Here is a 60,200-nt window from a genome sequence, read left to right as displayed (position 1 = left end):
CACCTGCCAGAAATGAATGACCACTCATTTTCATGTGTTCAATGCTTTTATTTTGTGCTATCAGTGCAAAATAAACACCAAGACTACCACCATTTGTGCAACAGCTTTCACAAAACAAATCTCACAAACATACAGAAATATACAACAGATCAAAACAGTATTCTTACACTTTCAAGAGTCATGAAACCTACGCAGAATGAAATTAGACAGAAGAAATACAGCTGTTACAAATATGTGACCACTAGTAGCAAAAAAGTTTTGTTTTGCGAAATCTGAGAAAGCCAACCTATTTCAAATATTTTCATCCCCTAATAACCCTGTGCCCAATTTTTATCTGTAGTTGTAATAGCAGCCTATTTCAGTGCTTAAACAACAGCCTGGTCTTTAAGTGTTCCAGTGTAACCCCTCACAGAGGTACCTGATGCAACATTCCTTTAGTGATAGCATATGTTTTTACTCATACTCCATGTAGTCAAATTCAAGCTTTGTGTTCCCTGCACTATAGTTCGTGTATACTCTTTCCCTATGCTTTCCTACATAATAGACTAAAACATCCTGTCAAGTCAACTATCACTGCCATAAACCTAAAGAGAAACATGAAATTTGAATGCAGTTTAATCTACTGACCCAGCCCACTAAGACAGAATAATATTTACAAAACAATACTAACATATAGATGACAAACAGGAAACAAGAGAGACCAAGGGCAAGAAGTGAGCTTATAGCTCCCAGATTTACAGTCCCTGAGGCATGTCATGAGGTGCAGGGTTAGGTGAGGCAATATAGCTGACTTGGTGCAGTGGTCCAGAACTTACAGCATTAGCAATTTGTGGAGAATTTCCATAGGGTGGATTTACTGGGTGCCAGGTACTAATATAGCGATAGGCAGGTACTAAAGAATCAAACCCAGGAAGAGATTGCTGGCTGAAAGGGTCCGACACGACTGGGTAATATACTGGCCCGTAGGACAGGGGTGGAGGCTCTGCATTTTGGAAGTTACCTTAAAAAACAGAACAAAATGCACACACTTACCATATTGTACCACTTCTATGGCCTTTTTATGCAGACTTTCATTACCACAAACACGGCACTGTTTCGGTGACCAAAAGGGAAAAACCATTTAGACGACCATTTTATGCCCACCCACGTCCCTCCTAACGGAGGGGTCAAAATCATTTTGGGTCCCAAGGCAGACTAGAGCACAACTTGCTCATCTTCTCGCTAAACCCTGTTCAAGAATTGCTTAGCAGCATTCTGCATGGGAGTGGCAGCTTTTTCAAGAGGGACACAGGCAGAGAGCTAATATATTCTCCCCCTATTTGGTCTCGGACCATACGACACTCATTATGCAAGAGCGCCTAGCTGAACAGGCTGCAGCGTTATCAGAGCAATAAGCCTGTAGGCCTCTGAGCAACGGTTTTGTTACGATGCGCTCCTTTCCAACACTAACCGTTTGCCATGTTCCATAGATTTTAATGAGCTAGGCATCTGACCTCTTTGACATCTTTTTCCTCATTTAATACAATCCTCCTATTTACTGCCAAGCGTGTCTACAAGCTTGTTACAAAGCTGCTAGGAGAAACTAAGTTTTGCTGTAGATTCCGCACACCGCAAGAGACACAGCTAGCAATAAGGGCTACTCAAGACACAACAGCTCAGCACGCTGAGCCTAAAACCACGGTTTGCAACATCTTCCTTTTAAGAAGTCCCGTGGAGGTGAAGTACCGATGCTCAGTGCTTGCCAAAACTCAACTGTCTCCTTTACTTTAAACACAGGCATTCTGTTTCGATACCATGACTACTATTTGCTTATCAGTAAGCAGAGATTCCCTCACAGTTTCAGAAAAAGTTCTCCCAAGCTAAAGTTCGCGTACCTCATACAGGCCTAGAAAGGATTACTTCTTCCTTTTTATGGCTTTAGAAAGCCCTTGACACATTGGTGGCTACACCGGTGGCTCTGACGTACTCTAAGTAGTACCACAGATGGCAGAGGAACTTGCGATAACCCCTTACGAGGCTTAGTCTACGTCCTCCCAACCCCACGCTTCCTACAGCACAGACAAGCTGCAGGCAAGCAGCTCCTAGGGAGCAGTCATGCTCCGAAAGCCTATTCCCTCACTTCTCATTAGTTGTGTATGTGGTCTTATCCTCAAACACTAACCATTTGCAGGTGCTTCCAAGGGAACCTGGTGGACTTCAGTTCGCCCAGCATCAGTGTAGAGCTGAGGTACCGACTGATCTAGGACAGGAGCTGGCTCGGCGTATGCTGGATACACTTCCACGGGTGATGGTGGTGGCACCGGCTGTACATACACCATGGATGGCCAATAGCTCTGATGATAATACTTTGAGAAAAGGGAAAAACACGAGGTCACGCATACAACCACACACTCTCCAGCCCTCCTCCAAATCACTACTTCTATTTCTTCAGCTGAAGAAGCCGACACTACTACTTTTACTTCCCTGAGCAGCAGCACTGACCTGCCCACGACTGCTGGTGCACAGACAACCCTTCAGCAGAGCAAGAGTTCCCCAGACACAGAGAAATGGTGCTAACCAGTCTGAACACAGCTGTTCAGAAGTCCTAGAAGACTCAAACCACACATCTCTAAATGGTCTTTGATGTCTTGTCTACGTACACAAGTTTTCTTAAGAATGGCTCAGGCTCCTCCCCTTATCTTCACAGAAAGAACAGTATTTATCCACCATCCTCCGCAAAACCAAAAACACCACCACCACAACCCAAAGTAAAACAACTAGACATACATACCAGTGTGCTTCACGTTTCGAGTCAGAACTTCACTTCCTGAGCTATACTTTAATTTCCACCAAGCAAGCCTACACTATTAATAGTCAAGTGCACAGGATGCACATTTAGCACACCTGGAAGTCTAATACATCAGTACATTTGTCAAGAAAAACAGCAGGTTTTACAGGCAACTTACTATACTCATTTCAAAAGCACTTACTTGCAATCCCAGATTAAAATAATACCGCAAGACCTTTGTATCTGAAATTAATGGATATGACGTTACAGAGCAGAAGAGTATAAACCGAGAAGCAAAAGAAGTTTACACACATTAAGAGCATTTTATTTTAAGATACTCTTACTTTATAAGTAAAAGTATTTTAGCACTACTTTTTCTTTAAAGTTTTGAGGGTAAAGAATGTATCTTGAATATAAATAGTTGTTAAAACTAGTTTATCTTTTTAAGTTCATCCAGTCATTGCTATTTGGGCAATAGCAGAGCATTTGTCTGACCAACTTATCATCAAAGTCCCACGATGACATGAGCTTTAATTTTGGTTTATTCATCTTGATTACTCAAGCGGTAATTGTCAGTGTTGTTACAAGTCTCCACTCTCTAAGCAACTAGGACTTAAGCAATTCTGGCTTCCTGTTTAGGCTGGGTTTTTATTTAGAGGACAAAGTATTTTATCAAATAAGAATTTGATTATGAGCCCCTAAATTAAGTTCACCACTAAAAGCACTCCCTCCCTTCCTCACTACAGAAATGAGAAAGGGTTTGGAAGCATGCAGACAGGCAGGAGCAGCCATCTCATACGCCAGTGACAAGTCACTCCCAATGTACACACTCCGCATACACATTGCAAATACATGATACACTGACAAGCAATCCCACATGCATGGAGGAACTTTGAAACCGCTCTCCAAGAACAACGGGGGTTTGCACTTGGAAACGCACATCCAACTGCCCAAAAACAGTGAAGCAGTTTTAAACCTTCAAAGTCGACCACTGAAAGGAAAAAAGAGAGCGCGTGTTTTAACCCTACCATGCAGTTCTGGAACTGTGCATGACAAAAACTGTTGTTCTCTCAGAGTCAAATACAGATGTGTTTTAAAGGCTCAGGAAGAGCAAGTCACCTATTCCACAGCAGTAGGTTTGTGCGCGCGTGCACGCGCACAGACTTCGCCTTAGTACCGCTGGAAGCTGAAGGGCAAAGCAGGGAGACAACTCGGAAGGAGCGAGCCACCAAGGGCTTCAACTTAGCTACACCTCCAGAGTTGCCGTGCATGCCACCTTCTTACCACCTACCCGCTTCCCCCCAGGCCAGGGCCTTGGCTCCACACTGCCTCCCTGCCCACCCCCATCTACCACACGTCCACACTTTCCCAGCCCAGCTCTTCACGGTACCGCGTGTCGCCTTTTGCTGCGGACAGGCACAGCATCAGGAACGCAAACCCAGCCTGGAAATGCACGTGTTGCTGTTGCCAATTCTCAACTCTTTTACTGTTCAGCATATCCGATCAGGGCAACAATCCTCACAGCTATTTTAGGAAGTGCACAGAGATCCTTCCTTACATCTAGCAGCTGTAAGCTTACTCCTCAAAGTGCTGGTGATTTGCCTGTGACATTGACCACAGTCCGTAAAATATTAAAAATAACCCAAAGGCTCGCGTAAATGCCAACCTTTCAGCATCTAGCTGAAACTGCATCTCCATTTGAAACAAAGTTGGTTTTTTTTTTTTAAACCTGATTTTGTTCTTCAATTGTTTATGCAAATCTATGCAAAACAAGCATAAGAGCTGAATGAAACAGCTGCTTCATAGCAGCGATAACAGTACAAAGGAAGAGCTGGGAGACTGAAGTGACAAACTGATACTGGAAATACTGACGTCTGTGGAATGCTGGAACAGAAGCCAGTACAGTAGGAGACCAGTTTTTGTTTATATTCCTCTCTTAGATGTCTAGAAATCAAGTCAATCTTCAGTAAAACATGACTACCTTATGAAGCAATAGCTAAGCCAAAGAAAAAGTTAACCACCCTGACATGAAAATGCAAGGACCACAATGACTACTGATAAAAACCTCATCTTACAATGCATCAGGCCAAAAATCATGATAAAACTTTTACTGTGCTGATGGGAAGCTCTGGTCAATCCTGAGCACTACTGCAGTCTCTGGAACACAGCAGTATCAAGCGGTCTTTTATCGACAGCTCCCTCAAATACAAGGGAGCAGGCAAGGGTAGGACACCTAAGGTCACCAGGTTAATAAACATGTTTCACACGCCCGAAGCTCCATTAAAAAAACATCCAAGAGACTCTGAAAATTGGAACAAATGCAGAACGTACCAAGTAATGCTAAGGCACATGGCAGGTTTTCCTCCCAAGTCCAGGACCCCAGTCTGTTGACAAGTGTCACTCTCCCAATCCATACCAGGCCTGCAAGTATCTCTAGCAAAGCGCACAGAACTCTAGGTCAAGTATACCCACATACTTCACCGTGCACTACTCCAAAGCTTCCGGACTTCTTAACTTAAAGGCCACATAGATTATACTACAGCGGTGTGACAACCTAAATGCTACATGCAATCCCTTACTAACCACCAACCTTAAAATCCTTATTCTAGAGTCTATGCCAAGAAGGACGTGGCCAATATTATGTGGAGTCACTCAGCTGAAGAGCCACAGGCAGGGTCTGAAGGGGTTTTTAATCCACATGCACTCCAGATTCTTGTCAGTACACTTAACACCCAATTCTCCCAAGTGCTGAAAGCCTCAGTTAAGGGCATCCAACTAAAGCTGAAAACCATTAACTCTGATGTGTGCACAGTATCATCTAGAGTGATACTACTGCAGCAGGGAAGTGGAAAACAGAATATTCCAGATTAACAAAACCAGGAATTGAGAGCACCTGCAAGAGAGCAGAGTTACTGCAGAGCACATTAGCAGCACCTGTGAACGCAGCAGGCCTTTCAGCAGCCAAGCCACAGTGTTTTGGAACCTGCCTTCTTCCAGATCAACTTCTGACAAGACAGGCATGTTACGTGGTAAATGCGGCTGAAAGAATCCATAGCATTTCAGCCCACAGCAGCTCTGCAACCTACCAGATGCAGCTACCTGAACTGTAGATATCAAGAGTAGCTCTTCACCTTGTCTGAAATTAGCCCTCCAGGATTAGCACATTGAGGAAAGTCCCACACAGGGACAACAGAGCTACTGCAGATGGCAATACGTTGAATCAAGCATGAAAACAATTTGCATTACTGAAATATTTCATGCTCCATCTCCAAGTAATAGATTTTGGAGTAAAAGCCAACAGCTTTACATTCTGATGCAAGAAAAGCTACAACAGCCAGATACCTGGATTTGCACGCTCGTTGCTTAATAGCCGACACGGCCCTTAAACACTGTCATAATTGATGACAGTCTACGAAAAGGCTATGCACCCAAGGAACAACACAACCCTACACTTTATCCCCCGTTTATGATACCACAGAATGACATCTTGGAGCCATACAGGAAAACACCACAATATCCCACTGAACTGTGCAACAGCACGACTTTGTAAGTACACAGATTTTATTTTTTTTAATCAGTTATCAGAAAAACGATTACTCCACCAAGAACCAGTATGATATAGGCCAAGCACTCTCTCCCTCGGTATTCATTTCTTTGGGATGCTGTCTAAAGCTGCCCTAATCACATATTCGAGTCAGATGTGAACTCGCTATTCAGAACTGGGAATTAAAACATTTTTAGCATGAGCATCCATAATGTTATTTCTCACTCCCTGCGAGCTGCAAAAAGCCATTTCTTCTCGCTATAGGTATTCTGTTAAGCTTCCATGGAGAACACAAGTCAGAAGTGTGCCGAAGAGCAGCAGTAGTAAAAGCACAAAATACCATCATTACCTCGAGGCAGATCACTGCCACTGGGATCGCAAGAGTAAGGTGGAAGAACGGCACCAGCTTCTCCCACCTCGCTGACTGGGGGAAGAGGAGCTGAATAAACTGGGAATGGCACTGAAGAAACTGCTACAATTAGAAGGAAACAAAAGGCAAGTCAAATTTGCAATGGCAGGGCAAATGAGCAAGACGCTAAGTTACACAATTAAGCATGCACTCCTTTGTCATCTCAGTGCCCCTAAATACAAGCTTTAACAAAGCTCTCTTTGGCAATCGCTTTAAAAGCGGTCCAGAAGGTGGTTTAAAACCAGATGGGAAGGTCCCAATCTCACAAGCCTTAACCGTATGTCTATCTGCGAGCTTCATATTCCAGTTAAGAATAAACGTCTTTTCAACCATTTCGCCATACTAGAAGGCAGGCCAGACTTTCCTTACATAACTGTCTGTCCTAGAACAACAGGGAACAGACTAATCACTTCAAGTCATCAGAAGTGTGACAATAAGCCCACGAAAATAGGGGAAGGTTCAAGACATGTCAGGCCAAAAATATTTTGGACAGACTACTCTTAAATATTCATGAGGTGGCCCACACGCGTAACACACCAGCAGGTTATTTGTAATGGCATCAGCGAGTAGACAGCCTGGAGAACTGTGCTGACTGAACTCTCAAGCAGAGTGGAAAAAACCAAACCAAAGAGAAAAATGGAGAAGAAAAGGGAGACAGAATTGAGCAGAATTGAAAGTGGAGGGTTTTTTGGATGCTAAAGGAACGGAAGTTACAGAAGACATGAAAAGTCCTCTTTATAAGCAAAACACTTGGCATTCATGGCTAAAGGTGGCAAGGGGGGAACCCAAAGCAGAGACCTCCAATTCCCATGCAAATTCAGGGGCAACTCTCCCCTCCAAAACATGAAAGCAGGAAGTCAGCAGTGAAGTTACAACTACTATTAAGACATTTTAAGCCAAAGCAAGTGATACTTTTTGTTTTGCTGTTGTGGTTTAAAAGCCTTTTGTCTTGGATAGGTAGGAAAAAATAAATGGGAGGGGAAGATGTAACCGGAAACTTAGACATCCCAGTCCACAGCCGTAGTATGTACACTCTACCTGGCCTCCCTAGAGAAAGGGGAGATACTACGACCGGCTGAACTGCTGTTTGGGGGGGAACCGCTGTTGTGACACTGGCTGGAGTGGAGGCAGCAGAATTTGAGGAGAAGCCTGTAGCTGGAGCAGCATAAACACCTGCTGGGGTTGAGATTGCTGCAGAGTTCGCCAACACCTGGAAAAGAGTCAGAGTATTCAGTAGACTGCCTCTACAACTGGCTTTGACAAAGACTGTGGAAATATCACATAGTTCAAAAATGCTCACTTCACATAAATGCATTTTGGAAGTCCTAGCTGTAAAGGCAGCTAACTATCCACGTTCTCTAACAATTGGCTTGAAAATACCAGTTTAGAGTTGCAGACACCTGCAAGGCATCTTCTCACCCCACTGTCTTGCTTATATTTACAGGGAATTGCATTCTTTGCTACAAGATGCTGTAAGGGGCAAGTGGAGGCACCCCACAAACTGACACTAACAGAGCAGGGTGGTCACCTCTCCACAGGGCTGCCACAACAAAGCACTAGATACTACCTTCTGGGGATAGCTGTAGGAAGCCACTCCATCTTGAGGTGACACAGAGACCGGCCCTTCTTCCTGAAGGCATTCCAAAGCAAAGCACGGTCCATTTAAGAGGCAAAGAAGTCACAAAGCACGCACCCCACACCCCTAAATTGTTTTTATTTATTTATGGTCTACACACACACACACAGAGCATCTTTGGTAACTCGAGTAAAAGCAGTTTTATTCTCACATGCACGGGACTGGCTTTCACACCCACTGTAGACCAGTAGGTGACTCAAGATTTAGTTTCAGATTAAAAAAAAGTAAAAAATACTCCAAAGTCAGTTCTATCAGAGGTGTGATCTCTCCAGTCCCACAGGGGAGGAATAAGACTAACTGGAGTAGGACTTGAAGGGCGGCATGATAAAAGCAAGTGCTGTCTGGAGCAGAAAAAGAAGAAAAGTAAACAGCACTCACATACACACTTTCTCTTTGCAGAGGGGAAGGTGGAAAATCATTAACGTACCTAGTACAATTCAGACTGTGCTTGCAGACTCAGACAAAAACCTCACCATTTAGGGAGGAAGAGGAGGGGTGAATATATAAACGAAACCATCATTCCTTTCTTCCAAAAGAAGTCTCTGACCTACTATGTTAAGCCTGCATCCAAGGACAGTTTCTAAGAAGAACGCCACACACTTCAAGGATTCCTAACCTGAACAGACAGTGACTAAAGCTTACCAAGTTTGCTGTAGGTTCCGCTGAACTAAATACTGTTGCAGTTTCACAGTCGGGATCTGGAGGGCACAGGCAAAATTAATTGAAAAGTGTAGCACTAAATCTAACCCTTCAGAAGCTTATAAAAAGGTCGTAACGAGTGCATTACATTCACTAAGCGTTCTATCAGTAAAGGCTGAAGTTTTACTTACCTGGAGGTGCATAGATATATTCTTCCTGAAATTTCCCTACAAGGGGGAGAACGGGAAGCTTTCATTCAGGGTGGGTGGGGGGCGGGGGGAAAGAAAGCTTAAAGCTGAAGTTACCGCAATTACATTTCCGTGCATCCATTAATGAGCTGCTTTCGGAATCACCTTGTTTTGTGCAGAAAAGGTAGACGAACACTCAAGAAACACCCGTTTTGTTATTCCACCACGTATCAAGGTTGCCATTACCAAATTTACACCGCGCACTTCTAAGCAGCAACTTGGCTTGCTACAGACCTACGCAATCACAAGGGCGATGGCGTAGCAAGCTCAAACAGAAGTGACTCGTTTCTGTCAGACAACAAAGAAAAATAACGTGCTCACGCGCATGCGCAAAGCTCACAATAAACAGATGTTTAGGAGATGTAAGGAACCTACTTTGACAGTCAAAAGCACACTGAAGAGCTTCTAAAGCTGTCTTGTCTCTTCGCCCATTAATCCTTTAAGAACTCACCATTTTCACTTGGTTCTTCTTCCTCCTCTGAGGAATTCAGAGTCTGCTTGCTAGGTGGAACAGCATTTGGGCCTCTCCTCGCTACCCAAAATCCTGACGGACCGTGGACAATGGGAGCAGGGCTACCCCGGCTCTAAAAAGCAAAGTCAGAAGCGTGCATTTAGAAATAGTTTAAAGCCTTTCCATGCTCTACACACACACAGTAGCTGGCAGACCAAGCTCGCTGCAACCACAGCTTACTACAATTACCAGTTGCACGTCTGTCCCTAGGCACCTTGATTGCGGACACATTTCTTTCCTTCACCTTTTGTTCTGCCTAGCATACTTAAGGCAATTTATTTTTGAAGACCAACCACTGTCCTACGCGACACAGTCAAGTTGCTCCCTCCCAGAACTTAGCCCGCTTTATCTCAAGCTCAAACAAAGCCGGAAAGGAGGAAGCACACCCCAGACAACAGCCAAGACTGCTACCCCCAACACATACTCCTGCATTCCTCATCCGGGAGCATTCCCACCGCACCAACTGCAGACCAGTTCATCCAGATACTCTCACTATCATGGAAAAAGCTTATCTTCAGTCACAATTAGTGAAACCCATGGGTGGCTGCTGGCACAGGCACCGCTGCCTGCACTAACTTGACCCACACACCCAAGCCTGACTCTTACAGAGAGCAGCACCCATCAAGGTTTCCCACAGGACTCCTTTAACACTTCACGCGCCCTTTGTCTTTGCATTGAAGTCAGTCCTTAGCTGCACCACAATTTAAAATACAGACTTCTCTGAAGCAGGAACATAGGATTGAGATGCTCGAGTAAAAGAAGTCGATTCACTCTTTTGTGATGGCTAAGGTGACACTCAAAATTCTCCTCAGAAGACATGGTGACTATGAGATCGATAAAGTGCTCAGAGAGGCTTGTGAGATTTCCAAGGTTGAAGCAGAGGTGCTAAGTCACAAGGTTCTCCCACCAGGCCTCTGGCAGGATGGCAGAGTTTTCTGCGAGATGCATCTTTCCCCAGGAAATGTTATATTCCTTTACTAAACAAGACAAGGAAGAGACAGAGAAAAGGCTTTGGCATTGACAAAAAAACACAGTCACTGACTGAACATGAAAAACTACTCATTTGGAGCTGCAGGCATATAGTCTAGCAATGGGGAGGAAAAGCTAGTAAGCTATATTGATTTCACGTCCGAAAAAAAATTGCAGGATAATCCATCCTTAGTCCTTGACACTCTGGGAGGAAAAGCACAGCAAGGATTACAGATCTAGCACATGAGGACAAATGAAAAAATGGCTGCTGCCGAAACAGCCCTGAGCAGATTCCCTCTCTCTCATTTAAATACAAGTTTAACATTTGTTAACTTCACTGCTTCAACACAGTAAAAAGAAATTCAAACCTACCAGAGTTTGGGGTTTTTTTTGTTTTGGTTTATTTTCAGGGTTTTTCTTTGTTTGGTTTGGTTTTGTTTGTTGTGCCACTTTATCCACAACCCAACAGAAAGACTGTTTTAAGAGAAGTCTCGATTTGGAATTTTCTCCTCTGTCCACAGCAGAAGAAACTGTTTCAGGAACAACATGCTAGCCCAAACATCACAACTATAAATTCATAGGAACAATCCAGGCTACCACTATGCAGTTTCTGCATCTAGTTACACAAACAAATTACAGCATGGCAAACAAGTGAAAAGCTTTCTCCCACAATATTTAGAGCTAGACAGACATCCACAATAGGAAGGGATTTGTTTTGTTTGCAAACTGCAATGAAAAAGAAGAAACGTGACCCTACTTTGATGAAAATATACTAAAGAGAAAACAAGTGCTGCCGGTGAGGGGAGGGAGAAAGAAGGGGAACATTTAGAAAAACTGAGGTTTTAAGCAGGTGTTACAGGATCTAGACTTATTTCAGCCTTCCCTTCTCAAAAACATGTTCACTCCAAGGGGGGAGAAGGAAAAAAAAAAAAAAGAAAAGGATGCTGTGAATATTTAAGTAAAGCAGTGCTGCGCATTTGTACAGCTTTCCCCCCCTCTCCTCTCTCTTTGAGAGGTTTTAACATACCCCTTGTTCATAACTTACTGGTAAAGTAGGAAAAGCAGTGTCATCCTCTCCTTCAATTTCATAGAAAGTTATAGTTTCTTCTGGTCCTTGAGGCTCCTCTCCATTCTCTGGTACAAACCCATACTGACATTCCTTATTCACACACTGCATCTGACGGCGGCTACGGCTGTACGAGCTTTAAAAACAAGAAAGGAGCTTAGGAATCATCACTGTTCTGGAGTTTCACCTTGGTTTTGTTGCTCAGTTTTAACTTTGCTCTTTTTGGACAGGCACAATAAACCCTTTGTTTCGTACTGTGCCACTAACAGCCAACTCAGCCCTCCACATACCACCATCCTCCCCAACTCTTTTAGAGCAATGTTTTGTAAAGAGGTTTATATTCACTTACCAGGACCTGCAGGAGAAATTGTCATAGCTCTGATAGCATCTCTTTCCTGGACTGGGGTAGAATGCTATTTGAGGGCCAACCATGTTGTGCCTGTTTATAAATCGGGCAGATCCCCTAAGTTTAAAGGGTAAAAGGTGCAATTACCAGGAAGTGCCTCTCAGATGGAACTCATTTGTACTTTTCCCTGTCAACTAGCACAAACTCTCTCCTAACTAGTCTGCAGCAAGAAGGAATAGAAAATGAGTGGTTTTCAAGGCTTCATACCTTGTCATCCCAAATCCACGGTTATGTCTCTGAGGAGGATTCTGAGGAGGATAGGGCTCGTAAGGTGCCATGTTTCCACCACCCTGTGAGCAGCGAACTGGAGGAGAGCACTCCTCACAACTGCCAAAAATAGCTTCCCCCCATGCTCCCTGCCAGAGAAGGCAGAAATAGCTGAAGCTGTTGTACATGATGCAGTGGCAACACAGGTAATCATAACTGAACTCCAACTCCTATCCAGAGCATTTCTGCTCCAGTCTCAGCACTACACATTAGGACAAGCTGAATCTTGCTATCAAGACGACAAGCAAGCTGAATAACCAAGTTTCCTTTTACAGCCCCAACCAATACCTCAAGAGGAAAATTAACTGTAGGAACCAGTTAGGAGAAGGGAGCTGCCATGAGCTTCTGCCTTCTGAAAAGAACTTTCCAGCAAAACACTTGGCATTGATGGCTAAAGGTGGCAAGGGGGGAACCCAAAGCAGAGACCTCCAATTCCCATGCAAATTCAGGGGCAACTGTCCCCTCCAAAACATGAAAGCAGGAAGTCAGCAGTGAAGTTACAACTACTATTAAGACATTTTAAGCCAAAGCAAGTGATACTTTTTGTTTTGCTGTTGTGGTTTAAAAGCCTTTTGTCTTGGATAGGTAGGAAAAAATAAATGGGAGGGGAAGATGTAACCGAAAACTTAAGACATCCCAGTCCACAGCCGTAGTATGTACACTCTACCTGGCCTCCCTAGAGAAAGGGGAGATACTACGACCGGCTGAACTGCTGTTTGGGGGGGAACTGCTGTTGTGACACTGGCTGGAGTGGAGGCAGCAGAATCTGAGGAGAAGCCTGTAGCTGGAGCAGCATAAACACCTGCTGGGGTTGAGATTGCTGCAGAGTTCACCAACACCTGGAAAAGAGTCAGAGTATTCAGTAGACTGCCTCTACAAAGCAGTAAAAGATTGTTAAATAAGTATCTTTCCCGGTTTTCAGGGCCTCCGGCACTAAGCCAGCATCACCCGCACTTGTGCCCTTGTTTGTTACCCCAGGACAGGGCTATGCCACCATGATGCCCCCAGGGCTGCGGGCAGGGCCCAGCTCGCGCCCACTTCTTGTTGATTTTGCACGTACAGTGCAAGGTTCTATCAAGGACAGAGCCTGTGCATTTGAAAGAATTGCAGTTCATGTGCAGACTATTCAATGTTTTCTTCCTCAACTTATCAACAAAAACAAGCTAGAGCTTTCCACTGCACTTCATTCTCATGCTGAAAGCATTTGCTACTTCCTCATAGAAGGCTGGAGCAACCTTATCCCACACAAGAGAACTACATTTCTTCAGTCCAGGCTGTTGGATGACTAATTGTCAGGAACACACCTGCCAGAAATGAATGACCACTCATTTTCATGTGTTCAATGCTTTTATTTTGTGCTATCAGTGCAAAATAAACACCAAGACTACCACCATTTGTGCAACAGCTTTCACAAAACAAATCTCACAAACATACAGAAATATACAACAGATCAAAACAGTATTCTTACACTTTCAAGAGTCATGAAACCTACGCAGAATGAAATTAGACAGAAGAAATACAGCTGTTACAAATATGTGACCACTAGTAGCAAAAAAGTTTTGTTTTGCGAAATCTGAGAAAGCCAACCTATTTCAAATATTTTCATCCCCTAATAACCCTGTGCCCAATTTTTATCTGTAGTTGTAATAGCAGCCTATTTCAGTGCTTAAACAACAGCCTGGTCTTTAAGTGTTCCAGTGTAACCCCTCACAGAGGTACCTGATGCAACATTCCTTTAGTGATAGCATATGTTTTTACTCATACTCTATGTAGTCAAATTCAAGCTTTGTGTTCCCTGCACTATAGTTCGTGTATACTCTTTCCCTATGCTTTCCTACATAATAGACTAAAACATCCTGTCAAGTCAACTATCACTGCCATAAACCTAAAGAGAAACATGAAATTTGAATGCAGTTTAATCTACTGACCCAGCCCACTAAGACAGAATAATATTTACAAAACAATACTAACATATAGATGACAAACAGGAAACAAGAGAGACCAAGGGCAAGAAGTGAGCTTATAGCTCCCAGATTTACAGTCCCTGAGGCATGTCATGAGGTGCAGGGTTAGGTGAGGCAATATAGCTGACTTGGTGCAGTGGTCCAGAACTTACAGCATTAGCAATTTGTGGAGAATTTCCATAGGGTGGATTTACTGGGTGCCAGGTACTAATATAGCGATAGGCAGGTACTAAAGAATCAAACCCAGGAAGAGATTGCTGGCTGAAAGGGTCCGACACGACTGGGTAATATACTGGCCCGTAGGACAGGGGTGGAGGCTCTGCATTTTGGAAGTTACCTTAAAAAACAGAACAAAATGCACACACTTACCATATTGTACCACTTCTATGGCCTTTTTATGCAGACTTTCATTACCACAAACACGGCACTGTTTCGGTGACCAAAAGGGAAAAACCATTTAGACGACCATTTTATGCCCACCCACGTCCCTCCTAACGGAGGGGTCAAAATCATTTTGGGTCCCAAGGCAGACTAGAGCACAACTTGCTCATCTTCTCGCTAAACCCTGTTCAAGAATTGCTTAGCAGCATTCTGCATGGGAGTGGCAGCTTTTTCAAGAGGGACACAGGCAGAGAGCTAATATATTCTCCCCCTATTTGGTCTCGGACCATACGACACTCATTATGCAAGAGCGCCTAGCTGAACAGGCTGCAGCGTTATCAGAGCAATAAGCCTGTAGGCCTCTGAGCAACGGTTTTGTTACGATGCGCTCCTTTCCAACACTAACCGTTTGCCATGTTCCATAGATTTTAATGAGCTAGGCATCTGACCTCTTTGACATCTTTTTCCTCATTTAATACAATCCTCCTATTTACTGCCAAGCGTGTCTACAAGCTTGTTACAAAGCTGCTAGGAGAAACTAAGTTTTGCTGTAGATTCCGCACACCGCAAGAGACACAGCTAGCAATAAGGGCTACTCAAGACACAACAGCTCAGCACGCTGAGCCTAAAACCACGGTTTGCAACATCTTCCTTTTAAGAAGTCCCGTGGAGGTGAAGTACCGATGCTCAGTGCTTGCCAAAACTCAACTGTCTCCTTTACTTTAAACACAGGCATTCTGTTTCGATACCATGACTACTATTTGCTTATCAGTAAGCAGAGATTCCCTCACAGTTTCAGAAAAAGTTCTCCCAAGCTAAAGTTCGCGTACCTCATACAGGCCTAGAAAGGATTACTTCTTCCTTTTTATGGCTTTAGAAAGCCCTTGACACATTGGTGGCTACACCGGTGGCTCTGACGTACTCTAAGTAGTACCACAGATGGCAGAGGAACTTGCGATAACCCCTTACGAGGCTTAGTCTACGTCCTCCCAACCCCACGCTTCCTACAGCACAGACAAGCTGCAGGCAAGCAGCTCCTAGGGAGCAGTCATGCTCCGAAAGCCTATTCCCTCACTTCTCATTAGTTGTGTATGTGGTCTTATCCTCAAACACTAACCATTTGCAGGTGCTTCCAAGGGAACCTGGTGGACTTCAGTTCGCCCAGCATCAGTGTAGAGCTGAGGTACCGACTGATCTAGGACAGGAGCTGGCTCGGCGTATGCTGGATACACTTCCACGGGTGATGGTGGTGGCACCGGCTGTACATACACCATGGATGGCCAATAGCTCTGATGATAATACTTTGAGAAAAGGGAAAAACACGAGGTCACGCATACAACCACACACTCTCCAGCCCTCCTCCAAATCACTACTTCTATTTCTTCAGCTGAAGAAGCCGACACTACTACTTTTACTTCCCTGAGCAGCAGCACTGACCTGCCCACGACTGCTGGTGCACAGACAACCCTTCAGCAGAGCAAGAGTTCCCCAGACACAGAGAAATGGTGCTAACCAGTCTGAACACAGCTGTTCAGAAGTCCTAGAAGACTCAAACCACACATCTCTAAATGGTCTTTGATGTCTTGTCTACGTACACAAGTTTTCTTAAGAATGGCTCAGGCTCCTCCCCTTATCTTCACAGAAAGAACAGTATTTATCCACCATCCTCCGCAAAACCAAAAACACCACCACCACAACCCAAAGTAAAACAACTAGACATACATACCAGTGTGCTTCACGTTTCGAGTCAGAACTTCACTTCCTGAGCTATACTTTAATTTCCACCAAGCAAGCCTACACTATTAATAGTCAAGTGCACAGGATGCACATTTAGCACACCTGGAAGTCTAATACATCAGTACATTTGTCAAGAAAAACAGCAGGTTTTACAGGCAACTTACTATACTCATTTCAAAAGCACTTACTTGCAATCCCAGATTAAAATAATACCGCAAGACCTTTGTATCTGAAATTAATGGATATGACGTTACAGAGCAGAAGAGTATAAACCGAGAAGCAAAAGAAGTTTACACACATTAAGAGCATTTTATTTTAAGATACTCTTACTTTATAAGTAAAAGTATTTTAGCACTACTTTTTCTTTAAAGTTTTGAGGGTAAAGAATGTATCTTGAATATAAATAGTTGTTAAAACTAGTTTATCTTTTCAAGTTCATCCAGTCATTGCTATTTGGGCAATAGCAGAGCATTTGTCTGACCAACTTATCATCAAAGTCCCACGATGACATGAGCTTTAATTTTGGTTTATTCATCTTGATTACTCAAGCGGTAATTGTCAGTGTTGTTACAAGTCTCCACTCTCTAAGCAACTAGGACTTAAGCAATTCTGGCTTCCTGTTTAGGCTGGGTTTTTATTTAGAGGACAAAGTATTTTATCAAATAAGAATTTGATTATGAGCCCCTAAATTAAGTTCACCACTAAAAGCACTCCCTCCCTTCCTCACTACAGAAATGAGAAAGGGTTTGGAAGCATGCAGACAGGCAGGAGCAGCCATCTCATACGCCAGTGACAAGTCACTCCCAATGTACACACTCCGCATACACATTGCAAATACATGATACACTGACAAGCAATCCCACATGCATGGAGGAACTTTGAAACCGCTCTCCAAGAACAACGGGGGTTTGCACTTGGAAACGCACATCCAACTGCCCAAAAACAGTGAAGCAGTTTTAAACCTTCAAAGTCGACCACTGAAAGGAAAAAAGAGAGCGCGTGTTTTAACCCTACCATGCAGTTCTGGAACTGTGCATGACAAAAACTGTTGTTCTCTCAGAGTCAAATACAGATGTGTTTTAAAGGCTCAGGAAGAGCAAGTCACCTATTCCACAGCAGTAGGTTTGTGCGCGCGTGCACGCGCACAGACTTCGCCTTAGTACCGCTGGAAGCTGAAGGGCAAAGCAGGGAGACAACTCGGAAGGAGCGAGCCACCAAGGGCTTCAACTTAGCTACACCTCCAGAGTTGCCGTGCATGCCACCTTCTTACCACCTACCCGCTTCCCCCCAGGCCAGGGCCTTGGCTCCACACTGCCTCCCTGCCCACCCCCATCTACCACACGTCCACACTTTCCCAGCCCAGCTCTTCACGGTACCGCGTGTCGCCTTTTGCTGCGGACAGGCACAGCATCAGGAACGCAAACCCAGCCTGGAAATGCACGTGTTGCTGTTGCCAATTCTCAACTCTTTTACTGTTCAGCATATCCGATCAGGGCAACAATCCTCACAGCTATTTTAGGAAGTGCACAGAGATCCTTCCTTACATCTAGCAGCTGTAAGCTTACTCCTCAAAGTGCTGGTGATTTGCCTGTGACATTGACCACAGTCCGTAAAATATTAAAAATAACCCAAAGGCTCGCGTAAATGCCAACCTTTCAGTATCTAGCTGAAACTGCATCTCCATTTGAAACAAAGTTGGTTTTTTTTTTTAAACCTGATTTTGTTCTTCAATTGTTTATGCAAATCTATGCAAAACAAGCATAAGAGCTGAATGAAACAGCTGCTTCATAGCAGCGATAACAGTACAAAGGAAGAGCTGGGAGACTGAAGTGACAAACTGATACTGGAAATACTGACGTCTGTGGAATGCTGGAACAGAAGCCAGTACAGTAGGAGACCAGTTTTTGTTTATATTCCTCTTTTAGATGTCTAGAAATCAAGTCAATCTTCAGTAAAACATGACTACCTTATGAAGCAATAGCTAAGCCAAAAAAAAAGTTAACCACCCTGACATGAAAATGCAAGGACCACAATGACTACTGATAAAAACCTCATCTTACAATGCATCAGGCCAAAAATCATGATAAAACTTTTACTGTGCTGATGGGAAGCTCTGGTCAATCCTGAGCACTACTGCAGTCTCTGGAACACAGCAGTATCAAGCGGTCTTTTATCGACAGCTCCCTCAAATACAAGGGAGCAGGCAAGGGTAGGACACCTAAGGTCACCAGGTTAATAAACATGTTTCACACGCCCGAAGCTCCATTAAAAAAACATCCAAGAGACTCTGAAAATTGGAACAAATGCAGAACGTACCAAGTAATGCTAAGGCACATGGCAGGTTTTCCTCCCAAGTCCAGGACCCCAGTCTGTTGACAAGTGTCACTCTCCCAATCCATACCAGGCCTGCAAGTATCTCTAGCAAAGCGCACAGAACTCTAGGTCAAGTATACCCACATACTTCACCGTGCACTACTCCAAAGCTTCCGGACTTCTTAACTTAAAGGCCACATAGATTATACTACAGCGGTGTGACAACCTAAATGCTACATGCAATCCCTTACTAACCACCAACCTTAAAATCCTTATTCTAGAGTCTATGCCAAGAAGGACGTGGCCAATATTATGTGGAGTCACTCAGCTGAAGAGCCACAGGCAGGGTCTGAAGGGGTTTTTAATCCACATGCACTCCAGATTCTTGTCAGTACACTTAACACCCAATTCTCCCAAGTGCTGAAAGCCTCAGTTAAGGGCATCCAACTAAAGCTGAAAACCATTAACTCTGATGTGTGCACAGTATCATCTAGAGTGATACTACTGCAGCAGGGAAGTGGAAAACAGAATATTCCAGATTAACAAAACCAGGAATTGAGAGCACCTGCAAGAGAGCAGAGTTACTGCAGAGCACATTAGCAGCACCTGTCAACGCAGCAGGCCTTTCAGCAGCCAAGCCACAGTGTTTTGGAACCTGCCTTCTTCCAGATCAACTTCTGACAAGACAGGCATGTTACGTGGTAAATGCGGCTGAAAGAATCCATAGCATTTCAGCCCACAGCAGCTCTGCAACCTACCAGATGCAGCTACCTGAACTGTAGATATCAAGAGTAGCTCTTCACCTTGTCTGAAATTAGCCCTCCAGGATTAGCACATTGAGGAAAGTCCCACACAGGGACAACAGAGCTACTGCAGATGGCAATACGTTGAATCAAGCATGAAAACAATTTGCATTACTGAAATATTTCATGCTCCATCTCCAAGTAATAGATTTTGGAGTAAAAGCCAACAGCTTTACATTCTGATGCAAGAAAAGCTACAACAGCCAGATACCTGGATTTGCACGCTCGTTGCTTAATAGCCGACACGGCCCTTAAACACTGTCATAATTGATGACAGTCTACGAAAAGGCTATGCACCCAAGGAACAACACAACCCTACACTTTATCCCCCGTTTATGATACCACAGAATGACATCTTGGAGCCATACAGGAAAACAACACAATATCCCACTGAACTGTGCAACAGCACGACTTTGTAAGTACACAGATTTTATTTTTTTTAATCAGTTATCAGAAAAACGATTACTCCACCAAGAACCAGTATGATATAGGCCAAGCACTCTCTCCCTCGGTATTCATTTCTTTGGGATGCTGTCTAAAGCTGCCCTAATCACATATTCGAGTCAGATGTGAACTCGCTATTCAGAACTGGGAATTAAAACATTTTTAGCATGAGCATCCATAATGTTATTTCTCACTCCCTGCGAGCTGCAAAAAGCCATTTCTTCTCGCTATAGGTATTCTGTTAAGCTTCCATGGAGAACACAAGTCAGAAGTGTGCCGAAGAGCAGCAGTAGTAAAAGCACAAAATACCATCATTACCTCGAGGCAGATCACTGCCACTGGGATCGCAAGAGTAAGGTGGAAGAACGGCACCAGCTTCTCCCACCTCGCTGACTGGGGGAAGAGGAGCTGAATAAACTGGGAATGGCACTGAAGAAACTGCTACAATTAGAAGGAAACAAAAGGCAAGTCAAATTTGCAATGGCAGGGCAAATGAGCAAGACGCTAAGTTACACAATTAAGCATGCACTCCTTTGTCATCTCAGTGCCCCTAAATACAAGCTTTAACAAAGCTCTCTTTGGCAATCGCTTTAAAAGCGGTCCAGAAGGTGGTTTAAAACCAGATGGGAAGGTCCCAATCTCACAAGCCTTAACCGTATGTCTATCTGCGAGCTTCATATTCCAGTTAAGAATAAACGTCTTTTCAACCATTTCGCCATACTAGAAGGCAGGCCAGACTTTCCTTACATAACTGTCTGTCCTAGAACAACAGGGAACAGACTAATCACTTCAAGTCATCAGAAGTGTGACAATAAGCCCACGAAAATAGGGGAAGGTTCAAGACATGTCAGGCCAAAAATATTTTGGACAGACTACTCTTAAATATTCATGAGGTGGCCCACACGCGTAACACACCAGCAGGTTATTTGTAATGGCATCAGCGAGTAGACAGCCTGGAGAACTGTGCTGACTGAACTCTCAAGCAGAGTGGAAAAAACCAAACCAAAGAGAAAAATGGAGAAGAAAAGGGAGACAGAATTGAGCAGAATTGAAAGTGGAGGGTTTTTTGGATGCTAAAGGAACGGAAGTTACAGAAGACATGAAAAGTCCTCTTTATAAGCAAAACACTTGGCATTCATGGCTAAAGGTGGCAAGGGGGGAACCCAAAGCAGAGACCTCCAATTCCCATGCAAATTCAGGGGCAACTCTCCCCTCCAAAACATGAAAGCAGGAAGTCAGCAGTGAAGTTACAACTACTATTAAGACATTTTAAGCCAAAGCAAGTGATACTTTTTGTTTTGCTGTTGTGGTTTAAAAGCCTTTTGTCTTGGATAGGTAGGAAAAAATAAATGGGAGGGGAAGATGTAACCGAAAACTTAGACATCCCAGTCCACAGCCGTAGTATGTACACTCTACCTGGCCTCCCTAGAGAAAGGGGAGATACTACGACCGGCTGAACTGCTGTTTGGGGGGGAACTGCTGTTGTGACACTGGCTGGAGTGGAGGCAGCAGAATTTGAGGAGAAGCCTGTAGCTGGAGCAGCATAAACACCTGCTGGGGTTGAGATTGCTGCAGAGTTCGCCAACACCTGGAAAAGAGTCAGAGTATTCAGTAGACTGCCTCTACAACTGGCTTTGACAAAGACTGTGGAAATATCACATAGTTCAAAAATGCTCACTTCACATAAATGCATTTTGGAAGTCCTAGCTGTAAAGGCAGCTAACTATCCACGTTCTCTAACAATTGGCTTGAAAATACCAGTTTAGAGTTGCAGACACCTGCAAGGCATCTTCTCACCCCACTGTCTTGCTTATATTTACAGGGAATTGCATTCTTTGCTACAAGATGCTGTAAGGGGCAAGTGGAGGCACCCCACAAACTGACACTAACAGAGCAGGGTGGTCACCTCTCCACAGGGCTGCCACAACAAAGCACTAGATACTACCTTCTGGGGATAGCTGTAGGAAGCCACTCCATCTTGAGGTGACACAGAGACCGGCCCTTCTTCCTGAAGGCATTCCAAAGCAAAGCACGGTCCATTTAAGAGGCAAAGAAGTCACAAAGCACGCACCCCACACCCCTAAATTGTTTTTATTTATTTATGGTCTACACACACACACACAGAGCATCTTTGGTAACTCGAGTAAAAGCAGTTTTATTCTCACATGCACGGGACTGGCTTTCACACCCACTGTAGACCAGTAGGTGACTCAAGATTTAGTTTCAGATTAAAAAAAAGTAAAAAATACTCCAAAGTCAGTTCTATCAGAGGTGTGATCTCTCCAGTCCCACAGGGGAGGAATAAGACTAACTGGAGTAGGACTTGAAGGGCGGCATGATAAAAGCAAGTGCTGTCTGGAGCAGAAAAAGAAGAAAAGTAAACAGCACTCACATACACACTTTCTCTTTGCAGAGGGGAAGGTGGAAAATCATTAACGTACCTAGTACAATTCAGACTGTGCTTGCACACTCAGACAAAAACCTCACCATTTAGGGAGGAAGAGGAGGGGTGAATATATAAACGAAACCATCATTCCTTTCTTCCAAAAGAAGTCTCTGACCTACTATGTTAAGCCTGCATCCAAGGACAGTTTCTAAGAAGAACGCCACACACTTCAAGGATTCCTAACCTGAACAGACAGTGACTAAAGCTTACCAAGTTTGCTGTAGGTTCCGCTGAACTAAATACTGTTGCAGTTTCACAGTCGGGATCTGGAGGGCACAGGCAAAATTAATTGAAAAGTGTAGCACTAAATCTAACCCTTCAGAAGCTTATAAAAAGGTCGTAACGAGTGCATTACATTCACTAAGCGTTCTATCAGTAAAGGCTGAAGTTTTACTTACCTGGAGGTGCATAGATATATTCTTCCTGAAATTTCCCTACAAGGGGGAGAACGGGAAGCTTTCATTCAGGGTGGGTGGGGGGCGGGGGGAAAGAAAGCTTAAAGCTGAAGTTACCGCAATTACATTTCCGTGCATCCATTAATGAGCTGCTTTCGGAATCACCTTGTTTTGTGCAGAAAAGGTAGACGAACACTCAAGAAACACCCGTTTTGTTATTCCACCACGTATCAAGGTTGCCATTACCAAATTTACACCGCGCACTTCTAAGCAGCAACTTGGCTTGCTACAGACCTACGCAATCACAAGGGCGATGGCGTAGCAAGCTCAAACAGAAGTGACTCGTTTCTGTCAGACAACAAAGAAAAATAACGTGCTCACGCGCATGCGCAAAGCTCACAATAAACAGATGTTTAGGAGATGTAAGGAACCTACTTTGACAGTCAAAAGCACACTGAAGAGCTTCTAAAGCTGTCTTGTCTCTTCGCCCATTAATCCTTTAAGAACTCACCATTTTCACTTGGTTCTTCTTCCTCCTCTGAGGAATTCAGAGTCTGCTTGCTAGGTGGAACAGCATTTGGGCCTCTCCTCGCTACCCAAAATCCTGACGGACCGTGGACAATGGGAGCAGGGCTACCCCGGCTCTAAAAAGCAAAGTCAGAAGCGTGCATTTAGAAATAGTTTAAAGCCTTTCCATGCTCTACACACACACAGTAGCTGGCAGACCAAGCTCGCTGCAACCACAGCTTACTACAATTACCAGTTGCACGTCTGTCCCTAGGCACCTTGATTGCGGACACATTTCTTTCCTTCACCTTTTGTTCTGCCTAGCATACTTAAGGCAATTTATTTTTGAAGACCAACCACTGTCCTACGCGACACAGTCAAGTTGCTCCCTCCCAGAACTTAGCCCGCTTTATCTCAAGCTCAAACAAAGCCGAAAAGGAGGAAGCACACCCCAGACAACAGCCAAGACTGCTACCCCCAACACATACTCCTGCATTCCTCATCCGGGAGCATTCCCACCGCACCAACTGCAGACCAGTTCATCCAGATACTCTCACTATCATGGAAAAAGCTTATCTTCAGTCACAATTAGTGAAACCCATGGGTGGCTGCTGGCACAGGCACCGCTGCCTGCACTAACTTGACCCACACACCCAAGCCTGACTCTTACAGAGAGCAGCACCCATCAAGGTTTCCCACAGGACTCCTTTAACACTTCACGCGCCCTTTGTCTTTGCATTGAAGTCAGTCCTTAGCTGCACCACAATTTAAAATACAGACTTCTCTGAAGCAGGAACATAGGATTGAGATGCTCGAGTAAAAGAAGTCGATTCACTCTTTTGTGATGGCTAAGGTGACACTCAAAATTCTCCTCAGAAGACATGGTGACTATGAGATCGATAAAGTGCTCAGAGAGGCTTGTGAGATTTCCAAGGTTGAAGCAGAGGTGCTAAGTCACAAGGTTCTCCCACCAGGCCTCTAGCAGGATGGCAGAGTTTTCTGCGAGATGCATCTTTCCCCAGGAAATGTTATATTCCTTTACTAAACAAGACAAGGAAGAGACAGAGAAAAGGCTTTGGCATTGACAAAAAAACACAGTCACTGACTGAACATGAAAAACTACTCATTTGGAGCTGCAGGCATATAGTCTAGCAATGGGGAGGAAAAGCTAGTAAGCTATATTGATTTCACGTCCGAAAAAAAATTGCAGGATAATCCATCCTTAGTCCTTGACACTCTGGGAGGAAAAGCACAGCAAGGATTACAGATCTAGCACATGAGGACAAATGAAAAAATGGCTGCTGCCGAAACAGCCCTGAGCAGATTCCCTCTCTCTCATTTAAATACAAGTTTAACATTTGTTAACTTCACTGCTTCAACACAGTAAAAAGAAATTCAAACCTACCAGAGTTTGGGGTTTTTTTTGTTTCGGTTTATTTTCGGGGTTTTCGTTTGTTTGGTTTGGTTTTGTTTGTTGTGCCACTTTATCCACAACCCAACAGAAAGACTGTTTTAAGAGAAGTCTCGATTTGGAATTTTCTCCTCTGTCCACAGCAGAAGAAACTGTTTCAGGAACAACATGCTAGCCCAAACATCACAACTATAAATTCATAGGAACAATCCAGGCTACCACTATGCAGTTTCTGCATCTAGTTACACAAACAAATTACAGCATGGCAAACAAGTGAAAAGCTTTCTCCCACAATATTTAGAGCTAGACAGACATCCACAATAGGAAGGGATTTGTTTTGTTTGCAAACTGCAATGAAAAAGAAGAAACGTGACCCTACTTTGATGAAAATATACTAAAGAGAAAACAAGTGCTGCCGGTGAGGGGAGGGAGAAAGAAGGGGAACATTTAGAAAAACTGAGGTTTTAAGCAGGTGTTACAGGATCTAGACTTATTTCAGCCTTCCCTTCTCAAAAACATGTTCACTCCAAGGGGGGAGAAGGAAAAAAAAAAAAAAAAAAGAAAAAAGGATGCTGTGAATATTTAAGTAAAGCAGTGCTGCGCATTTGTACAGCTTTCCCCCCCTCTCCTCTCTCTTTGAGAGGTTTTAACATACCCCTTGTTCATAACTTACTGGTAAAGTAGGAAAAGCAGTGTCATCCTCTCCTTCAATTTCATAGAAAGTTATAGTTTCTTCTGGTCCTTGAGGCTCCTCTCCATTCTCTGGTACAAACCCATACTGACATTCCTTATTCACACACTGCATCTGACGGCGGCTACGGCTGTACGAGCTTTAAAAACAAGAAAGGAGCTTAGGAATCATCACTGTTCTGGAGTTTCACCTTGGTTTTGTTGCTCAGTTTTAACTTTGCTCTTTTTGGACAGGCACAATAAACCCTTTGTTTCGTACTGTGCCACTAACAGCCAACTCAGCCCTCCACATACCACCATCCTCCCCAACTCTTTTAGAGCAATGTTTTGTAAAGAGGTTTATATTCACTTACCAGGACCTGCAGGAGAAATTGTCATAGCTCTGATAGCATCTCTTTCCTGGACTGGGGTAGAATGCTATTTGAGGGCCAACCATGTTGTGCCTGTTTATAAATCGGGCAGATCCCCTAAGTTTAAAGGGTAAAAGGTGCAATTACCAGGAAGTGCCTCTCAGATGAAACTCATTTGTACTTTTCCCTGTCAACTAGCACAAACTCTCTCCTAACTAGTCTGCAGCAAGAAGGAATAGAAAATGAGTGGTTTTCAAGGCTTCATACCTTGTCATCCCAAATCCACGGTTATGTCTCTGAGGAGGATTCTGAGGAGGATAGGGCTCGTAAGGTGCCATGTTTCCACCACCCTGTGAGCAGTGAACTGGAGGAGAGCGCCCCGAAGGAACACTGTGCTGTAGCCGGGGTGGAAGAACCGGCTGACCCCTGCTATAAGCCACAGTCATAAAGACTTCCTTTCCACGAACTTTCTTAAGTATTCTCTTCCGTGTTTTCATATCCATTTCTGCAGTTTCAGTTGAGGACAGAAAAGATAGATTTACACCTTAAACAGCTGACTCCAGAGCTATGTTCTCTTTATCATTTGAGAAGAGTCAGTATTTGGACACACGGAAAAGAAAGAGCCATTGGCCTATCCCAGAAAAAGTGCATTTTAAGTACAAAAACTTTATACCCTCATTTTGAAGGCTTAAACGGGCATTCTAAATTATGAGCAGAATACAAGCATATCGCGTGTGAATACCTTCCCAAATTCAGCTGATCAAACCAGTACTCTCAGTGTTAAAATCTCTTTATGAAGGCTGCATTCATTTATTTAAAAAAAAAAATTCTCCAAATTAAACAAATACAATCCATATTTAATTGGCTGGGGAAGCCCCAGCCTGTCCATGCATCTCTGCTAAGGCCAAATCAGAAAAGCTTTTTGTTTCACAGACCCAGTCTTTATACATGGTTCTCAAGTGCCAGATTTCTTCTTAGTAATTTTGAGCAATACCAACTTTGATATGTATTTTCAATGAATTTGCTTTTTTGCAAAGGCAAATTCATCCCTCTGTCTGAAGGATCACTTTACATCAAACCCCTGTGGTGACCAAGTTTTATGTTGCAGGCTGAATTAAGTCACTTCCAATATCCAAAGACTGCTATCGTTAAAACTGTTGTGTCTTACCCACTCCACCCCAGCCTCAAGGGAAGGAATGCTTGTGGAAACCTGGTACAAACCTATTCCTGAGAAGTATCCACCTGTTATTTTCTGATAGGTTCCTCCTTTTCGGCTGGGAACCATATTCCAAGCAAGGACAGGCGCCACTTGTGTCACTGGTTTTAAGTTTGCCAAAGGAACTGTATGCCTACACAAAGAACACTGATGTTAGCAGTGCCACAAGGATACACTGTGCATAACTGCACAGAAAATATGCTGAAGCAACACTAAGACAGAACAGAAGAATCCACTTAAGAGAGCAGGGAGCTTGTGGAAATAAAAAAATAATCTGTTTCTCTGACACCAAGCACGCGTTACTGTTACTTGTTTATTAAAAAAGGCAAGCTAGGATTTAGGCTCAACACTATTGACTTCCTGGGTCAAGTCTTTCTTCCCTGTATTTGTACGCCTTCAGAGGTACATCTGGAAGCATTTGACAACACAGAATTTTTGCAATAAGTCATCAAGGTGAATTCTAGGTTTGGAGAAGGGTGAATGCTTGAACAGCAAGGTGGAGAAAGTGATTAGACGGCCAACTGTTTAGTTGTTTGGATACAACATAAAAACTCCAGAGAAACCAACAGTAGAGGGTAAATTGCTATCCATGAATTAAGGCCAAACTGCAAAGATCACTTCCACATTACAGAGAAGAGCAACAAGATTTCAAAGAAAGCATTACAATAATGATTTTGGTCATTAGAAATTTCCTGCAACATTCTATTTGAAGAGTGATAGCCAACAAGGAAGCAAAGCCTCACTTTGTATTTAAAAGCCTAGGTTCTCTTTTTCTTTTCAAAGTATCTTAACAATCCTATTTTAAGCATCTATGAATATACAAACTCAACCAGAAAGAGATCAAACATGAATTTGTCACCAGACTGCTTACTTTTCTGCCAGCTCCTCAACGAATACAGTCAACGTGTTGCCATCCTGTCCGACTTCCTGGATATGAGCATTGTAATACTTACCTCCAGGCTCCAGACGTACCTGGAGAGAGAACAAGGGAAGCTCTAAAAAAGCCAAACTGTATCAGGGGATTCAGAATACTGTCTACAAACCACAAATAGCAAAGGCTGCTCCTAGCTGATCGTATGTTACTCAGTTGGCCCAGGAGTCTCAAATACTTCTTCAAAATAGCAGGCAAAATAAAGAGCACTGCACTAACTTCAAGGAGGAAGGAAAGGGGAAAAGGAGAAGAAAAAAAAAATTATCAGTCTTCTAAGTGACTGAGAGGTAAGAAGATACCTGCTTTCTAACTTATTTTTATACACTGTGCCAAGCAGATAAGTACCAAGGAAGACTGCTATTTAAGAACTTGAGGAGAACAGAAGATAAAACAGGAAATTGGAAAGGATAACTCTGCTCAGCTAGGAACAAGTCACTGAGTGAATCATCAGCTCTACCTCAAACAGTGATAAAAAAATAAGCCCTCACTACATACAACATCGGAATACAAAGAAAGCTGACCTTCCTTTCAGCATCTCCTGGCCAGATCACACTACTTCTCCCTTTTTGGCTCTTCCCTTTCTATTTTATAAAAATGTTTGCTACATTACTGTTGAGAAGTGGAAGACTGTCCAGACTTGTTGGTGACCCCCAGTGAAAATCTAATAGACAGCTATCTCAAAATGCACACCCTGTGCATTTTGAGCTCTAGGTCTGGAACTTCCACACTCACAGAATGTATATCACTGGTTCGTAGTGAATTTCCAAGCAGCTTTTCCTTCACACTACCCAGTGTTTAAAGGTAGATTTTAGAAAGAAATGAAATTAAAAAGAAAGTCAGATTAATAGCTACAAGGAAGAGAATGAGAAAAGCCTTGGAAAATTCTATGAATGATTATGGCTTACCATACTCCATTTAAAGCAGTTTTAATAGTTTATCATAACTGAGTCTCCTTTTGAGTACTAACCTGACACTTGTCTCCTAAATAGTACTGTCTCCCAGCAAACACCATGTAGTCAGTTTTTTGAAGCTCTAAAAATAAATGAATAAATAAATAAAAAGGAAAAAGCCTTTAAACTACTGTTCTTTCTTCATGTATCCTACAAGTACTTCATGACAGCATCCAACTACAAATTATAGGCCAATTGAGTTAAATATTTCCTATGCATATCTGAACATTCCCCATAGTAATGGTGTAGATGTTTGTATAACAGACCATAAGGCTAAGTCACAGGAGATCAATAATATCCAGATAATGGAGTAAGTAGCACTACTACTTCAATACTACAATGTCTTTTGTGATGGTACTGAGATAATCGTGTATTTAATACCAATCCTGGTATTAAGAATGTTGGACATATCTTGTCTTGCCAGAGTACTGGTGGCACTTGGCAAAAAACAATATGTTATCCAGGAAAAACTAACATTGCCTAAAGTCTCCTTGCTGCTAGATTTCAGTAAGTTTTTCTCCATTCCTTGCCTGGATTCTCTGCACGTCAGTACTCTACGTAGATAATTAGTTACTATACTTTGTTCCAAGAATCTTAATGACCCTCATTACTGCTTATGCAGTTGTAAAATGCTGGAGTTCTTCAGTATGCAAAGCCCTTCGGGTCAGACATCAAACACCACTTCAAAACTTATCTTTCTTGGTAACTTCTTGCTTTACAGATCAGCCATAGCGTATGCCATAAATCACCAACCTATCCCAAGCCACGAAGACCATGAAATCCCTCCAGAATGTTCAAGCCCAGGAGAGCTGGGAAGCAAGAGAAAACTCATCTCATTTGACAGACCTCAATGCTAAATTTGAGATCTTCATTATTATACAACTCTGAAGCCAAAATTGTGTTTTAAAAAGCAGATGTCCTTGCACACATGCTGCAACAAGAAACTCTCAAATCTGTATGATTTCCAATACAACAGAATGGTAATACAGAGTTCTGTACTCTGCTTTGAGTCCTCATGTTTTCTATACTATAGTCTAAGTAGCAGAGGTCAGATTTTTAGCAACCTTATCACCATTATAAGTAAGTGTCAGAAGCAGTATGTTTCGTACTTTGAAATGAAGCCAAGAAACCAGCTACTAACAAGAAGACCTACTACCTACAAGTATTTGCTGGGTTAACCAGTATCCTTCACATTTCAGCTGTGAAGAAACAGGTGACATAGGCCTCAGATTCATAAATTTAACACTGAGCCTAGTACAGAAAGAGTTGGTTGTTTTTCCCTTTTTAAAGATACCTTTTCTGCTGTCCAGCCAAACATCAAACTCCACATTTCGATAGATCTCAGGGTCCAGTGCCTTTAGCACTTTGTAAGGAACAGGCATCTTTGATGGATTTTCTGGAGGCTAAAAAACAGAGTTGAAATGGAGCATTAACAAGTGCATTTAATGTGTTCAGCATAGTCTCTATCCTGCCAGCAGCTGTGGTAGATAAATTTTCACTTCCACTATATTTGCCTAAAAACTAAAGCTCAAGAACATGGAAACACATTTAGGCATTCAGAAGCTGAGCAAACAGACTTTGGAAAGGTTAGAACCAGGCTCAAGAGTAACATTTGGCATGTTCTTTACTCAGAAGAATCAAAGGAAGCTAACCAGACCAATGAAGCCACGGCTTCAAAAGTTGGTGGGAATTTCAGTTACTGTATCTGAAAACAGGTTTCTATAGAGTTTCTAAAACTGTTCCAAAGTGATTTATACTGTGTTCAAAACAAAAGTGAACTGACTGAAACCATTTCTGGGAAAAACAAACAGCAGACCAGGAAACATCTGCTAAGCTCCATCTTTGGGGGAAAAAAAAAAATTAGCTAGAGAAGAACATGAGAATCTCAGAAAGGAAAAAGGCTTATCCAATTTAATAGAAACTCAAGGACAAAACCAAAAGACAAGCAGATGGAAGAAATAAGCCACCCACTTTCCAAAAAGTCATTTTTAAAAAGTGGAAAAGAGGACTTAGCCCTAACAAGGATAACATCATACAAGAACAAGAAAAAAAACACCATAAGGAATTCTTTCCTAATTGACAAACCTTTTCTTCTTCAATGCCTTGTTTGAACTTATCTTCCTGTGGATTGTCAGTATCATTGCCTTCCCAGTTGTCCACTCTATGTAATTGAAAATAAGATTACAAAAAATACAATTTCTAGCCAGAATCAAAAATCAACCAACTGTTCATACAATCTGAACAAGCACCATGGTGCCATCAAGTGGTAGATTTTGTTTTAAAACGCTAGCCATGGCTGCGATGCAGTACAGGACAATCCTTTCCCCAGTTTCCAAAACATCACCTTTACTTGTCCCAAAACCCACCCCTAACAAGGGCTATTGCTTGCATTAGGAAAGGATGAAGATGATCCCACTGACTGATTAAAATCTTGCACTGTCAAGTACAAGACGACACCCTGTTCTAAGTCCTATCAAACCAATGTCATCTGCAAGCATTTAGTAATGGTCAGAGGCATCCCTCAAGCCTTTCTAGTGACTTGAACAACACGGGATATGAGGGTTTCTATAGGTACATTCTGTCTCATCCCCAGTGATCCAACAGACTTGAATAATGCCACCATTTAATTGTCTATTTGGGGTACGAGTCCATTAAAAAAGGACAAACAAGAAAATAAAGCAGAGCTCATTTTGTCAATACACTATTGCCTCTGCAGAGCTATAGAGGCTTAGAAGAGTAATAACAGTTTCTCACTAAAAAAAAAATTCTGATGACATAAGGAACAATTTTATTTACAAATAAGCTGTCATTTTACAGAGTAACACACAACTGTAACACAGCCAGCAGCAGAGAATGTTCAATTACGTGACACTTCCCAGCTCCAAGGAAAGCACACTCTCTTCCACAATATACTTCAGCTTTGTGTTTGTGTCATGAGATAGCAAAAAAAGTTAATACCCCATGAACGTTCAAAGAAGCTTGGAAAAGTTGCCCTTTGCAATGTTTTTAATGTTTTTTGCTTCCCTTTTACCACATCCCCTTCCCAAAATACTACCTCTTTTCTGATGGATTTCTGGATACTTTTTCATGAAGACAATCAAAGTTTGCATCCTCACTTCCTACAGAGCCACTGTTCCTGTTCTTCTTGGATCCACTTCGAAACACCTCAACTGCAGACCTTAATTCTTCCTCATCCATGCCAAACACATTTTTGTACAGGACCTCATATAATACAGCTGAACAAATCAAGACAAAGCTCAAACCAAATTAAGATAATACCAGATCCATAAGAACTGCTGCAATTGTCAAGGTAAGCATATCTTCAGATATTATCTACTCTTAAAAGGCACTAGTTATATTAAATTCAATTAAGGAGAGGATCATAAAATAATTCAGTTGGGAAGACGGGCCCTCTGGAAGTCATTTGGTCCAATACCCCACTTAACAGATAGAATAATGAGTATATATTAACATACAATAAATGAGCTTCCATCTCTCTCCTCCCCACCCCTGAAAACCAAAACAAACGCTGCCTATAGACATATGAAAACACATAATTCTCTTCTATAGAAAAATTATTTCAAGTTTACCCTGGCAAATAGCAGCATTTTCCTGGAATTGTTTTGTATACACAGAGTCATAATGGCCGTTGCCGGAACAACACAGTAAAATCTGGGGGGGCAGGGGAAAAAAAAAAGGCTTTAAGGCAGGAATGATGTAAAACCTAACTCTTTCTATGTGATATCCTAGCTCAAGACTACATTATTTTTTCATTCTACAGTTGACACCAACTCATCAAGAAAACAATAAATATTCCTCAGTATAAATACGAAAAAGCTGTAGAATCAGCTTAAAACTGAATCCTAGGTAACGTCTCTAAATAAGTTTGTCTATTATACACAGAAAAACTATCGATTTATACATCATGCTGTATTAAACATGAAATAAGAGTTAGTTTCCAGCTTACCTCTGAAACCACCAATTTATTGTAAAATAAATACAAGCCATTAAATGCAGTACCCCTGAGATACACTGTCCAAGTATCAAAGGCACATTTCACCCTTCCCTACCTGAGGGACTAGAAGAGCATCTGCTTCTCTAGCCCTCAACAAAGCCTTGCTTTTAATAAGCAATATTATGCTGCCTTTTGAAAAGATGCATGCTTTCTGCAACATTATGCATTGATACACCAAGTAAACGTATACCATCAAACCCCATCTTGGCATATGACCACAGCCAACTGCAACTGGCAGAAGCCCTTGGGCAGCTGTCAGCACATTGCCAGCAAGGATGCTTCCCAGTGAACCAGCAAGAGCTGGGATGCCAGGGCTCTTAATTCAGTGTGCACTATGTCTTCTGCCAACATAAGCTCTCATCTCACGGTGAGAATGAGCAACACCAGAAAGAGCTGCTGCCTGTACACGCAGTCTAATGACAGGCAGCTGCCAACACTTAATGAGAGCTCTGCTGGTAAAGCCTTTGAGGACAAACACACATTTAGACCATACTGCTTGATTTTTAAAGTTAGCTCATTTTGGAATTAGATTAAGCTACGCAGGAAACTACGTAGAAAAAGGAAGAAGCGCATGTAAACAAAGACAGTAGTACTAAGCAACAGAGAAGAACAGTTGCAGCAGCACAAATTTCAGAGCAGACTAGCCACTTTGGCAAATATAATAGCCCATACTGAAATCCATACCGCAGCAACTTCACTGGCACCATGCCTGAGCTAGCCACGTAATTGTGTGGGCACATCTACATGACTGCCGAAAAAACAAGAGGGGTCAGATGGGAGGCAATACAGAGTATTTCTCCTTTATGTCCCTTCTTTTTGCCCCCAGCAGTAATTCTTCTGTAGATAAGCTGTTCCATTAGCTCCCATTCTTAACTGGGCTCAATTTGTACATCACAGAAATGCATCAGTTTGTTAGATTAATCCATTCCCATTAACTTTGCCTTTTCAGAAGGAAAAACTGCACACCTCATCCGACTTCAGGAAGAGAGGCACTGGGGGTGGGGGAGAACACCTTCTCTTTGCCAACATGATAAATATATCTTGTTCTGCTCTTCAACTCAACCCAGGTATTTCATTGTACCCTGTCAGATCAGTCAAATTCCCACTGGGAAGTGTTTTTATACAAAGATTTCAGAAACATGAAAGAATATTCTGGAACTGTGATGTTACCTCCTCCTGCAAAAATTAAACTTCTTTCCACTAATGAGCTGGAGTAACAAGAAAGATTGGCAGGGGAACAGCACGCAATCCATCCCTCAGATGAGAAGCAAAGCTACTGTAATTGAATTAACTGTTGTGCAAATACTGTGCTTTTTCCATGCGCTGAAGTCAGCTTTGGGGTTTTGCTCAGGTATGCAAGAGCACTGGAGTTACAAGAACTCAACTCCAGTGGCAAATTTTTACAACCAAGTAAGACCGGAGGTAACTAGGATTGGGGGTAGGGAATTGCCTCACTTCTCCTCACCTTGTCTTCAAAGCCATTGTCTGTAGCATAAGTGGGTGGCTTTCCAGGGTACCGGTACAGAATAAAGTCTCGCCTAGATAAGCAGAGGAAAAACAAGACTTGAAAGAGCACACTTTTAGTAGAACCATGTTACGAAGAAGTTTGCAGGGAGCTGTTCAGAGAATCCGCTGTTGGTTTATAGAAAAATCAAGTAGAATACTTTTCTTGATAAATGAATGCTACCATACAGCAATTGCTAGATAAGCAACCACTACCCATCTTAGAAGAAAAAAAATTATTTGGGAAAGACCATTATATTTAGCCACAGATTAGGTCAAGTACTTATGCTTATGGCAGGGTGCTCAGACACTGAGACAGTTAAGTTCAAGTCACTGTGCAAAAGGATTACAGCCTCAGTACAGGGAACCAGTAACTCTTGCAAAACTTCAGTTTGTTCCTTTAGTACTGGAATACAACAAGCCTGCAAAGGAAGGGTTCTTCCTTCCAGCACTAGAGAGCCAGACTGCTTGTTACAGGACAGCAGCATTTTTAACAAGACAGCAGCACCTGCACAGGCTTATGTTACCTTTGAAATAAATGTCAAGGTTTACGCACCAAGTAGGGCAAGCACTCCTCACTACTGGAGCTTTCAAGAACACCTACATGAGTTTTAGTCATGCTTGTAACTACCACAGAGTATTTCCACTACACAGGGCTCCTTGTTTTTTCCCCATTTTCCAGCCTTCAGCCAGTAGAAGGAAACACTTGACTGCGGAGTTTAACATTAGCAAAAAGATAACAAATAAACATTGCTGGAAACTGACCCTCCCCTTAATCCACGCTATGAGAACAGGGGCTGTGATGGCACCCATTTACACGTTAGTGTAAGTAACTTTGTTAGGGTAGCATTTCTCACCATGTTTCATACATTAGCATCTCAGCAACAAACAAATAAAAGGTTCTGGGGCCAGAACCCAAACACCATCAAGTCCGAAACAAAGTGAAACTTAAGAAAGAGACACTTACTTGTACATCACTGATAAAGCACTCATTTCCAGCTGGCCAGCACTTTCCTATGCAAGATTATGATATTACATGAGATAGCTGAGCCATCTTCAACACCGAGAACTTTATTCTAGCTCTCTGTAGTATTAAAATACCTAATCAAATTCATCAGTTTGTTAAAACAATCAATGTATTGAGAGTTGAGATATTAGGATCCGGGGGGGGGAGGGAGGCAGGAAGTCTGCAACATGGGATGGCTGTGACTATTACCAAGATGGAACTAGTTCTAGCAGCGACTCTTAAACACGTTACTCGAGATACACTTTTTTTTTTTTAATTAAAAACACTGCATTTCTTTCAGAGACTGCTGCATTCACCATACTTATTGGTTAAAGTCTAAAGAAATAAAAGTTTGAACTCTAGTATTCGAACCTGGGAGGTAAAGGAAGAAGCAAGAGATTGCAAAGCCTGATAAAACATTTGATGTGAGGTACACTCCACATATTTTGCTTCTTCCTTCTTAGAGAAGAATTGCAGTTATGAATAAGGCCCACGAGAGACCTCAGCTTTACTGTCCATTCTGTGTAGATTGCTCCTTTGCACCAACACAAACTCCCACTAAAATTGATATTGTTTATATATGTGAATATTCAGTACAAACCCATAGTATTACCTATGCTAATGAGACCCCAGGATTGGAGTCTATTTAAAAAAAAAAACAAAACCCACAAACAAACAACAAACAAACCCCAAACCATCACCTAATTACTTTCCTGTCCTAGTCTCTCAAATTTTAATCTCTTGACAAGTATTACATCAGTCTTACCTTTGGATCTCCTAGTCGTTCAAGGTATTTCTCAAATGATCCTTCCACATACTTTCAACAAAACAAAGAAGAAAACAAATGTAAAAACTCAGCCAGTTGGAAAGCAAAGTCAAACCTGAACACTACGCCATACATTACTAGCTGTTGAACAGGAGAAGGCAGGGCAGGGGCTGGGGGCATAGACACCAAATTTGGGACTAGTCGGCTAATTCCTATCATTTTTGGGTTCTGAAATGCTGTGGGTCTGACTGGGTGTATGACTTCAGCTGTTCCCTGCCTTAGCGCAGGGGAATGACTGGGGTACCAACGTGGAAATACCAAGAGATCCTACAAAAATTAAGAGCATGAGTCTGAGTAACATCCAGCGACTCATCTACCTTCTAGATTAGATTAGATCAGATAAAGCACTTAACTGTGATTACAGGGGGAAAAAAACCCAAATACACACCAAAAAAACCCAAAAAACATCCCAACGCCACAAAAAACCGCATTGCACACGCACCCGCGCAAACCGCTACACGTGCCCACGCTCACACAAACCGCCACATGCAAAACCAACTGAACGAACAAACAACCCAAACCCATGACTTTATGCAACGATTAAACACACTCTGGAGTTTTCCACCATCTTTTTATGTTCGTTTCTTATTCCAAAATCCTACATATTTCCTACCTACTAAATTCTGCAGTGGTTGCTCCACAGAGAATATACTATATAAATAACTGTCACCCTACTCGTTACTTGGGTATTAGTAACTTGCTTGATTTCGGGAAGTTCAGAAATATAAAGTCAAATAAAACCTGTGTGATTGTGACTCAGGTAAGTTAAGCAAGCAATCACCCTGCCATTTCTCTTCTCTTCTATGCATCAGGCCTGGCAAAGCATGATGTGTTTTCAGCACATATGTTTATGTGGGTATGTTTATGGCAAAACCACTTACCCCCTCTCACATTACTTCCTAACTACACGTGCAAAACTGCCTAACGCACACATTACTTACAGATTCAAACTTATGCTGGTGTTGCCTCATAAACGAGGCACAAGCTTTCCTAACTTCCACGTGATGAATTTGAGATGAAAACAGCTGAAAAAAAATAAAGGTTATGAAAGATTGAAGGAGAAAATTGCAGTTTAATTTGTGCTTCACATTAGGCTTATTTTACTCATAGTCTATACAGACTAACACCACCACAAAACAGGGAGGGGAGACACTGCAGAGGGCCACAGGCACTTGGGGGAAGAAGCTGAGGAAAGCCCCAGTGACCCAAGAGCCTGCCTGCCCGAGAGCCCGGGGGCTGATCGCACGCGTCCCCACACACATCCCCGTCCGCGACACCTCACTTTGGGCACCCAGGAGGGGTCTCCAGGAGCACCCCCTACTCACCCCCAGCCGCGGGCCAGGAGCGGACACGGCCCGCCGTGCCAGCCCCGGCGAGGGCCTGAGGCGCCCCGGCTGCCCCCGAGACCGTTACTGGTGCCGCCCCGCCGCCCACCTGCTCCGAGACGGCTCGGAAGAGGCAGGAGGCGTCCTTGGCCGTCATCTTGCGGTACAGCCCCAGGCTGCCCAGGTACTCGTCCATGGCCACCTCGCTGAAGGACTTCTGCCCGAAGTACTTCTTCCAGCCCTTCTGCATCCTCCCCGGCCGGCAACAGCAGACGCGGCAACGACTGAAGCGGGAGACGGGGGCTCTGCGCGGCGCGTGGCGGCTGGGCGCGCGGCTGCTGCTAATGAGGGGCCGCGCCCAACACGCCCACCTGCGCCGGGCGCCCGGCCCGGCAGGGCGCGACCCCCGGCATCCCCCCTCCCGCCGGCGCCGCGCAGTGCCACTCACGGAGCGCGCCCCGAAGCCTGAGTCGCCACCGTCCCGGCGCAGCTGGGCCCGGTTCCCTTTGCCTGCGAGCTGCCCAAAAGGCAGCTGCGAGCGGTGCCCTCCCGGCGAGCCCGCGGGCCGCCCGCAGGAGGTGCCTCCTGCAGCAGCCATTTTAAGATGCCCGCGAAGAGCCCCAAATACCTGTCCCGCTCTCCCGCTTAACGACTGCAGGGACTGTCCGAGCGCGGTGGGGTCGTTTTCCTCCAGTCCCCCCTAGCTCTCGGCGTGGGTGGGTACGCCAAGCCGCGGTAAGCCCCAGCAGACCCTCCCGGACCTGCCTCGGGAAGAGAAGGGAGTCCTCGCTAAGCTAACTCCTTCCAACTTCATTGCTTGATGTGCCTGTGACTGCAAATAACTAGTGGAAAAATCAGTCAAATGGTTATTCAAAATTTCCTGTGACATTCCTGTGTGCTCTCAGACGGGTTATAAGCTGCTAGCGGTAAACTTGAAATAACAACAGCTCTACAAAGATCGTTAAGGAAGTGAAAATCTTAGTTGCTCCTAATAAAAGTATCTGGGGAAGACTTTGGGGATTGGCAAAAATCACTCTTGCACAACTGTGCAGCATGATTTATTCCACGTATAGCCCTTGTGCTTGATTTGATTGGGAGAATGCCTCTATGTATATTTAACTTGCTAGTAAAAATTGCACTCGGACATCAGATGCACTGCTTCAAGGAGTTTCTTGTTTTAAGCAAAAAAACCCCAAACAAATAATGTGCTTGCAGGAAGGGCAATTAGCACCAACTATGCACTTACACATTTCCAGAGTATTCCAGACCAAAGAGCCTGCATGAACATTTTAAAGTTTAAACCCCCTTTGTTTTTCAAAATATTTACTCAAACAAATTGATGGTAGCACCAAGGCAGTTGACAATTTCAGTACTTTAAATGGGGAGCTCCAATCAGCATCAAATAAGAAACATTGCACTTTACAGCAGTCCAAACTAAGTAACAATAGGATAACACCGTGTAAATGGATTGATTGTGTTGTCAACCCCATTCCTCTCCTATAGGCCATGTTTTACTTTGGGAGTAAATCACTCAAAACCAGGCGAGTTGGTGTACAGTTTGGCAGCAGGTTTGCAGCTCTTGACTTTTCCCACTCAGATTCACCACATGCCCCTTTCCCTTTAAAAAGGCTTAAATCTCTCACTTTTTAAATTCTCTTTTCAGTGCTTCTGTAAACACATGAAATGAGAGCCGAAGGCATCTGCTTATTTGCAGAACAACACAGGAACATCAACAAGGACAACTTATTTCCACTAGTACTAGGCAAATATGGTCAAGAGACCACTATGTATATGCCATGCCTGTCAAGAAGTAATTAAGCTTGTCCTCCTCACTGAAATTACCAACTTAGTGCAGATTTTGTGATGTAAGTATCTGTCTGTCCAAGAAACTAGACAGTTCATGCTCCCTGCCCCCGCCTTGCAGGCACTGTGCTCTTTTAAGCATAAAGCTAGACTTTAAACTGGCACTAAATAGGAAACCATTTAATGTCAGTTAATATTAACAGACAATTTCTTTGAGGGTTTGTCCCAGTTGGTGGACTTTTAAGTATTGAAGGCCTCACTAGGAAAGGAGAAAGGTTTTATTCCGAAATTTTTATTCCTCTGTATTGTTTATTGAAACCCAACAACTTTATCCAAGAACAAAGCAAACTTTTCTGGCTGTCCAGGAGGGAAAGGTTTCAAAGTTGACAAGTCCATCGACTGCAGTGTCTCCACAAGAGTGCTGTAAAAACAGACCAAAACCAAAAATTAAAAAAAAAAATCCATCCCAAAGGGAAATTTTTTCTTCACACAATTTTCTTTGTATTCATACACACATAATCCTTTAGCACGGAAACAAAAATAAGGACATGTATTGAAAGGAAGAAGAGACCCCACAAACCAGTCAGCCCCAACCATCACTGGCTCATAGGCAGCATTGCTGAGAACATGCTTTGACCTATACCACAGCTTTCACAGACAACCTCAGCTCTTAACTTTTTAATCTTCTCTGGTTGCAATGTTGGGAGACTGAACAAGATCTGAGGATCTTCACTATACCTTCCCGTACCAGGAAATTCATCCTTTTTGAACACATGGCATAGTTCTCCACTTAACACATAGCCAGAAAGAACAGCTAAATCCATCTGTGAGCTTGCTATTGTCAGACCATAAATAAGGCTCAAATGCTAGGCACTGTTCAACAAAAAGAAATAAAAATTCCTTCCTGTCTCCAAAGCTGTCAGAAGCACTGAGATAATAAGTTTACAAAACTTGCCTAATATAAATGAATGACAGGCCTAGTATTTTCAGAAGGCTCTTCTGAAACATACAAAATCCTATTTGCAGGGCAAAGAAACAAGATGCAGACTAAATAACAGTAGTTCTATTTCCTCTGCCTTCAATGTAGATATCATCTTACAGAGTGCAGTCAATCATAAATAATCATAAATAAAGAGAAAACAGTAAGATATAGTCAAAACAAGAGAGCAAATGAAACTAACAGAAGCCAGGATGAACATAAACAAAAGGAGCTGGGTTTTCGTTGTTGGTTTTTTTTGGGAGGTAGTTGGTTGTTCAGTGGTTTGGGTTTTTTTTTCCTGAAGTGACAGGCAGTAGATCTGTGAAACTCCTTGTCAGAGGATGTGGTGGATTCAGGAAGTTTGGTTAAAAGGGCAGCCTGAATAAGCACTTGGAAGACAGAGGTATTGAAAGTTACTAACCAGATGCATCTGATTTAGGAATCCCCCTGAATCAAAGTACTTCAGAGCATTAGAGGGAAAGTAACACAAGGAAGTACCCTATGTTCTTGCCCTCTTTCTACTTTTGGCTGGGCATCTGCATATGACCACTGCAAATCGGATATTGAGCTACATGGACTCTTGATCCATATCAGGAAGGCTATTCTTATGTTTTGTCCTAAATACCTGAGATACTTTCGATTTTATTATGTCAGTACATCTATAGAGTCAACTTTAGTGCCCTTTACAAGGAAAATCCACATAGCAAAATGATGGAGTCCTAAGTCTGCATGGAGCAATTTATTCCTTATGGCGCATGGTTACAAACTGATGGTCTGGGTTGTATTTCCAGACTTCGAAAAATAATCAAACAACTAGTGAGAAAGATCAGAGAAAGAGAGAAGCTGTTAGGTGCCTCTAGGATGCTACCTGACTGTTCCAAATTCAACCACTTCTATTTGGTTTAAATTGCTCTTCTTTCAATCTGAATGCATGTGCTCTCAAAAAAAAAAAAAAATTAAAAGGAGTCATGGTCAAAAAGCTTGGTTTGGTAAATTAGCACCCCTCTATCCACTATGGAAAATCTACCTTGCAAACAAATGGTTGTTACAGAGAAGGATGTAAATTTCCTTGTTACATTCTTGATACTGTAGTTAACACAGAGTGATGGTGCTGTACACTGCTTGTTCAGTCAGGACAGCCACAGCAGCTCCATACCTGCAATTACAGCAAAGGACATGCCCATCCCTGTGGAGCTGTTTTGCCAGTTCAAGCTGATGGTTGTTCATCAGCTTTTCGTTTGTTACTACTATTAGTGGTTTTCCTTTTTCTAGAGTCTCCAGACAGCTACCTGCACCTACAGGAGAAACAGAAAACACGATGAGTTTTTGCCCCGACAGGCGAAATATCATCCTGCTTGCTCTTGAAACACGGGAGACTCCTGAAGGTGAACATTTAACCATCCAGCTCTAGCTGTGGACCTGAACATTCAATGCCAGCCCAGCCCCGAGCCATAGAGAGACAGACTTCACCCAACCGACTTCCACTCCTGCCCCCAGGAGAACAGGCTCGGCAAACAAACGGGGCTCTACCTGCGTGGCTGATGACCAGGTCCGCCCTCCACAGGTCCTCGGCCAGCGAGTCCTTGAAGCGGAAGGCTTCCACCGCCAAGGCCGGGCTGCTGCGCAGCGCCGGCTTCAGCGCGCCCCGCCCGACCTGCAGCACCAGCTTCTCGCAGCCGCGGCTCTGCAGCACCTGCGGCGGAAGGAGGGTGGGATGGGTGTGTGTGCGCGCGTGTGCGTGTACCAGGATCGGACACCGGGGCGCCTGGGCCTGCTCCCCGTTGGCCCGGCCCGGCCCGGCCCGGCCCGGGGGCCGCTGCCACCCCCCGCCCCCCGCTTCGCGCCACAGACCGTCCTTTCCCCTCCTCCGCCGCCACTTCACGCCACTCACCACGGCCCCGCCTCGCGCCCCCCGCCACAGAGCGGCCCCCCTCCCACCGCTCCCTCAGACTCTCCCGGGACCCCCACGCCTCCCGCTCCCTCAGACACCCCCGGCAGTCACCGGCGGGACGGGTGGGGGGAGGAGGGCGGGACAGCTCCCAGCGCGCAGGCGCCCGGTTGAGGCGCTGCGTACAGGCCGTGAAGGGGAGGGCCGAGACGGCTGCCCGCGGAGCGGGGCTCTCTGCCGCCTCACCTGCAGGGTCGCCGGGGAGCAGACGGTCGCGATCAGGTCGTCGAAACTGGTGGTGCCCACGGTGACGAAAACGGACTTCATCGCCGGCGACCGCCAGCTCATAGCTGATCTGTGGGCAGGGAGCCGCCAGAGGGCGCCACGCACTGCCCGCTCGCCGCAGCGCTCCCCAAAATGGCGGCCGGCCTGAGGGGGCGGTTTGGCGCGCGGCCGGGGGGACACGCCCCGTTGGCTGCAGGGCCGCAGTGCGCTCCTTCGGGCCCGCGTCCTCCGCCCGGGGGAGCGGGAGGACGGGGCAGGTGCGAGAGCCGGTGCCCGCACGGCCGTTCCCGGTGCCACGGGGCAGCCGCACCCGCCGTAGGGGTGCGGGACTCCCTCCACGGTGCCGGACCGGCAGGGACGGCGCCCGCTCTAACGAGCTCACTGGCCGGCAGCGTTCAGCGACCTCAGCATGGTAGCCACGAGTCTCTTAATTTTTCAGATTTTGGAGGGGGAGGGGAACCTCAAATTTGGAAAAGGAATTCAGAAAGTTTTGCCCCCCACATGTTATTTTAGCACTTGGGGCACAGATCAGTGACAACCTGACTGGGGCCAGGTGCTGGGTGCGTTCCCAGCCTGCCATGCCCAGAGCCACCATTTCTTTACAGACTGACTGACCTGGGCTAGGCATGGGATTACCTAGTCTGGCCCAAGCCTCCCACGGCACTTATTGTGGGAATAACATCACAAAAGGATAGCAGCAAATGATCAGTCAGTCATGGTTTGGAGGGGAGATTGATGTTTCAGACAACTTGCCTGAAGCAGTGCTGCAGTGCGTCCTGTAATGGCAGCCCAAGGGCTGACACATCCCCTTGAGCACTGGGCCTCCCTGGGGGACACACTTTGCTTCTGGGAAGAGCATCACCAGGGGATATGTCATAGCCTTGCAGAGCAAATGCATGAGATGCAAGCCTACCTTCAAATGACTGAAGGCAGGAGAAAATTGCATACATTTTTATCAGTGGGTGAGCTTGGGTGGTTTTGCCATGTGGATATCCTTCCACTGATACCACAGGGATTGGTGAAAACGGGAGACAGAAGAAAAAGGGACAAATATAGTTTGAACTCTGCATTCTGTGTCTTGTTTAGAGAACTTTAATAATTCTGGCTATGTATGTGCACTGTGTCCACTCCCCAGAAAATCCTAGAAATGCTGCAAACTCCAATAGAAACTGCTGTCTGCTGGCTCTTAGTTGATTCCAGAAAGTCAGACAAAAATTATTTGGCCTAAGTAGATGAACCTGTCACAGGAGCCAAGATTGCAACTCAGGGAAAACCCCAAAAGTGAGACTGAAATCAAAGCTGGGAGCCGTATCTTCCTGGTTTCTTTTCTTCACTTTGCTACTGACCAATGTTAGCACCTTGGGGAGGTGCTCATCTTTTCTGTTTCTCCACCTGCAAGGCAGTGTTTAGCAATTTATCTCCTCTAAAGCTTTCTGTGGAGGTGATTATCGTGCAGAGAATTGAGTCTTTTAAAAATCTTCACTGTAGCAAGTTTTTAAAGACATTGAATAGTTTTTTTGCCTACCCTCCTTCCCTTGGCTTTTTGAAAGGTACATTCTCAGTATCATTGAATACAGGTAGGTTTCCCCTCCTCCCTATTGCACTTTCTCTAAGCACACATCTTTCTGATGCTGTTTCAGGCTGGTCTTACTATCTTCTTATGAGGACTGAGGAAAAGTACTCCCTTGAGCAAAGCAAGTCAGCTCCCTGTGGAATGTGACCCTAAGAGCCAAGGGACTGGAAATCAGGCTGGAGCCAAGGTTGGAGATGAAGGCCACTTCTGAAAAATAAAAATGCTGTTCAGTGCTAAACCACATTAAATCAATTACAAAGATGAAGTCACCAGTAAATTTATTCTTTCAGGTACATTTCCCCTTTGTGATGAAGGGATAACATTTTAGTTTCAAAAAAAAATCCAGACATCAAATCTGTAAACACAGTCTTGTCCACTTGAAGGCTAAGAATGACCCTTTAGCAGTTGCACAAACTGAACTAGCAGTTTTCTTTCTTAATTGCAAGTGTAACACAATGTACAATTCTACAAAAAGAAACTACTCAAGTCAGACATCTAAATTTATTTATTCCCTGAATTAAATCTATTTATTAATTAAATCTATTTATTCCCTGAATTAAATTTTATAGATGAGGTCACATCTGTATACGCTACTGAGTGTTCCAAGAAAGATGCAGAAAAGATGTAGCTATCTTGAGGATATCCCTGATTGCCATGTTAATGGCTTATTCACAATGCTCATTAGCCCCCTGTTGCTTTCATTTAGCATAATTAGCCACCCTGAAATGTATTTATTTTTTGATTAAAGCAAATGGTGCTGACAGCAGACATGGCTAGGGGGAGGGAGGCACTTTATCTTGGGAAATGTGCTGTAGAGCAAAACAATATCAGAGTCCTGAGTGAACAGGACCTTGGTGGCCCTGACCAGCCGCACCCAGCTCTTACTGCTCTCTCTCAGGACAAGGAAGCCGGGAGCTGAGGGTGACCACAACGCAAGCCAGGAAAAGACCTCAACCAACAGGGAACAGTCTAACCACACCAGAGAAAAGCAAGCAGAGCAGTGGCAGCAACAGGTCCAGCAGTCCAGTGACCATCAAGCAAAGACAAGGTAACAGGGCATTTCCAAGGTCAGTCCAGGAAACCCAAACAGCAATTCAGGAGCAGAACTAGCAGCAAGGACACCTACAACTCACCTCTGTCTCTGTCCTCCCAGCATAAAAAAAGACATAGACCTGTTGGACTGAGTCCAGAGTAGGACTACAAAGACAATTGGGGGCTGGAGCACCTCCCCTATGAGGACAGGCTGAGAGAGTTAGGGTTATTTAGCCTGGAGAAGAGAAGATCTCCTCTAACCCAAACTATTCTATAATTCTACTTAAAGCCCGAGCTTAAATAAAGTCCCTATCAGAGGGTGTGGGTGGAAGCCCCAGCTGAGGCTGGTCAGGGCAATTAAGACCTATTAGTGCAGTCAAGGCCCTGACAACTGATGAATAGGAAATCAGACTTTGGGATAAAAGGAAGGATGTTAAATTTTTCAGGTGTGCCAGAGATGAGGGTCAGCACATGTGTAAATCTTTGTGAGAAAAGGTAAGGACAGGATAATTAAATGATTGAATTCTTTTTTTTTAATGAGGAGGATAAAATTTAAATATATTGGAGTGTTTTCCTGTTTATATCTTTATTTTATGTTAGGTTAATTACAGTAGTTTAGGAAATTACTGCTCATTTGTAACTAAAGCACTATAACTCACCACATGCATGCTCTTACTCTGCCAAAATTGAAAAATAAACTCACCACCATGGTAAGTCCACACATTCATTCTGCAGTTAGAACAGGTTTATAGTCGTTGCCGTTGTACCTCAGCTGTGACCTTGCTTTCAGCCATCCACTCATAATTTAAAGTTCCTATAAAGTAAGGCACTCTCAAGAAAATATTGTGCATGAGCAGCAACTTGTTCATATTCTCACTGTTTGCTCCCTCAAATTTCGGCGGAGTAAAATGTGTATTTAGAAAAATGAAGACACCTTGAATAATACTAGTCTTCTCAACCCTCGAGAGAGAAACTAGAGTACAGTCTGTATGGTACTGTGAGTTAAATTCCGATACCTAGGTTTGCTCTGACTATTAATGTCGCATACAGAAAAACTTCTTATCCTTCCAGTCAGTGGGTGCCCATTTGGTGGTATTTTCTAAACTCTGCTCAGTTACTCTTGTCAGTGCTTTACGGTATTCACAAGTTAAATTAAACGTTGGGCATTTTAGGGGAGTGATCTGTTAGGTAACAATAAACTCATGCAGCTCAAGAAAAAAACAGATTCACTGGCTTCTTCTTACTCTTAAGAGGTTTAGACTAATTTCTGTGTGATCAAAGGACCGCTCAAAGGGAGGAATGCATACTGCTCTTCTTCCAAAGTGTAGAAGTCACGGTACTTCAAGTTTCAAGGACAGCTGACCATACTCAGCAGTTTGCAAAAACAGACTTAATGTTACTAGCCTGTCAAATGGAATCTATCTTTCAGTTTTCTTAATCAAAAATGTCCAGGATTGAGTGAGCACCTGTCAACAGGGAGTCCTTCTTACACTGAATCTCTTTAAATGCTCCTTGTGGAAGATGTTATATACAGTTTTGTTTGAAATAAGGGTTAAACCAGCTATTCTTAAAATACAGTATGTTCACGATCATGGCACATCAGGTTTTGCATTTGATTCTTTTGCTTTTTATTGTATGAGTGCTGAATTTCTACAGGACCCTCTTTTGCTCATTTGCTTTCTAGAATGAAGACAATTCAGAAATCACTGGAATGATTTCTGTGGTATGGAGCAGGTCTGTGTGATTCCAGCTTGGTATTTTCCACGTGTCACTGGAAGTCAGTGTCCTCTGCAGCTTGTACTCCCAGCATCGTGCTGTATAGGGACTAGAAGAAAAAAATATTCACAAGTAACATTGCAGTGACTTAAATTTGCATCAGAGTTTTCACTGGAGGATACATTCCACTTGCACATTGAATTAGGCTTGTTAGGGTGATTTTAAACTAAAGAGAAAAGGGAAAGCCATCCATTATAGGACTCAATCTCATGCTAATTTGTACCTGGTATTTTAATTAGATGTTGTGTAGGGCGTAAGTAGAATTTTGTCCATGAGAACTACAGATCATTTGTAGAATGATATACTTGGAGCTGATCCCTTGCAGTTTTAAGGCAGTTAAAGATCATGTAATCCAGACTCGGTGCTATGACCATTCATTGTTACCCCTGCTCTGCATTTCTACAGATATTCCTACCACCACAGTGATCCAATTCAGAGAACTGATCTGACCGGAAAGTGACTTTTTTGCGGTTAGATCAGTTCCCTGAGTTGCACAAGCACCACTACTAGCACAAGGAAGGAGGCAGAATTGTGGCACCTTGGATTTAGATTGGCTTAAATGCTGGGGAATTGCACCTATGTCTACCTCTTCATTGCCGTTAGTAGCTGCGATCACATTCTCCAAGCCGTGTGGCTCAGGTGGTTGAGTGCCCAATGCCTTTGGGGCAAACCTTGTGTGAACGTGTCCCTGCATGGGCTGGAGAGTCTCGCTTTGCAGTGCCAGTTGTTTATCTCCAAGATATGTGTGTGGGATATTATCAGGGACATTCAAGAAATGTGGGCTTAATCTGACATAACATAGTCCAAAACCCCAGAGAGAGGCTAGGAAAGGGCTAAAATGGAAGATACGTTCTTGTGAGAGCTTGCTCCCATCTGTGCTTTGTATGGCATGATTTATATTCTGATATTTTCTTCCCATGACAACATCTGGGCAAGAAACTGAAGATGGCATGAGTGTAAGCTGTTTTTTGTTAAGTGAGAAATGATGTATGGCTCCTCCCTTCTCCTTAGCCTTTATTTGAAATGTTTCTGGATGGCTCAGTTTTGAGCACTGTCGCTTTGTATTCAGCTCAGCTTGCCACAGTTTGCCCTGAAAGCTCCATAATTATATTATTCAGGAGTAAGAAAATGCATGAAAATGAATAGTTGGTTCACATCTTGGTTTCTGAAAACTACATACTAACCTCAGTTTGCTCTTGAAGTCTAAAGACTAACTCAGAACTGTCGCAATAAAATTATGACCACCCCTGAAATCCGTGGGCTGCAGACAACGTATCAAATAATGAAGCAGTCATTTAAAAATATACACCAACAGAAAGGCAGGTAAACCTGTAAGCCTACAAAGTCTGATTTCCTGTGAAGGAAAAAAAAAGCCAATGACTAGCTAGTTAAAAATGCAACCCTGTCTTTCCTTTACCTTGTATTTTGTGCACAGATTGATTCTCTATTTGGCTTGTGATATAATGGTGCAGTGGATGACATGAGGCACAAGAGAGCAATTAGACTTCTCCACACTAAATTTACATTATGTTTCAGTACTTTTTATATGTTTATGAATGTGCAAAATGAGTAAAGATAGTCTTACTTCTATTTCTAGTAGGCTTTATATAAATTTGAATTGAAAAAATATTCACTTCCTTTTCCTCATTTAAATGTAATGCTGTACCTATGAGGGATGATATTTCTGTTACTGTAGGGAACTGTGAAAATTAGATGGAGAATATTTTGGGGAATGACTCCATCATATTACCGTGATTCAGAGATGTTTGGTCTGGGAAAATAACATTTGTCAAGAGGAACATTTGTCAGGCAAATTTAAATAGTATACTTTGAAATATTTCATCACAACATTTCTACATCCTTTGAATTGTCTCTTTGTGGGCTTGTTATTTGGCAGTGGGGATGGTCAGACAACCTACAGATACACAAAGGCTCAGACTGACTGGAGACAGTGAAGGGGATGTTAGATCACCTCTTCCTCAGAGCCGACTAGCAGAAGACAGGCACTGGAGCAGCATGGAGGAACTATGTCCACTAACTAAATATTTCACATTGGAAGTGGAAGGATAGGCGATGGCTTAGCTAGAATGAATGTTATATCAGTCCATGATCTGACAACTCTCATGGATTTTTCTGAATTTTGCAATATTTGATGGCGTGCCTTGAAGCCCCAGGTTCTGGAGTTATGTAATCATGATTTTTAAAGCCTTATGCGTCTGAAGAGGAGACTGAGAAAACGACTTGCTGAATCTTAAGGCCCTGAAGACTAACACATAAATAATATTTATTATATAACTATCTTTTTATTACTCCTGTTTGGCTTTGTATTTAAACAATGTCATGATTCTTTGAGACCTGACTTCTGGAAGCTCAGGGCTTGCTAATTTATGAAAGTAAAGTGCTGCTGGTCTTTGCCCTGCCCATGAAACAGGAGGTCACCTCTACACTGGGATATAACATATACTGTGTTTTAATCCTTGGTACAAGGACTGTGGCTCAGCTGATTTGTACCAGCTGTTGAACTGTATCTTTACTGATGCTTGATGCCTCTGCTAGATTTCTGTCAAGGGTAAAATGCTTGCATTAAAGAACCAGAAAATGGGCTTCATATCAAATAAAATTTCTCAAAGCTGGTAATTTCCAGTAAGTGTCTGGGATATTTGGGAGATTGTAAAGGAAATAATTTGAAGAATGGTTGCAAAACAGGCCGGTATGCAGACGTAGGAGGGAGTCTGAGGTCTGTTGCAAGGAACGTTATCCTGGCTGTGAAGGCTCAATATGGTGATGTCTCCTGGCAACTGGTTCCTTCGGTTCCCCAGGGAACCTCCGCCTGTGACAGCCTGGCACTACTCCTTACTGTCTGTGGAAAACACACACCACTATTCCTGCCTACTAGCCACCAGCAAACACCTCCACAGCAATCCGCTGTGTGAATGCCCTGCCATTTCATATTCCTGCATAATCCCTCTGACAACCAAATCTATTAAAAATTCATTTTCATCTGGGCAAATCAGACTCACTGAAATCAATTGAGCATTGTTCTCTGAAGGCAGCTTGTGCTGCTGTACAGGTAATCAAATCCTGAGGTGGCCTTGCATGCATTTTTACAAGCACTGAGACAGACTTCATGTTCAATTATTCTTTTTGATGTGCATTTTTGAAGGAAGTTAGAATATTATGCTCAAGTAAACCAACAGTTTTAGATCTTTAGGAAGGAGCTCCAAGTGAGAAGAGTTCCTCTCTTTTCCCAGCCAGTCCCAACTATACAAGCACATACAAATATTTCTCTTTGCCATGCAGTATAAAAATAGGTAAGGAGGTGACCTATGAACCCAGACTAAATTTCACCTCTATCCATTTGCCTATTGTTTTCCAATAGCTGGCTCTCGGCAGCAGTAGTTTATGTAGGCATTTTGAATTGCTCTTCAGAAGTCTTCAGGGACACCTAAGTCAGTCCACTGATTAAGTAAATGGATTTTGGAAGTACGTAGACTAGCTGAATATACCTTACAGTTAATGAAAAGCTACTCTAATTCTTCTTGAAAGAAAACAGAAGAGCACGGGTCTTGGGCAAACACAATCAGTGGCGTTCATACCAGTAGAGGGCTGCCCGCATACGCTGCATGGAGGGGATCAAAATGCATCAAGCATGCAGGCTCCTTTTTGCTCGGTCTTTCCAGCATAGTATTAGCACCTTTACATTTACAATGCCTGTTTTTTCTTCTCAAGCTGGCTCTCAAAACCGAAGTGAAATAGCGAAAGCATATGAGATTCACATCCCAGCCGATCAACAGAGATAGCCAACACAGATCTGTGCAAGGCCTGAAAGATCAAATGATGTTTCATGCACTGAGCCTGCCTGTTTCCAGCAAGTCTTGTTCAGAGGAACTGTACCCTCTGCATCATTTGCAAGCCTTTGCAACAGCAGCAGGGGTGCTAATAGCAGAGTTGTGATTCATTTTTCTCTCCTTTTTGTTTGAACTAATAAGATGATAGTCAGCTTATTATTTACAGGCAGTCTAGTTTCCATTAGACATTAGGGACCAAAGTAGCCACTAGATACTTGCCAAAACTACTGACCTCAACTTGGAGATTCTTTAACAGCTCTGTCTGGGCCACCATTTTTTTTGTTTGCATGTTTATATAGCAGTGAATCATACCGAAAAGAATCAATACCAGAAACATGTTTGTTTGCACGCGTTTCCTGTTTATGGCCTTCTTTTTACCACCAGAAATGCTAGAAATACTTTATGCAAAGGCAAACCAAATATTATGCAGTGAATTTCGCAAAGATGTGAAGATAAAAATTTGTGGGTTTTATTTTTTAATGTCCTAAGGATATATGCCAAGAGACATGTAAGAGAGATCTGTAGTCATGTTTACAACTGGAAAACAGTTTTGAGTGTGTGTGCCTGTGCACTTTATAAATACATACTCTTATTTAGGTATCAACGTATAATGGTGAATCTTCTCTCAGGATTTCTTGCATCATAATTCCAGGATAACATTCATCTGTTTAAAATAAATAGTCTTGATAGAACTCGCTCAGAAACACTGGACCAGATTCATTCCAGGTGTAATTTAACTGACTTAGATCTAAAACAGAGCTCAGTGTTACATTTGGGAGAGTCATTACTGCTGCATGCACTAATGTCAAAACAAGACTGTTTTACATTTTCTTGTCCCTAGAGAAAACTTTGCTGAACTCACGATAGTCCTGTTTGCTTCACCCTGTAGCATACTTTTGCATTGCCACCTGTACTTCCATCTACAGTAACACTGCATTTCCCTTTCCCTGATGAAACTAAGAAATGTTCAGATACTAATTTGACTGTTCATTTACATAAGGCTATGTGTACCAATGTTTCCCATTAGAGGCACACTACAAAGCACTGTTCTTGTCACTGTGCCATATTAAACTGGTGATTCATGGTTAAAGAAATCAGTCCAAACGAAGGGCCTTGGTTTGGGTTTGTCTGATTTTTAAGTATGTCACAGATTGGGCTGACAGCTGAGGGTAGACTGAGGCCTTTAATCAATACAAAAAGGAGGTAGAACATACTTGGCAGATGTACAGATAGGTCAGCTTTCCTTTGCCTTGCTTGGGAGGTAGAACTATGAAGGCTGAGAAAATTCTTCATGCTTCACAACATGGTCCATTTCTAATCCTTTTGGTAATGGCTCTGAGCTTTCAGTGGAGATACAAGCAGTTGGCCGTCAGAAATTGGTCTGAGGACTCTTGCAGGCTGCTGGGCAACCGTTGTATAGAACAGCATCAGGTTGCTATCAGACAGTGTTGAACTTGACCCAATGCCTATGCCATGAAGCAAATAATGTTCCTTTTCTGTCCCTTATCAAAGGGATATAATTGTCTGGCAGCACCCACAGTTGATACGATGACACTTCTGGCATAACTAATAAAATAAGTTAATTTTTCTAAATGTAATGAGCTTTGATATCGAAGAAATGATTCATGTCTAAGATCAAAAGGAAACGTCTTCTGAAGGAGATGTCCCATTTCCCTCCAGGGCCTTAGAACTTTGTCGTGATAGGCAAAATCATTCCCTTTGGTTTCTCTGAACTGGAATTTTATTCTTCATTTGTGAGGCAGTGACTTGGTGAGGATTCAAGTGAAATCGTCGTTGATTCTGAGACTGGTATTACACAAGGTACTGCTGGGATATGTTGCAGGTCCCTTACTGTTTCCTGTTTATGAACAACCTACCCCAAGGTGCTAATTAGCTAGAAGAATTGCACGTACACAGAGTACTGTTTTGTTCCTCTATAAAAATACATTTGTGGCTGAGGTGAATTTAACTGCTTGGCTTAATTGTGAGCATCCTGGATTTCTGAAATCAGCAAGGTAATGGCAAAAATTTCTGAGACTGGTATTTTTCATCTAAAAAATAATTACAAATATTTGGTTAATTCTTAATTACACCCATCCTCATTAATGATCTGTTAGATGCAAAAAAAACATTTAAATATTTTTATTTATTTTCCGCAAAGTCTGGCCACATATTGCTTGTACTCAATAAGATCTGTCTTTCGTAGTTGGTACCTCTGTTTTATGATTGTTATCAGCTATTTTCTTGGCCTATGTACTATGTAGACTGGAAGAAATTATTTTGTGTCTTACTTTGACATACAGATATAATTTGTGCCAGGCCACGTGTTTCTCTTCTAGCTTGAGTTCACCCCCCCCATGAAAAAGGGACATGGGGCAAAGCATGGCTGGCTGTAATCTGTTGCTTCTGAGACTAGCAATGCAAATGCCACTATCTCAAATTTTCTTTGGGGCATTTTATTTTTCTCAGAGGAAGAAGGTTCATGTCAGACTTCTTAGATGGATAAAGTCAAGGGATACTTGTGGGTACTAAATAATAATGATATATCAGTTTTAAATTGAACACTGTGCTTCAGAAGTGGCTGCAATAGGAGGAATCAGCGTGATCTTCATGGATTTATGTAACAAAAATGAACACCAATTACAATGCATTTTTTCCACTGGGACTTAGCCCATCATTTTGTCTAATTATGGTATGAATCCCACAATGGAGAAAACTCTTCTTCTGTAAAGAACTAATTCCCTCTAGAAATCTTAAAAATCTTAAAGAACTCTAATTATAATACTTTTCTCAATAGATAAAGAGAACCAGAGAGAGCCTGTGCCAGCCACTTACCACATTAAAAAACAACAGAAAAAGATGAAGGACTGCCCTGGGAGAGAAAGAAGGAATGTGAAGTAGTTTGTATAAACTCCTCTCATCCTTCATCTAGGCTCTTACTAAATATGATGACTGATCTATTCCTAAAAGTGTTATTGTCAATTGAGAGTTGATAGATTTATTGACATATATTCAAGGAATAATGTTGGGCTGGAGACACTTGGGAAGAAAATGGCTGAAAACAAGTTCTACTATTCTCCTAAGAAGTTCTGAGATACTCCAAACTAACGTGGGTACCCAGACTACTCAGCTATGCAGTTAGCTTTGTGTATTGTAGTTTCTGTCACCAGGCATGTTATGTCATGAAATGGGTTGCTTGTGATTGAAAAGGGGAAAAACTTTGATTTCCTCACTCCCAGTCCTATTCTTCAGACCAAGTTCCAACATCGATTTGATTGGATTTCTGCAAACCTGAGATAGTTCATTAAGCTGCAAAGCTCTACTGAGGGTTGTTTAAAAGACTGCTGAATGGCAAAAAAGTCAGCAGAGAGAAGAGCTGCAGGGCTTCTTCAGCTCAACAGGGCATGGTTGTAGATGAGAATGACAAAGAATAGGCTATGGTCACTCGGGGATGAGATAACCACACGTACACGTATCACTAGGCATTAGGTTATTTTTCCTGATGTTCTATTATGAGTTTTAAACCTGCAGTATTAAATAAAGAGACAGTGTTTAGCATTGAAATTGCCTAAAACACGCGTTCCCCAGCTGTCTGGTGAAATTGAGTCCAAACTCTTACTTTCATTCAATGGAATGGTCTCACATACTTTATAACACTGAATGAAAGATCTTTCAGACTCACTTACAAGAAAGAATAAACAGCCTTCCCAAGAGGAGGACTGCATGTTGCATTTATTTACAGATTGGTCTATTAAAAAAAAACAAAAACAAATGATGATTACTGCTGAAAGATGATACCTTGGGAAGTGAAAACCCGGTATAGCTGGATCTAATCACCTGAGAGACAGACAACAGCTCTCACTGCTTCCTGGCCAGGGAGACGTTTGTTTGCCGTGTTTGCCTTTCCTTGAAGGAAACAATTGAGAGAATTTATATACCCATAAAGACAAAATCTCCAGAAAACAGACAAAACCTAGCAACTCACAGGTCTTCCTGCCTCAATAATGCTGACGTCAAACCATGTGATAACAGTCCAGGGAAAGCTGGTTGGCTTCTCCTCATTTTACCTTTAAATTACATTCAAAGAGAATGTAAATTTAAGAATTTATTTAAAGATTTTATTTAGATAAATTCTTGCTATCTGTTTCCTCTGTTCTTTCTTAAGTGGTTGACACATTGAAAGAACACCTTTCTTTCAGTCTAAGTTCCTTAGAAACAGCAACATCGTATTTTAATGCCATTTTGCCATCGTAAGCTATTGTGATTTTAGCTTGGCATGAAGCTGAAGTGCTGTATGGTACCTCCTGCTGATGGAGTTGCTAATCCCTTCTGACCATTACTGTATTCCATACAAGGTTAGTCCCCTACTTCATTGACCTCTTTGACCAGCCTGGTAGAGAGGAAGCACATTACAGCTTGTCATCCAGTAGCCTGAATTCCAACTTACTGCGCCTTTTCTTGGAATTGTTCAGTTTATGGTGAGCTGTTATTTGTTATTGTAGAAAACAAAACTTTAATAATCAGTTCTTTTTAAGGTGTTGAGTTTTGAGCTTTACTAATTGAATTGGTTCCTTCTTCATTTCCTCTCTGCCATAGGATATTTACTGTTGTGGGCAAAGTATCCACCTGTTTTGAAGTTCAAAACTAAGCATGCACCGAGAAAGCTCTGATTTGGTCCTCCTATAGGTCCTGCTTTTCTTTACCTTTTTGTCTGATGTGCAACTGGTCTCCAGATTTGTCTTTTTACTTTATATGAACATCCCTGGCACTCTGCTGTGATTCACTCCTGTGATTTAGTGTGCGGCTCTTCTGCCTGTTCTTGGATTCAGAGATGGATCATGAGTAAAGCATACAGTAGGAGAAAGCTACAGTCACACATCTACCCACAACAGACCTTCCTTTGCCTTGCATGCCTATTGTATGGATGACTATTCTCTGTGTCATGGATACTTGTGTGCCTGCATAAACTGGACACTGTGACCTAAAGTTTTAATTGTAAGTATCTTACTCTGTCCCCTGCTCTTGAGGTGCGAGAAATTCCTGTGATCTCAAGTTTCCTCAGCAGGAGAAGAAAAGAGGCAATGATGCTGAACTAATCAGTATTCATAAAATGTAAAGGCTTATTCGAGCCTTTAAGTGGCAGGAGTGATACCAAATTTAAAGGTGTTGTCTAGAAGCATTATGTCTGAACTATGACTTGCTCATGGATATGGAAGGCTAAGTATATACTCAGTCTGTTAGCGTATCTTTCCCAAATTGCTTTGCAGCGAATTTTTATTCAGCCTCATGCCAGCAAAGCTGGTGCTGAGCAGTCTGAGTGTGGAGGTAAGCAGGACAGTGGGGCAATGGTGTGTCTGGTAGTGAATTGGTGGATAGTTACAAGCAAAAGTCAAACAAAGGAAAAGCAGCCTCAGCATTCTGATCCCAGTGGTTTCTTTCTTCCCGAGTAGCTTGCAGATGTGCATATGGAGAATGTTGCCATGCCGTAGTTATCTGTCCGCTGTCCCTTTCAATGTTGGTTATGCTCTATAACAATAAACAGCTTTGAAATTTAGGGTGTAACATAGCACAACATTAGCCAAAACCAAGTGCATTCAGAATGCTTTTCTCTTTGCTCTCTCCGTTTTGTTGGATGCATTCAACAACAGCAAGTCACATTTCTTCCCCACTGGGTGCCAACATGAAGTAAATGCAAACCGATGTGGTGTTATCACCTGGACTCCAGATGCTGATGGTCAGTGCCAAAAAGGCTGTTCAGAGCTTTTCCAAGCTGTGGAAGCATGAAAAATTTGTGAACAACAGCAAACCCACATCAGTTTGATTCTGTGGTGACAAGCTGTAAGATTTGCCGGTGAGTGTATTGCAGCAACCTCACACTGGCCCAGATGTGAGCTTCCTGAGGCATTATGGGCTAGTCATGCCACAGCTATTTGGACAGGTTCCTAGTAACCTGAAGATTATGGAGTAACATTATAAAAAGTGCTGCACATTAACTGCTATGAACATGAATTAATTTGAATTAGGATTGCTAAGGCATGAGGAGTAAAGGGGAGATCTTCCTTGTAAATTTTGCTTCAGCAGGTGGCATCCAGGTTTGTGTCTTTCAAGCTAATAATACAGGCTCACATAGCCTTAAAAAATTCACCCTCAGCCACTCTGTGCACCATAGCACTGGAAACACCCACTTGTGAGTTCTGGGCCAAAGACAGGATTCTGATACGGGAAGATGTTTAAGGGACGTGGGAAAAATAGTGGGAAGGTGCTGGAGGATGCCAAAGCCTGTGATACGCTCAAATCCAGCTCATGGGTTTGTGTTGTCCTGTAAGGAGTGCCCCAGTTCAGCACCTGCTTGCCCACACAGTTCAACGGGTAGCCCAAGCCCAGTTTGCTTCTGAATCTCCCCTGCATTTTAAGAAAGAGCTTCTCTGCCTAATGTTTGCTCACATGGGTGGGGTACATAGAAGTATCCCAGATAGGTGCTACTTGATCCTTCAGTGTTGTTGGTAGGTATGTGTTTTTTCATAAAACGACATGAATAAACATCAGCCAGTAGCTATTATGGTGCAAATGTTTCAGGAGTTGAAGAGGAACTAGCTTCAGGACAACAGCCCAAATTAAATAAGATAAATATCTTACTTGCAGAGAAGAACAGATTTCATGTATCAAAGAATGTTGCTGAGCTTTCATTTGACTTGCAGGTGCCTGTTGTATCTTAATCGATTGCTATTAAATGGGACTCTAAGAGTAGGACTATGACCACGAAGACAGAATTAATGCAGAGAGAGTCAGTTTAGGAAGTCTGTGGCTATTAGCTTGATCGAATTGTACTTTGAAAATGGGTTAATAAATCTAGAGGAGAAGGAAGGGAGGGGAAGGTCTTCTGAATTATTTATCATTTGTTTCCCAGTTGACAAGTTTACATATACATGAAATTCAGGTGGGAGTATAGGGAGTGGGTTATTTATTAATTACATATGAATTGGACAGACCTTTCTCTCTTGTATCCAGATCTGCTTTCATAACGTAGCATTGCCTACAGCTGGACTTCTTTTTGCCTTCAGCTGAAGAAATCGTAGAGTACCTCTAAAAAATCCAATCCATCAAAATTCAAATTCAGTTTAGGACTATTTTTCACACATAACATCAACTGTCCTAGATGATACTTTTAACTGTTCTCTCTTATGAAAGGACTGAGGAGGAAATTTTCATATACTGCATTCTAGAGAGCAAGTGTGCAAGAAACCAACTTATCATTGTGATTTTTCAGGCTTTGTTTTGGTATCTGTGCCCACAGAATGAACATCAGGCATTGAAACTGCTCTTACTTGTGCTGGAACTTCACAACCTTCTGTAAAAGCTCAGAGATCTTTATGGGGTTAGGCTTTTGGTAGATGGAATGTATAACATGCAGTTCCTTTTTGTGAACAAATGTGAAATCTGTGTCAGGAACAGTAACTGAAAATAATATCTTCCCCAATCCACAAGGATGTAGTCTTAAATCTTCTCTTGTAGCTTTAGCATATGTTTATAGAACTATGTATTTGGATTCTTTTTACTTAACATTCTGTGTAGTCTTTTTTAAGCCCACTGCATCTATCAAGCAGACTTCACCATCTCTAGGTTTATTTTTCTATCAAAATGGCAACAACTAAGTTGACAGCTCATGTACCGAGAAAATACCATTTGGGATTTTTCCCCTTTTCAGATATATCTGCATCTGAATTTTTAGTCATGCATGTCATTGTGAGACTGTACATTTTCTGCGGGGCATGGGAATAAACAGGACTGTGAACAAACTTTCTGTCCGTACCAGAATTAAGCTGAAGTATAGACACACCTCAAAGATATATTTTGTTTGAAAAAAAAAATACACCCATTCCACAATCTCACCTAACTTGCTACCTAATCTGTAGCAAATAAGTTAACTTGTAGCATTTACTGTCAGCAGAAAGCAAGAAGCAGGAGTTGTCTGCATCTTTCCTGTTCTGCTAACCTGCTTTAAAGCTATAGCTGTCTATCTAGACTAGGATGTTACCTAGTAATAATAAGTAGTGACATTAGTGACTGCAGGGTAAGGACATATTTCTTTTCTTAGTGAAGACAAGGCATACAAGTAAGTTTTCATTAATGCTGACAGTTAAATGGATGTGTAACCAAACATAATATTTGGATTTCAAACATTTTTTATTTCTTTTTCAAGTAAAATCAAAAAAGGTCCTTCAGGGAGCTCAAGGTTGATCCTCTGCTGAGTGATGCAGTTTGCAAAATCAAGTTCTTCTCTGTAGCCCTGTGAGGGTATGAAAATACACATTTATGTTTATATGTTCTGACACAGAGAATGAACATATTCTACATATCAACCCTTTCTGCTCAATACTTAGGGGGTTGTTAATGCAGAAAATTCATGGATGTGGATGGAAATCATATGAATGAGATTACCCAAGCATAAATCCTGTAGAATAGATATGTTTTTGGGAGTTACACCATACTCAGGTCCTGACACCTCCTAGACTAAATACCCTGGGAGATTTGGGAGCAATGGTGGTTTTCTGATGACTATAGGCTTACTCTGACCTCACAGTCCCACCCACAAGGAACAGCAATGCGTAGTCATTTTGCTGCTTCTTCAGAAAAACAGGTGGCTGTCTTCCTCCGCAGGTAGGGAGTGGAGGAGGTGATGAATTTACTAAATAGTCATATTTGTTTCCAATGTCTAAGATGGGAGTAAAGATGGGAGCAAACTGTCCTGGTTCAAGTAATACTTACACAGACTGGTAGGGGGTCTTCTTACACAGATGCCCCCTGAGGCCAACAATGAATTTGAAATGAGTAGCACCACTTTGAGCCTATTTCTGCATATGAGCTGGTCTCTCAAATCCACACCGTGGGAATAGTACAGTCAATGACTCACCATTGATAGAAGTATGTCTCTTATTTTTGTAAAAAACCCCAATTTTTTGTAGCAGATGGACAAGTGGGAAGGAAACAGACTGCTGGAGGAGAAGGGTATGGATTTGACACCTGCAGTTCTCAAAGATCCAGCAAATCCATGCAAAAGTTCCAATAACCACTCCTTATAGCCAAAGAATGTCAAAGTCCACTAAAGCCCACTCAGCAAACACAGGTCAACGCATCCCAACAGTCTCTTTTCTCAGAGACATCAGGTCTTAGACTTTACAAATGAGAGTGAAAAGGGGGAAGAGGTATGCTACTTCTCAATGGGAAAGGCTTTAAAATTTGCTACATTGTACAGGCAAATGAGGCACTCTAAGTGCCTCTGAGACTGTAGATGTATGAAGTGGGACAGATACTTTGTGCAAAATGAAGCTTTAGAAAGGAAA

At 42.8% G+C, this 60,200-nt stretch overlaps 2 protein-coding genes across 2 annotated transcripts; both read right to left on the bottom strand.

Moving 5' to 3' along the window:
* Positions 1 to 484: 484 nt before the first annotated feature.
* On the bottom strand, positions 485 to 12,590 carry LOC142087920 (UDP-N-acetylglucosamine transferase subunit ALG13-like). The gene is made up of 10 exons (XM_075162705.1): positions 12,403 to 12,590; positions 11,751 to 11,925; positions 9,695 to 9,827; positions 9,187 to 9,222; positions 8,999 to 9,054; positions 7,759 to 7,930; positions 6,661 to 6,783; positions 2,970 to 3,010; positions 2,162 to 2,345; positions 485 to 1,000 (listed from the first exon to the last, which is right to left on the bottom strand). The coding sequence occupies exons 1-10, from the start codon at positions 12,588 to 12,590 to the stop codon at positions 735 to 737; spliced, it is 1,374 nt and encodes a 457-aa protein (XP_075018806.1). The 3' UTR covers positions 485 to 734.
* A 1,206-nt stretch (positions 12,591 to 13,796) lies between these two features.
* ALG13 (ALG13 UDP-N-acetylglucosaminyltransferase subunit) lies at positions 13,797 to 42,747 on the bottom strand. Its single transcript, XM_075162704.1, has 26 exons — positions 42,592 to 42,747; positions 41,988 to 42,150; positions 41,614 to 41,752; positions 39,794 to 39,899; positions 37,785 to 38,375; positions 37,292 to 37,375; positions 36,291 to 36,341; positions 35,486 to 35,532; positions 34,481 to 34,553; positions 32,591 to 32,672; positions 32,056 to 32,236; positions 31,086 to 31,161; positions 30,295 to 30,403; positions 29,018 to 29,082; positions 27,991 to 28,091; positions 27,125 to 27,252; positions 26,171 to 26,408; positions 25,907 to 26,020; positions 25,515 to 25,693; positions 22,949 to 22,984; positions 22,761 to 22,816; positions 21,521 to 21,692; positions 20,423 to 20,545; positions 16,733 to 16,773; positions 15,925 to 16,108; positions 13,797 to 14,763 (listed from the first exon to the last, which is right to left on the bottom strand). Exons 1-26 carry the CDS (start codon positions 42,691 to 42,693, stop codon positions 14,498 to 14,500), a joined length of 3,507 nt encoding a protein of 1,168 aa, XP_075018805.1. The 5' UTR covers positions 42,694 to 42,747; the 3' UTR covers positions 13,797 to 14,497.
* Between the last annotated feature and the right edge of the window lie 17,453 nt (positions 42,748 to 60,200).

Source organism: Calonectris borealis, chromosome 13, assembly GCF_964195595.1.
Source record: "Calonectris borealis chromosome 13, bCalBor7.hap1.2, whole genome shotgun sequence".
NCBI lineage: Eukaryota > Metazoa > Chordata > Aves > Procellariiformes > Procellariidae > Calonectris > Calonectris borealis.
The sequence above is the reverse complement of the archived record's forward strand: the minus strand, read 5'-3'. Positions and strand labels throughout refer to the sequence as shown.

What these genes read in the sequence shown, in the direction of transcription:
- ALG13 (XM_075162704.1), bottom strand. Translation starts at nt 42,693, where the DNA reads ATGAGCTGGCGGTCGCCGGCGATGAAGTCCGTTTTCGTCACCGTGGGC. An exon ending in AACGACTAGGAGATCCAAAG is followed by an intron (nt 35,533 to 36,290) that starts GTAAGACTGATG and finishes AATCTTGCATAG; the next exon opens with GAAAGTGCTGGCCAGCTGGA. An exon ending in AAATGCTGCTATTTGCCAGG is followed by an intron (nt 32,237 to 32,590) that starts GTAAACTTGAAA and finishes TGATTTGTTCAG; the next exon opens with CTGTATTATATGAGGTCCTG.
- LOC142087920 (XM_075162705.1), bottom strand. Translation starts at nt 12,590, where the DNA reads ATGTACAACAGCTTCAGCTATTTCTGCCTTCTCTGGCAGGGAGCATGG. An exon ending in CGTGGATTTGGGATGACAAG is followed by an intron (nt 11,926 to 12,402) that starts GTATGAAGCCTT and finishes TTGTTTTTAAAG; the next exon opens with CTCGTACAGCCGTAGCCGCC. An exon ending in CTTGGAAGCACCTGCAAATG is followed by an intron (nt 1,001 to 2,161) that starts GTTAGTGTTTGA and finishes CTGTTTTTTAAG; the next exon opens with GTAACTTCCAAAATGCAGAG.